Consider the following 64,355-nt stretch of genomic DNA (forward strand, 5'->3'; position numbering starts at 1 on the left):
GTCCAGCCTCGTTCTCTTCTTGACCCTTATCCTGTCCCACCAGTTGTCATGCACACATACAAACAAGACAACAGCCGGATAACTCCGGTGAGAATTACATTCTCAGTATAAATCATGTATACATGCAATCATAAAAACAATATAAAAGCATATAACAGATATTCCTAATATGTATCAAAATTAGAAACATGAATCAAATATTCATCACATGTTTTATACTCCTAAACATGAATCACTATTAAGAATAAATCATATTCTAAACATGTACCATCATCAGGAACATAATTCAACATCAAGCAATGAATCATTCTCCGTGATTCTCAGACCCAGACTCGACTCAGTCCTAATCTAGGGATCCCGTTCGGAATAAGAACATACACCCACCTACACTCCCGATCGGGGTGGTGATATGTTCTTATTCACGGACTTTGGCTCTTTCCATATTGAACACCAGTAATAGAAAAGACTCCAGTTCTATCCACTCCGATATAGCCAAACGTCCGGTGTCCTGACCTAACCGTCATGGACTATGGCCCTATCGCCAATATCCTATCCTGCGACAAAGTGCAATGGGCCAGTGACGAGTCCTCACTATCCTGCCCTTTTGTCACAAGATCAAACGTTTACGACTAGGCACATTCGCCTATGACTCAAGACATACATTGTCTATACATCCATAGACCAGAGATATCAATCGTATTTAATTGCAAATAACAATGCAATAAAATAAAGTATGTGATTTAGGGAAACTCGAGTCAAACCTCACTCGAGTTGTGCAATCCCAACTCAACATTAATTTATACCTTTATCTTCTCGGTCTGACGAAGTCGAAGTATCGAAGTCAAGTCTGTCTATATCAAATCTGAAATAACAGTATCAAATAGACCGTGTCAATATATCGCTTAACTTAAAGCCTGTTCTGATCAATACACAACTCAAAACATAATCTGATCAATATCGAATCAAGACACAATCTAATTCATATCGATGATATCACGATATAATCGAAGTCACTACTGAATCTGATCAATATCAACCCATAGATGTTTCGACGGCATAACAGTACAGTCTCGATAACCCCGTCAATTTCAACACCACAGATATAATACCAGAACACATAATCAATATCGGTGCAACTAATAATTTCAATAACAATACAAATCTGATATCGAATCTCAATTAATCAATTCCAAAAATCATAACAATTACATAACCAGTCTGTTCTTTAATCTGACTTCGATTATACGATGTCCACTGTATCAGAAACACCATATATGATTCCTATTCAATTCTGACAACATCATAATTTCAAATCGTATCTAAACGTAACAAAACTTACGTCCAGTTGTAGCCTGCGTTGATAGGAACACAGTACTGAAGTCGGATTAGAAATCAAACGGACGGTTCGCTCGTAAATCAATTTCGAAAATCACGGACGGAGCCTTTTTCCCTTCCTCGGATAACTGAATGTTATTTCGTTCATTTACATACATCTATATAGATACACCTGTATGAATAAAAAAAAAACGTGGCGACTCCTCAATCTGCATGTCTCGCGCATATGCGCGACTCCAAATGGCGCATATGCGCGAGACCTACTGGTCTCAATGCTCGGCTTCGCAACTACTGGCGCATATGCGCGCCTCAATCCGGCGCATATGCGCCAAAGCTTATGTTTCAAAACGTTGGCTACTGGACTGCTCGCGCATATGCGCGCACATAAGTCGCGCATATGCGCGAGACCTACTGTCTCGACATTTCAATACTCGCGCATATGCGCGCCTTCTGCCGCGCATGTGCGCCGAACTCTCTGGACGATCCGCGCATGTGCGCGCATTCAAGCCGCGCATGTGCGCGCATGGTTCTGTCTTCCTCGCGCATGTGCGCCCGTACATGTCGGCATGTGCGCGGGGACTCTTCTTGCACCTCATGTCAAATCTTCTTTCGGCTCTCCCGGTCTGATCCGTTTCGTCTATAATCATATCAATTAATCAATAAATCATTTCAGATTAATCTCAGATTACAGTAATAAAATCTCGGGCCTTACAACCATATTAAGGTATTTTGTAATATTTGTCATCAATTCAACCAAATAATTAAATAATGTTATTAAAAATTTCAATCTCAATCCCTAAATATATTTTTCTTGAATAATTTACAAAATATTATTAATTTAGTTAAATTAACAAAATATTAATCGAGTTATATTCGATCACAAATCAAATGATCTCATCCGAAAGCAAATCAATATACTCTCCCAACCACTTTACCTCACTATTTCATTATGACAAATTTTAAGTGGAGGTCTTAGTGACAATTATTTACTCACATATACGCTCCGCTGAGTTGCAATAATAATAATAATATACTATTTATTAGTAATCATGACTTAGTTAATGTGGTATATGAATAATATTTGAACAACATTGGAAGATAGAAAAATGAACAATAAAAGTTAAAATTATTCAAGGGAAAAGAACTACTCAAAAATTTTCTATATGCAAAATATTTTATAAAATAGATATTCACGTTTTGTGAAATATTATGTTAAGTTTTAGCATATTCAAATTTTATATTTAAATGGAGCTACGAAACCAAATATATAGACACTAAAATAAAATGAGACCTTAAAATCTCAATACACCAAATAAGTTAATGTAATAAAACTAATGTAAATATAGACTAATATATAAGAGAAGAAAGCTCAAAATGACTATCAAAATAAATCATTAGAGACTAATATAATCTCATAATTTTGTGAAAGATGATAAACATATTATATAGATTAACCGAGCCGTAAAAAAAACGAATAAAAAGAAACGAAAACAAAACACAAATCATCGATAAATTAAACTAACTAAATCAAAGAAACCGACATAACATTAAATAATTAAGTAGAATGAGGAAATTAAATAGATCATCACTGAAATAAAATGAAATCCTAAAAGATCCAATGCATTATACAAATTAATATAATATAACAAGATAAATATAGACTATTATATAGTTTGGATGAGGGGGCTCAAAATATTCTTAGAGAATGAGATGTAATCTTCAAATTTTGTTAAAAGTGATAAGAATTAATCCAACTCCGAAAAAAAAAGCCATGTAGAACCGCAAGACAGGAAAAAGTAGAAATTAATTCAATATATTCAATAAATATTAATGCCCATATATTTATAACTATTTATTAGTTATTTAAGATAAGAAAAAAATTACAAGTTAACACATATAAGGATACAATTTACTAAACTAAATAGAGAATGACATATAAAGAAATTAACTTATGAGTGGTATATTTATATGTAAGTAGATTCATTAGTTATTTAAGATTAAGATAAGCAAAGAAATAAAAAGTTAATTCATATAAGAATATAATTCGCTAAACTAAACTGAGAATGACATATAGAAAAATTCACAATTCGGCATACATAAACCAAACTTCATATGTTTGACTTTTTCGTTTGACTTTTCAAGGCTTCTTGAAAAAACAAATTTTAAATAAATAGAGAAAAAAACACAAAAATATTTTTATTACCAAAAAAAGAAATGGCTCTGTTTTAAAATTTTGTTATCAAATACACGGCTTAAAGAGCCACACTTTCAAAGAGGTAAAAAGTAAACAAAATATTTTCCAACCGTGTAAAGCCAGTCAACGTGAAATATTTTTTTAGTGCATGTTTCATAATGCAAAATGCCCTAATTCAAAGGTCTTCTTGTTTAGGTGAAATGCCAGAATTTAGACTAATCTTGATTCTGACTTTCAATTTCCAATTTCTTGTTTGCCCCATTCAAACTAGATCTTTTTTCTTTAATTAAATCCTTGCCATCACGTTCTATGCTACACAAGGTAAAATATAAGTCAATTGGTGACAGTTTATTCAAGAAGTATCAAGTAAACATATCTATATATCTATGTACATGTAAAAATGTGGATAAATGGCATTGTTTTTCAATTGTGCAATGACAAAATTAACCTCTATACACACTTCAAAAATATAATGTAACTCCTATATTAATTTTATCAAATAACTCATCTTTATACTACATTTAAATGTTTTATCCTTTTAATTTTCTCTCTACATTTTTTTCCAGTGATTTTATTGTAATTTTGTAATTATATTTTTAGTGCTAATAAATTATAGTATCACAAAAAAATATATGAAAATTTTGTAACTATTTGTGCAATAGTAGAATAACTAACATATTTTATGGGTTTTCTAACAAAGAATTGAAAGTAAAGAATTTAATTTTGATTTTAAAAGATAGTACGATTTCAAAAAAAATATGAAAAAAATCGTCTATAACGAATGTATATGTTATAGGCATAATATGGATAAAGGACATTGTTTTTCAATTGTGCAATGACAAAATTAATCTCTATACATAATTCAAAAATATAATGTAACTCCTATATTAATTTTATCAAACAACTCATCTTGATACTACATTTAAATGTTTTATCCTTTTAAATCTTTATACATGGTGTTTGAATATATAATTTTTTTAAAAAAATTGTTTTAGTTCATTTTGTAATATTATAACATAAAATCAACAGCTTGAATTTTAATTTGGAAAATAATTTTGAAAGTATGTTATATAAGTTCTTATAAATCGTCTAATATGTTAAAAAAATTAAGTCTAGATAAATAACAAAATGATCAAATTGTTTTTTAGAAAATCAATTTTTTAATTTTAATATTATAATTGATATTACGTGCAACGCACGTGCATCAGTGCTAGTATCATAAAAAAATCTATAAAAATATGCACTATCTATCCTTAAAGTGGTATAGAAGCTCCCAACCCATCATTGCCAAACTACGTAGACTTAATTCATTGTGGATTCCATCCAAACATTGTTACATGAGCACCTTCTCAGTCAACCATGAGAACTCAATGCATTGGACACTATATAAGAACAGTAGCAACATTTAAAGTTCATCCATCCATCAAGAGAAAAATGACACGGCTACATGACAAATGTTCAAAAGCTGAGAGTTCAGTATTCGCACGTGGAAATTTGAAGGTCAAAACCATCAAAGTGAAGAAATCAGATGATGCTTCGCCTCCGGCAGAGTTGTTCGTCGTGACGCCGGAGTCCAGGGGTGTTTATCCTGTAATACTCTTTTGCCATGGTTACTGTACTGCTAATACTTGGTATTCCCATCTCCTTCAACACATATCATCCCATGGATATATCATTGTTGCTCCTCAGGTAAGTCTTTGTATCTGAATCTCTCTTCTCAAAAAATCCATCTGAATCTCTCTTCTCAAAAAATCCATCCACGCCCATGTTCACTTATGTTCAAATTATTGTAGCAGAATTTGATATCTAAGTTCATCTGCAGACGAGGACTTCTCTCTGTGTGTCCTGCTAGAAATTTTACTATTTTGCATTCTAAACAACAAGCTTCAACACCATATAGTTTTCTTCCATATAGATATACACTCGGTCATTTTCTTATATTTATGTCTTTGGCAATTACAGTTTTACCAGTGCCTGATTATGTCAATGAAAGATGAAATCAAGACAGCAACCAAAGTTACAAACTGGCTATCTTCTGGCCTAAAGGTTATCCTTCCTGAATATTTGAAACCAGATCTATCTAGGCTTGCTCTTTTAGGCCACAGCAGAGGTGGCAAAACAGCATTTGCTCTGGCACTAAGCCGGGACATAACTTCCCTAAAATTCAAAGCATTACTAGGAATGGACCCAGTTGCAGGGCCTAGTCCACCAGGCAGGGTCGAGCCCGAAGTCCTAACTTATATCCCACACTCTTTCAATCTCTCGATGCCTGTAGGAATCATAGGCACAGGTTTGAGCAATAAATCTAAGGGCATTATTCCATCGTTTGCCCCAAATGGGATCAATCATGCTGAATTTTTCAACGAGAGTAAACCACCTGCTTATTATTTTCTAGCTAAAGATTATGGCCATTGTGATATCTTGGATGATTCAAAGGTGGCTTTGGCAAGTTTGGTGTGCAAGAGTGGAAAGGGCTCTAAAGAATTGATGAGGAATGGTGTTGGCGGTATTATCGTGGCATTTCTCAAGGCTTATTTGGCAGGTGAAAGTGAAGATCTACAAAGTATTGTTGATGCACCAAGTGTTGCTCCTATAACTCTCGGTCCAGTTATTTATGCCAAATAATGAGTCATGATTACATATTCTTTCATATTTTGTACCTAGGGAGTGAGAGTTTACTTCTTTATTTATTAGGTTTATATCAAGTTGGTGGTACTTGAAATTTCATGTCATTTGTCCTGATCTGCGGCACTAATTTTGAGTTCAGTAAAAGAACCATTTTAAATAAATTCTCCTTGCATGCAAATAGGCAATAGCTATTAATCACTATTCAAAGAGAGGCATGAGCCAGTCTACACCAATCACCACCACGATTAAACAGTTAAGCCATAAGCTGTGAAGCATATTTCTCTATACACCGAATTGGGAAACAAGAGAATCATACCTGGCTGTCACGGTAAAAAAGATAACTAGGAAAACTGATAAAACAAGATTACATTAAAGGGAATCACAAAAATCTAAATGGAACGGAACATTATTACGCAATTCATTTATTAACACATTATTCATAAATCACGTTCTTGGGGAACCAATACATTTATAAATCAGTATTGCATTTTATATCTCACAACAGCAACTACAAAACCACCTACACATCCCTCAATCAATGTCCTCTCAAATCCTCATCTTAATCTATGCTCAAAACATGAAAAAGTGTAATAGAATTATATAATTAAGTATCAAAAGTGACTTGAATGCCCAAAAACAAAAATTTTAATGCAAAAATTACCCAATAACATCACGCATTCTTATCATCACCACCATTAGCACCGATCAATGCTTCCTCTCTTTTCTTCTGTTCCTCCTCTTCCTTCAATTTCTTCTTATTCCTTTCGAGTGCCACAGCTACCTCGGCAGGCATGTATTTCTCGTCATGCTTGGCCAAAACCTCAGTAGCCTTAAAATAACACGCCAAATTCCTAGACTTCTCCAAAATCACCAATTTACTGCTGTTCTCCATGATGGCATCTTCCTTTTTCCTAGCTTCCTCATCAACAGGCCTAATGAACCCCTCGACCACAACGGAATGCCCCTCGCGAAAAAGATCCGGCAAACGACCCTCGTATCTCACCAAAATATCCGTGATCAAATCGGTAACCACAAACTGGATTTCAGGGGAAGTGGTTACTTCAGCTACGCTGTTTTCAAGAACAAGTCCTCCGAGGCGGAACTTGGATTTTGACGGGTTCGCCTCGTACTTTTGGAGGGCATCTGTAGGGGTGACGTAGAAGACCAGCTGATCTTGGAATTGATTGATGACAATGATAATGAAGCCCGCAATGCAGCTGAATGTTATGGCGTAGGTCCAGAGACGGCGGGTTTGGAGCTGACGTGCGCGAGCCCCGATGTCGGGTTTTTTGAGTCGGGTCGGACGGATCGGACCGGTGGAGAGAAAACGGAGACTGAAATCGAGGCGTTTCGGGTGGTTTACGAATGGAGAGAGGTGAGAATTGAAGAAGTAAGGTATGAGAGAATGAGATTTGGGGATAAGGACGGTGGAGGCGGCAGCAGTTGCCAAGTGGCGACCAAGGTGGCGGCGGAGGAGGTGGGAGGCGCATCTGCCGGCCATATTTGGTAGAGAAATGCTCTACTTTTCCAAGGGTTTTAAGAATTAAACTTGATTTTATACATACATGTGATCTGTCCGATGGCTGGCCTTTTTGGAAAAAAAACATGGGTCAATTCGGGTGGGCTGGATCGGGCTAAGCAATAATAATATTAAAAAATTGCTAAACTCGAACCCAATCTAAACCCGAACTCAAGCAAACCCGAAAACTTTCAATCCGAACATGAACCCGAATCAACGCGATCAACCCAATCAACAAGTATAACCCGATCTTGAATTTTTTAAAAAAACTTAAATAAAATTCAAAATAATAATAATAATAATAATAATATTTTAATTTAAATACATAATAACAAAATCTCCCTGATATATATGATTTAATTTGAAAGTTTAGAAAACTAAAGTATATTTACTAAATCAAATAAATAATTATTTAAAAAATAAAAAATGTTCAAAATAAAAATTAAATTATGAAAATTTATGATATAAATACACAATAAATATTTTTTCAAACATACAATATATAAAAATGTAAGCAATATCTATTAATTAATTTTTTAAAAAAATTTAAAATTTTCGTGTCGACCCGAACCCAACCCAACCCAACCTGATCATTTTTTTTCGGGTCAGCTATCGGGTCCAATCGATCTGTCCCGAACCAGAAAACCTAAAAGCCAAATCTGATTTTTTTCGAGTTGAACTGTGTCGGGCTGGTGGGTCGTGTCTGATTTTGACACCCCTAATGTGAGGACCCGGACGCTAATCAATTCTTATTCATTATTACGATCAATTACTAATCAAATAATTAGGGTCATAAAATTTTTTCCTTTTTACATGCGGAACGTAGTGAAATCAATCTAATATACATCTCAGTATATGATAAAGTACAAGTCTAGTACAATCTGTCATCAATACAAAATAAGGTTCAATTACTAATATCAAGTATTCAAACCCTATCTACATCAAAGTCCGCAGTCTCCACTCTAATCCTGATCTCTCCTCATCTCCTCGACCCTGATCCTGTCCCACCTGTCGTCATGTACACATACAAAAAAGACAACAGCCGGATAACTCCGGTGAGAATATAATTCTCAGTATAAATCAACGAACATTCAATCATATGATAAACATAAAAGCATGGACAGATAACAACAATATGTATCAAACCTGAAACATAATCAATATAAAACTGTCGACAATGCTCGTGACTCCACGACTCAGACTAGACTTAATCCTAGTCTAGGGATCCCGGTTTCCAGACGTTGGTATTCATATATCGACCAACAGTAATAGAAGAAACTTCGATTCTATCCACGTCGATATAACCAAACATCCAGTGTTTTGACCTATCCGTCACAGACTGTGGCACTATCGCCAATACACTATCTTGTGATATCGTGCAATGTGCCTATGGCGATCCCACCACTATCAGGCACTTCTGTCACAAGATCACTCGACTAATATCTGCTTTCTATACATCCATAGAATGAGCATATCAAGTCAAAGCAATGAATATAATAATAAGAAGTATGTGATTTAGGGAAACTCAAGTATATCCTAATATAATAATAAGAAGTATGTGATTTAGGGAAACTCAAGTATATGCTACTTGAGTCGATCTCCCAGTACCACATTGACTTATACCTTTTTTATTGTAGTTCGGACGAAGTCGAAGTCTTGAATCCGAAGCTGTCAATATAAATCTGAAATGACATTATCGAGAAGAACAATATCAACATTTCATTCCCAATTCAATACTAAATCTGATCAATCTGAATCTAATTCAACATTAACAGTATAACGGCACAATCCCGATATTCCCGTCAATACAATATCAACAGATATCAATTACAAATCATAACCCATATCCGATATAGTCTGTAATCAATCCATAATTCAAATCTGTCCAATTTCAATCGATATAATCAGAAATTCATAACAATTCAATAATCAATGTGTTCTTCGATCTGACTTCGATTCTAGGATGTCTAACATATCCAGAACACCATATAATGATCAAATAATAATTCCTCCAATATCATAATTTCAAATGATAACAGAACTCAATAAAACTTAAGTCTTATAGTAGCTGTCGACGAGAGAATTACAGAACTGTGTTCGGATCAAATTCTGATAATCGGATCAACCAAAATCAAATTTCTTGAACAACATGAAACTGCAGATTTTGCTCTGAAGTATCGGTCTTGTTTCTGGTGGAATGAAGGGAATTACAATTTATATATGTCCAAAACACATGGCAAAGACAAGTGTCCAACTAAAATCCCATAATTGCACTTTAGCCCCTGAATTCTTCACTATTTGCAATTTGGTCCCCAAAACTCTTTTTAATTCCATTTCAATCCTAATTAATTACAAAAATCGTGGAATTTAATTCATCATTCCAAAATTCGTAAATTAAATAATCTCGGATTAAAATGATATAATCTCGGGCCTTACAATTCTCCCCCTCTGAGACATGATTTCGTCCTCGAAATCTCAAGCAATCATATCACATGCAATCAAATCACAAATAACAGAAACTGAAATAGGAAACTCACATCAGTGGAATAACTCTGGGAATTCCTGTCTCATATCTGATTCAGTCTCCCAAGTAGCTTCTTCAATGCCGTGACGACTCCACTGAATTTTCACAAGTGGAATAGTCTTCGTTCTGAGTTGCTTTTCTTTACGATCGAGAATCTGAACTGGTTTCTCAACATAGCTCAGTGTCTCATCAAGCTCGGCCTCGTCTGGCTGAATAACATGAGAATCATCGGGGAGATACTTCCGCAACATAGATACATAAAAGACATCATGTATTCTAGATAGAGAAGTCGGTAATGCGAGTCGATAGGTACGATCTCCTATCTTCTCGAGAATCTCATAAGGACCAACATATCGTGAAGACAGTTTCCCTTTCTTGCCAAATCTGACAACTCCTCTGACATAGATTTCTGCCATTTGGTCATATCTGTACGTCATCTGATACGGAATGAAGCATGCTGATTTGGTCAATCTGTCAATCACGACTCAAATTGCATCACAACCTCTGAAGGAACGTGGTAACTGCGTCACGAAGTCCATGGAAATGTGATCTCATTTCTATTCAGGAATCGATAAACTCTGCAACAATCCTCCTGGTTTCTTTCTTTCAGCCTTCACCTGTTGGCAATTCAGACATTTCAATACAGACTCTGTCATATCTGAGCTCATCTGTTTCTACCAAAATCGGTCTTTTCAATTTATCATACATTTTCCTACCATCAAGATAAATGCTAAATCAATTATTGTACATATCTGACACTACCTGTTGTTTCAAATCCGAAACATATGGCACAATAAATCAGTTGTTCATATACAATTCAGTATCACATACCTGATATTCTGATCGATGCCCTGCTCTGACTATCGATATCGAGTTTTGTACATTCTGATCAACTTCCTGAACGGCTTTAATTCTCAAAATCAGTTCTGATTCGGCTTGCACAATATCGAGTCTCAACTGTTTACAATCTGTCTCAAATACCGATTTAGAAAAATAACAATTCTCAATCAGATTCAACACAACAGTCATATACAATAGCCTGCAAACTCATGTAACTGCAAATATCTTACACTGTCGTTAATCTCGGCCAACTGATCACGGCCTCACTGTACTCAAATCAACAGATATATCGTCTTCCGATGTCACATACTCTGAATACAATCTGTCTCAGTCCAGATTCACATCTCAGCAGTTTCTGTATATCACATCTCAGTTCTCAGAATATTCAACAAAATCAATCATATTCTTCCAATATATCAGAATATCACAGCTAACATAAGGATAGAATCATCAAAATATTTCTGAATACAGAGTTAATCAACTCATAAACATAGCTGATACATCCCAACGATAAACACTCAATCAGAGGTAACTCTTGGCCAGTAATCTTCAAACTGATTTTTCAATTCTTTCAGTTCTATCGGTGCCATTCTGTACCAAGTTCTAAAGAAAAGAAACTGTACCTGGTATCAAGTCAAGGCGGACATCAATCTCCCTGACTGAAGGCAAACCCGGAATATCATCTGGAAACAATAGCAACACTCATGCCATTGGTAAATCAGCCAAGAATATACTCGATTTCAGTAAATCAACTGAGTACATAAGGAGTCCATCCGCTCCTTTCGATAATCATCGAGTCAGAAATAATACGGATGTCAAAGGAATTCTAAATCTAGATTCCTTATCGTACAATGTTCATTCTTCGGCCATGTCAGGTCCGAATCTTACCATCTTCTAGGATCGGTCTGTAGTAGCTCTGTACTTGGTCAACATATCATATCAATGATGCGGTCAGAATCAGACAACACAAGTACAACACAGCCTAACTCAATCTCATTCTTATCTTACTGCAGTATTCAATATTTCACAGAATTCATTGATATCAAAACTCTTCCTAAAAGGTAAAGAGATAACAACTACAGCAGACAATGACTCAACAGATAAAGCATACATCAATGCAATTCTTTCTGAAATCAGGGGTAGGATATATGAATGTCTCTCAATACATACGCATAATAATCATAAAAGAACAAGTATCTGCTACTATATCGTCAAGTGCATCCAGGATCTGTTCCTCTGTCACTACCACCAGATGATTCTGCTCCCTGGAATCTTCGGGAACCTTTCTGTGGACATACTCTCGCAAAATGTCCGGATCGTTTGCAGATATGGCAACTACCAAATACTCCTTGACATTGCTCAGTGGGATGTCTTCCTCCGCAGATTCTGCAATAAACCCCAGTATAACTCTGACTCGAACTACTGGAGCTAGAAAGACTGCTGCCTAACTTCTTAAACTGCTTCTTTCGAGCTTTCAAATCGTCTTTCTTCCCACCACTGCTACTACCAGTCTCAAGTCCGAGTCTCGATGCTAGAGGCGCAAACAAAGCTCCTTTCTGTCTCATCAGACTAGCTTCGGCTCTCTTGGCTCTACCAAGAGCATCAGCAAAAGTATAGGGTCGGCCTGTGTTCACCAATGTCAGTATTTCAGTATTCAATCCCTTAACAAACTGATCAGTCACAGCTTCATCATTCCCGGCCACGTGAGGTGCAAAACGTAGCAAGGTAGAAAATTGAGCAACATATTCTTCAATGCTTAGCTGACCCTATCTCAGATTTTCAAATTCTGCCCTCTTATCTTCTTGGTACTAACTTGGGAAAAACCTTTTATAGAACTCAACTTTGAAGATTTTCCAAGTAATCACTGTACCACTCTGTTCCAAGGCTTCTTTGGTTGCAATCCACCAACTTCTTGCGACTTCCTGTAACTGATGTCCAATCAGTTTCAGTCTACGTTCATCTGGGTACTCAAGTGAATCAAACAGTATCTCTATATCATCCAGCCAATCCTCACAATCAACAGTCGTCTCAGTGCCCTTCAAAATCGACGGTTGGAATGACTGAAACCTCCTCAACTGTACTTCCATCGGAGTTTCTGATACATCCATCTGATCAATCAATATACTTCCCTGTGCTGGGATTCTTCGAGGAGCTAATCTAATTATCACAAGGGTTAGTAACCAGATACCACAACTTGTTTCAAGTTTCAGTCCTCCTCTGATCATCTTACAGCTGATCAAGAATCGGTTCTAATTCAACCTCAATAATGCATATTACTATATCAAATCAGATAAATCAAGTAACATGTATCAACATGCAATAAATCATGCTAGCAATCACATGCAAGGAAAGAAAATTCATTCTACCTCGCTCACTAGCTTCTATCTCAGTCTAAAGGATCTATTGCTCTGATACCACCTGTTGTGGGGACCCGGACGTTAATCAATTTTATTCATTATTAATATCAATTACTAATCAAGTAATTAGGGTCATAAAATTTTTTTCCTTTTTACATGCGGAACGTAGTGAAATCAATCTAATATACATCTCAGTATATGATAAAGTACAAGTCTAGTACAATCTGTCATCAATACAAACTAAGGTTCAATTACTAATATCAAGTATTCAAACCCTATCTACATCAAAGTCCGCAGTCTCCACTCTAATCCTGATCTCTTCTCATCTCCTCGACCCTGATCATGTCCCACCTGTCGTCATGTACACATACAAACAAGACAACAGCCGGATAACTCCGGTGAGAATATACTTCCCAGTATAAATCAACGAACATGCAATCATATGATAAACATAAAAGCATGGACAGATAACAGCAATATGTATCAAACCTGAAACATAATCAATATAAAACTGTCGACAATGCTCGTGACTCCACGATTCAGACTAGACTCAATCCTAGTCTAGGGATCTCGGTTTCCAGACGTTGGTATTCCTATATCGACCAACAGTAATAGAAGAAACTTCGATTCTATCCACGTCGATATAACCAAACATCCAGTGTCTTGACCTATCCGTCACAGACTGTGGCACTATCGCCAATACACTATCTTGTGACATCGTGCAATGTGCCTATGGCGATCCCACCACTATCAGGCACTTCTGTCACAAGATCACTCGACTAATATCTGCTTTCTATACATCCTAGAATGAGCATATCAAGTCAAAGCAATGAACATAATAATAAGAAGTATGTGATTTAGGGAAACTCAAGTATATGCTACTTGAGTCAATCTCCCAGTACCACATTGACTTATACCTTTTTTTATTGTAGTTCGGACGAAGTCGAAGTCTTGAATCCGAAGCTGTCAATATAAATCTGAAATGACATTATCGAGAAGAACAATATCAACATTTCATTCCCAATTCAATACTAAATCTGATCAATCTGAATCTAATTCAACATTAACAGTATAACGGCACAATCCCGATATTCTCGTCAATACAATATCAACAGATATCAATTACAAATCATAACCCATATCCGATATAGTCTGTAATCAATCCATAATTCAAATCTGTCCAATTTCAATCGATATAATCAGAAATTCATAACAATTCAATAATCAATGTGTTCTTCGATCTGACTTCGATTCTACGATGTCTAACATATCCAGAACACCATATAATGATCAAATAATAATTCCTATAATTTCAAATGATAACAGAACTCAATAAAACTTAAGTCCTATAGTAGCTGTCGACGAGAGAATTACAGAACTGTGTTCGGATCAAAATTCTGATAATCGGATCAACCAAAATCAAATTTCTTGAACAACATGAAACTTGAAGATTTTGCTCTGAAGTATCGGTCTTGTTTCTGGTGGAATGAAGGGAATTACAATTTATATATGTCCAAAACACATGGCAAAGACAAGTGTCCAACTAAAATCCCATAATTGCACTTTAGCCCCTGAATTCTTCACTATTTGCAATTTGGTCCCCAAAACTCTTTTTAATTCCATTTCAATCCTAATTAATTACAAAAATCGTGGAATTTAATTCATCATTCCAAAATTCGTAAATTAAATAATCTCGGATTAAAATGATATAATCTCGAGCCTTATACCTAGCTGGGGGATATAATATTTCAATAAAAAAATTTCAGACAACGTATTATTGATAAATTGACAAATAAATAATATACGTAGGAATGTAAATGAAACAAATGATTTGTGAACTATTCGGAATTTGGTTCGACAGAAAATTTGTTTGGGTTCGTTAATTAATCATATCAAGCCAAATTCGAGCTCGGATAATTTAATCAAACCAAGCTCAAACCTAAGGATGTTCTCATCGTGAGCTCGCAAATATGTTAAATAATAGGCTCACGAGCTCGACTTGTTTAGGTGGCTCTTAAGCTCGACTTGTCTCATTTGTTGTCTTCCTCCGCAGATTCTGCAATAAACCCCAGTATAACTCTGACTCGAACTACTGGAGCTAGAAAGACTGCTGCCTAACTTCTTAAACTGCTTCTTTCGAGCTTTCAAATCGTCTTTCTTCCCACCACTGCTACTACCAGTCTCAAGTCCGAGTCTCGATGCTAGAGGCGCAAACAAAGCTCCTTTCTGTCTCATCAGACTAGCTTCGGCTCTCTTGGCTCTACCAAGAGCATCAGCAAAAGTATAGGGTCGGCCTGTGTTCACCAATGTCAGTATTTCAGTATTCAATCCCTTAACAAACTGATCAGTCACAGCTTCATCATTCCCGGCCACGTGAGGTGCAAAACGTAGCAAGGTAGAAAATTGAGCAACATATTCTTCAATGCTTAGCTGACCCTATCTCAGATTTTCAAATTCTGCCCTCTTATCTTCTTGGTACTAACTTGGGAAAAACCTTTTATAGAACTCAACTTTGAAGATTTTCCAAGTAATCACTGTACCACTCTGTTCCAAGGCTTCTTTGGTTGCAATCCACCAACTTCTTGCGACTTCCTGTAACTGATGTCCAATCAGTTTCAGTCTACGTTCATCTGGGTACTCAAGTGAATCAAACAGTATCTCTATATCATCCAGCCAATCCTCACAATCAACAGTCGTCTCAGTGCCCTTCAAAATCGACGGTTGGAATGACTGAAACCTCCTCAACTGTACTTCCATCGGAGTTTCTGATACATCCATCTGATCAATCAATATACTTCCCTGTGCTGGGATTCTTCGAGGAGCTAATCTAATTATCACAAGGGTTAGTAACCAGATACCACAACTTGTTTCAAGTTTCAGTCCTCCTCTGATCATCTTACAGCTGATCAAGAATCGGTTCTAATTCAACCTCAATAATGCATATTACTATATCAAATCAGATAAATCAAGTAACATGTATCAACATGCAATAAATCATGCTAGCAATCACATGCAAGGAAAGAAAATTCATTCTACCTCGCTCACTAGCTTCTATCTCAGTCTAAAGGATCTATTGCTCTGATACCACCTGTTGTGGGGACCCGGACGTTAATCAATTTTTATTCATTATTAATATCAATTACTAATCAAGTAATTAGGGTCATAAAATTTTTTTCCTTTTTACATGCGGAACGTAGTGAAATCAATCTAATATACATCTCAGTATATGATAAAGTACAAGTCTAGTACAATCTGTCATCAATACAAACTAAGGTTCAATTACTAATATCAAGTATTCAAACCCTATCTACATCAAAGTCCGCAGTCTCCACTCTAATCCTGATCTCTTCTCATCTCCTCGACCCTGATCATGTCCCACCTGTCGTCATGTACACATACAAACAAGACAACAGCCGGATAACTCTGGTGAGAATATACTTCCCAGTATAAATCAACGAACATGCAATCATATGATAAACATAAAAGCATGGACAGATAACAGCAATATGTATCAAACCTGAAACATAATCAATATAAAACTGTCGACAATGCTCGTGACTCCACGACTCAGACTAGACTCAATCCTAGTCTAGGGATCTCGGTTTCCAGACGTTGGTATTCCTATATCGACCAACAGTAATAGAAGAAACTTCGATTCTATCCACGTCGATATAACCAAACATCCAGTGTCTTGACCTATCCGTCACAGACTGTGGCACTATCGCCAATACACTATCTTGTGACATCGTGCAATGTGCCTATGGCGATCCCACCACTATCAGGCACTTCTGTCACAAGATCACTCGACTAATATCTGCTTTCTATACATCCTAGAATGAGCATATCAAGTCAAAGCAATGAACATAATAATAAGAAGTATGTGATTTAGGGAAACTCAAGTATATGCTACTTGAGTCAATCTCCCAGTACCACATTGACTTATACCTTTTTTTATTGTAGTTCGGACGAAGTCGAAGTCTTGAATCCGAAGCTGTCAATATAAATCTGAAATGACATTATCGAGAAGAACAATATCAACATTTCATTCCCAATTCAATACTAAATCTGATCAATCTGAATCTAATTCAACATTAACAGTATAACGGCACAATCCCGATATTCTCGTCAATACAATATCAACAGATATCAATTACAAATCATAACCCATATCCGATATAGTCTGTAATCAATCCATAATTCAAATCTGTCCAATTTCAATCGATATAATCAGAAATTCATAACAATTCAATAATCAATGTGTTCTTCGATCTGACTTCGATTCTACGATGTCTAACATATCCAGAACACCATATAATGATCAAATAATAATTCCTATAATTTCAAATGATAACAGAACTCAATAAAACTTAAGTCCTATAGTAGCTGTCGACGAGAGAATTACAGAACTGTGTTCGGATCAAAATTCTGATAATCGGATCAACCAAAATCAAATTTCTTGAACAACATGAAACTTGAAGATTTTGCTCTGAAGTATCGGTCTTGTTTCTGGTGGAATGAAGGGAATTACAATTTATATATGTCCAAAACACATGGCAAAGACAAGTGTCCAACTAAAATCCCATAATTGCACTTTAGCCCCTGAATTCTTCACTATTTGCAATTTGGTCCCCAAAACTCTTTTTAATTCCATTTCAATCCTAATTAATTACAAAAATCGTGGAATTTAATTCATCATTCCAAAATTCGTAAATTAAATAATCTCGGATTAAAATGATATAATCTCGAGCCTTATACCTAGCTGGGGGATATAATATTTCAATAAAAAAATTTCAGACAACGTATTATTGATAAATTGACAAATAAATAATATACGTAGGAATGTAAATGAAACAAATGATTTGTGAACTATTCGGAATTCGGTTCGACAGAAAATTTGTTTGGGTTCGTTAATTAATCATATCAAGCCAAATTCGAGCTCGGATAATTTAATCAAACCAAGCTCAAACCTAAGGATGTTCTCATCGTGAGCTCGCAAATATGTTAAATAATAGGCTCTTAAGCTCGACTTGTCTCATTTGTTGAGTTGAAAAATAAAAAAAATTGGTATTAATCCCAATGGAATGAATTGAACATATACATATTTAAATTTTAACAAGTTCAAATCATGCTCAAACTCGGGATCAATTTTATGCTTTACGAGCTCGAAAACGAGCCGAACTCAAGTCAGGCTAGTTAAACATAATAAACGAGTTATTAATAAATCAATCTTGAGCTCGGTTTGATTACCATGATAAACGAGCTTATAACGAGCCGATCTCGAGCTTTTCTGGAGCTAGTAATTTCAAGACAATCCAGGTTCGAGCTTCTATTAATCTTAAACGAGTCAAGCTCAAGGTCAATATTGTTTGGTTTGGTTTGATTTCGATCGCTTAAATCCTAAATATATGATTCAATTAAAATATAATTTTATTTTTAAACTAAATTTTTTTGAAGTCCGGTTAGTATTATAGAACTCAAATAAATACACATTTTTATTTTGAAAATTAACTTATTGATTTAATTTTAAAAAAACTTATATATATTTAAAATTTTATTACAATAAATAAATAGCATATTTTTTGTATTACCATTAAATATTAATTAATACAAATACATTGAATAAATTGTGTAATAAAATATAATATATATTTTAAATATATATATATATATATAAAATAAAAAAAAATTCTCCATCTATATTATATTATATTATCATAATTATATATTGATAAAATTTTAATTCAATACATCAATACATAAATAGTCTATATAGTTAAAAAATAATTTTATAGGTTGATAAAAATATAAGAAAATAAATACCTATTACCAGAGTTTGGAGGTATTGTTTTCAAATGTAAAAAGAAGTCCAATAACTATTTTAGTTTTTCGAAATTTGGTATTTAAATGTTAGAAATTCGAAAAAATATTAAATAGGAAAACAAAAAATCGCTTGAAAGAAAGCCGACCATATGTTGCGGTCGGAACACCATGGATCGACATGGTTTGTTTCAACCTACCCGTGCAGGCACTGCCTGCACGGGCAATGAACGGCCCGGATCACTCCACATGAGTGATCCGGGCCCATCTCCATGTAAAAAAAAAAAAAAAATTGGCTCGAAAAAATCCGGGCCGTTGGATCGACCCCTGCAGACAGTGCCCGCAGGGGTAGGGTCGACCGATCCGATCGACATGAATTTTTTCACTTATTATTCCGATTAGTGTGACTTCGACGGAAAGTCATTTCACTTGATTTAATATTTCTAGTCAATATCGTGGTTTTTTTATTTGTGTTTTTGTTTATATAAATGCTCTTTAGTACGTGTTGTGTCTTTATACAATTTAAATAATTATTTAAACATAATAAGTTGAGTGAATTTATTATTGCTCATGTTCGGATAAATGAGCAAATACATTTTTTCTGTGAAAATTAATTATGTTGATATTCAATATTTTTTCAAAAATATTTGTCGGTCTAATAGTTATCCGTGTAGATCAACGAAGTGTACGTATCCATAACAATTTGAATGCCAAATAACAATCTTATTTATTGTTTTCTTGAATTTTAAAATATATTGTTTTAATCAAAATTATTATATTTATTAATATTTTAATTAAAATTAAATTTCATAAATAAAAATTTATTATAAAATTATTGTATAACACATCCCTAATGAAGTTAGTATATTATAATAAATAATATTAAAATTTATATATTTCATATCTGTTATAAGGGACAAAATAGATAGATAGATTTTATCAAAATTTGAACCTGATCTTATTAGTCTGTATCCCATCGAGTCATTAACATAAGTTCATGTATCAATACAGCTATAATCAAAAGTTGATTTTCGAAAAAAATTTACTCGTTACTACAATGTACAACATAGCTAAAAAAATTAACGATTTTTTAGCATAAAATTAAAGATTACTTCACACTCACGAATAACCACTACAACTATGCTCTAAGTTTAGCTTGTTTTGAAGGACTTAATTTTCACAAATCCAAAAAGTTCTGCAATTGCCAAGAATGAAACAGAAGAAAGGAATTCATTTGAAATTTCAAAATTTTCGAAAATAATTTATTGGACAAATGTAGTATATGAACACAAGTGAGAGACACATTGACGGAGCAAGAAATCTAAAACGGATATTGAATATTAAATAAGCATGATAAGTGACAACTTTATCAAACCCCAGCGATGCTTGTGTTTCCAACCACAATCAAAATAAATACTTGTAAAGTAAATATGCTTCGCCGATCTGCTTACACTAAATTACTATTTTACTATTTTCAGTACAAACATACAAAGGTCGCTTCGTGGTCCGAAGGTTCCTCCGGATAAGTTCGATTCATGGTGGTCCTAAGCTTAGAATCAAACATTAATGATCTTCACGGTTTCATCGCATTCTTGCTCGCCCGTATTTCCAAGTTTCAACAACACATCCTCAGGGTTTTGGTTCATAAATACCACTGGCAGTATCATCGCTTCTTTCCTCACTGGTATTATTTTCCAACTTCAACGACTCTTCTGGTGCGCTTTGGCCCACAGATACTTCCTGCCTAGAATCAACATCCTTCTCCTCGACAGCATCATTGCTTTCTACTTTGCCTGTGTTTTCAGAGTTCCAGGGCTCTTCGGGTAAGCTTTGGGACGTAGAAGAGTCCAGTTTTACATCAAAATCCTTGATCTCCTCGGCAGAATTGTCGTTTTCTTGTTGTCCCGTGTTTTCTGGGGATAATGAGCCTGTGGGTGAACTTTGACTCGGGGATATCTCATGCTTGGAATTGAAATCCTCCTTGCTAGTACCAGTGATTTCCTGTCCACCTGCATTATCCGATGACTCAGGCTTGGAATTGAAATCCTCCTTGCTAGCACCTGTGGTTTCTTGTCCACCTGCATTTTCCGGGTTCACCGAGTCTTTCAGTAAACTATTTGATGACTCAGGCATGGAATTGAAATCCTCCTTGGTAGTACAAGCGCTTTCCTGTCCACCTGCATTTCCAGGGTTCATCGAGTCTTCCAGTAAACTATTTGATGACTCAGGCTTGGAATTGAAATCCTCATCCTCGACGTTGTCTCTAGTTCCTTGCTCTTCGGCATTCTTCAGGTTCAATGAGTCTTCCACTGGACTTCGACTTACAGATGACTCGGGTACAGAAACGATATCCTTATCCTCCACAGCAGAGTTACTTTCTTGTTCTCCAGCATCTTCTGGGTTCCACGACTTTTCCTGTAAACTTCGATCCAAAGACTCCTCTGACATCAAATCAATATCCTTCTCCTTGGCAGTTTCATCGCTTTCTTGTTCTCCTGAATTTTCTAGGTTCAATGTATCATGCATATCAGGCTTGGTATCAATATCCATCTCCTTCACACTATCATTGCACTCTCGCTCTCGCTCTTGCTCTCCGGCATTTTTCCAATGAGACGACTCTTCCAGGACACTTTGACTTCCAGATATTTCTGTCTCCAAAACAGAGTCCTCACCTTCAACAGCACCATAGCTCTCTTGCACCCCAGCATTTTCCTGGTTCAAGGACTCTTCTGGAAAACTTCGGCACATAGATGAGTCAAGCTGAAAATTAAACTCCTTATCCTTGAAAGTTTCACTGATATCTTTCTCTGCAGTATTTTCGGTTTTCAAAGATTCTTCCGGTAAACTTTGATTCACAGATGAGTGTCTCTTAGAACCAAAATGGTTACCCTCAATGGTATCATCATTCTCCTGCTCTTCAATTTTCTGGTACGAGAACTCCTCGAGTAAACTTTGGCTCATAGATAACTGGGGTTTGGAAACCATGTCCGTTTGTTTGACAATGTCATTGCACTCATGCTCTCCTGCATTTTCTGTGTTCCAGGACTTTTCCAATACATTTTGGCTAACAGATGACTCCAAATTCGAGCAAAAATCTATGTCCAAGACAACATTATTGCTCTCTTGCTCTCCAACATTTTCCAAGTTCAACGATCCTTTTGGTGAAATTTGACTTATACTTGAATCAATGTTCAAATGAAAATCTTTACCCTCAACATAACCAGACCTCTGTTTCCCTCCTGCAATTTCTGTAACGCGAGAATGTTCAGACTCGTCTTGGACAGGTCCCGGAGCTGAATGTTCAATTTCAGTAGTAAATAAGGAAACCCTAACTGCGTCATTTTCCTTTTCGCACTCATCGGGATTTTTTGTACAATCATTGTCAGGTGAAACATTTCCCAATGTTAATGTTGGTGAAGACACGGGATTTGAATCAAACTCTTCATTTCTCAACGCGTCTTTGTACTCTAGATCATCTGAAATCTCCTCTTCAATTGGAGTCTTAAACTCCTCATCGTGAGACTCCACAGCTTGGCCTCCATCAGAGCTCAAAGCAGGAAACTCAATCACAGAAATGTCCTGTTCATGTTCCTCAGCGAATAGCATCTGAGATTCATCAGTTTTATCCTCTATAATAATCTCAGATCGGTTACCATTCTCCTCTTCAATTGGAGTCATAAACTTCTCTTTGTGAGACCCCGCAGCTGAAGGTTCGTCAGAGCAAGAAACACGAACCTCAATCACAGAAATGTCCTGTTCATGTTCCTCAGCAAATAGCTTCCGAGACTCATCATCAGTTGTATCCTCTGTTATCTCAGATTGAGAAACATCTTTAGACAACTCAACAGTTATAACGGCTTCATTTCCACCTTGAGATTCACATGTGCCATCCTTGCCACCCAAAGGAATTGTCCCAAAAGGTGATGCATCTTGACAGAGAGCAATGCTTGAGCTTTGATTTTTGTTCATCTCAACATTGTTGTCATTATTGATTGGCAAAGATGGGGAATAATCTGAAATCCCTTGATAGTCGTCATTTTCAGGTTCCTCAGGAACAGTGACATAAGAACTAACTGCACACTGGTCTATACTGCTGCGTTTCACACTACCTTGTTTGACACAGGTTTCTGCGTGTTTTAGATCTTCATCAACAACGAGCACCTCAGACTTGTTTGTGGTAGAATTTAAAGAAACTGGTACCGGCTCTGGGGCCCCTGGACCAGGAAATGTATGATCTGGTAAGGTTTTACTTACTGTTGATTCATCCTTTAAATTATAATGCATGTCACTGACATCACAGCTCTCTTGCTCCGCAGAAATTTCCTTCTCTTGTAAATGACCAGATGGATTGGGTCCCAAGACAGGAAAAGCACTTTCAGAAGTTGAAATCACCTCAACCAGGGAACACCCTTTTTCATCTTTATCAGCGCAAAATTTCTTAGATTCATCGACAGATCCATCCTCCTGTGTTGCAGAAGTGACAACTGCTGTTTCCTTTAACAAATTTTCTGACGCTAACGACATATGCAGATTAGGTTTTTTCAATGGCTCAAGCGCAATGTCATCTTCCATCGCACCCAGGGATCCATCCTGGCTATTCTCACAATCTAGAGGTGGTGAACCAAGAATTGAGGACTGTGGTATGGTATCCTTTGAACTTAAATCTTCGGCTGTCCCAACAGAATTGCCTCTGAACACCGGTGTAGGTTGGGATTCCTCAGATGTTACCAGATTATTTCTATCAGATACTTCGGAAGCTCGAATAAGAGAATTATTCACTTGGGGGGGGTTTTCCTCAGGTTCTTGATCATCTTGATGTTTATCACATTCTAGCGAAGAGACATTTTCAGATTCCAAATTTGAAGTGGTATTCACTGCAACAGTAGGGTCCAAAGTTGAAACCGAAGGCGAATTATCATCTGATTGAGATTTTGAGGCAGCATCATTTGTTTGAGCTTCTCCTCTCTCCTTCACATGCTGTTCCTGATTAGGATCCTCAGACTTGTCCAAAGCAATCTCAGCACACGTAACGGAGCCTAATGCAATATCATCTGTAAAAGACGTCAGTCATTTCAAATATTGACAGTTCCAGCGTAGGAATAGAAAATTCAACCGTTTGACTACAGGTACCAGCCAAATAAAATATATACAAATTGGAAGTACACAAGCATAATAAATGAGAAAAAGGTATATAATTCACGGGAAAAAAATCATGCTAACATTATTCTTTTCTTCAACCTGTTCATAAACTTATAATAGACTAAAAAGGAAGTTGATACTAATTTTTTTTAAAAAGGGGGTTGATGCTTAAGCTATGCAAGAGTGTTTCAGTGGCATTATGAAATATGAAATATTGACGAGTCCAAGGATTTTCTACGACAATGCTGCAAAGCCACCTGTATTGTAGAGGTCCCTATATTCAGGGATAAAGTAACATGGTAGTGATCAAAGGAGTAATTTCCACACATTTTTAAGAAAGACAGCGAGAAGCACAAGCAAAGAATTGAACAAATGTTAACAAAAAATTGCATCAAGTCTAATTTCTCCTCCATTAACACCTCATTTGAATTATAAATTTAGAAAAAGTACACAGCCCGTAAAACCAACTAGAGACTGTGTTTATACCTCTACCTACTCTACTCGAACCATATTTGATGCATATCCATGATCAGCTATGCGGAATTTCATCCACTTCGCTCTCTGCGAATCATTTAAAAGTTAAAAAAAGAACATATCTTCCAAAAAAATACATAACAAGTTATTTAACTCCGTCTCTCCCTCAAAAGTTTACATGTTTTATGCAGTACTTGCAACCAGACCTTTTTAAAATACATTCTCATGCAAACTTGTCAAAATATCAATATCACCAGTTCAAGATTCACTCCAATAAATAAATATAAAAATAATAATTCTCTCAAATAATACTGGAGGATGTGATGTTCTACATTTAACAAATTTTGAAATCCATTTAAAATCAAAAGCATTCTCCCAATCGCTTCTGGCTACTTGTAATATAATTCATATTTGAGCACATAACAGCCATATTTAAATTCAAATCGGTTATAAACTGCAAAAGTCAAGCTTACCGTTGGGGACTTCTGAAGCATGATCTGCGACACCTTGATGGGTGTGATAGCTTGAATCTATCAAATCACAGTCATTCTTACTTCTTGTAATGGACTTCCGCACAACAGAAGCCCGGGTTTTTTTCTGTGGAGGTTCACGAGAATTTGAATCCTCATCAGCTAGACCACCAGGAACAATGGAAACAGAATCCTGCTTCCTTCGTCTCCGCTCAGGTGTCTCCTCATTTTGATCTTTTTGTCCTCGTCCTCGTCCCCTTCCTCGTCCTCTACCTCGCCCCCTTGTCCCAGAGAGGGAAGTATGCATAACAGGTTGCACAACAGCTGCAATAGAAGATAATGGAGGGGTTGCCAGTGGACTTAAAGTCGACACTACAGGATCGGGCTGGCCAACACTTTCCACAACCACAGAGCCAGTAATAGAATTGCCAGGAGCCATCGCAGAACTGGGAACAAGTCCTTGTTCTGAACCCTGGTTTGATTGGATTGGGTAAGAAAGTGATGGCGGAGCACTGGTAGACAAAACTTTATTAGACTCATTACACTCTTGCTCTATAACCTTGGCGATAGAAACAGTGGTAATACTGGCAGCCATTGTGGAACTAGGGATAATTCCTCCCTGTGTTTCAATGACTGGATTATGAGCACCTGGTGGTGAGGAAGGAAATGGAACAGCTTGTAATCCCATGGTCTGTTTTTTGCCTCTGCGGCTGGGAGCAGGAGCTTCTCCTGTTGTAGTCTTTTGGCCTCGACCTCGACCTCGACCTCTTCCTCTACCTCGCGTCGATGTTGGAGAAGCAACAATCTGAGCAACAGGACTGACATACGGGAGAGAGGCTGGCAAGGAGTTCGAGGTAACAGGCTGTTCCAATGGTTGTGTGCTCCCAGTGATGGCAAAACTAGCCGAAGAATTAGAATTAGAATCAGGTACCAGAGCAGCAGTTTCAGCCTTGGAGACCTCTTCTGTTTCTCCAGTTACCAAAGGCACAGGACAAGGAACTGGTGGAGGCATTCCAATCGGAGGAGAGATTACAACTGCAACTCTTTTTGGCCTTCCTCGACCCCTTTTAATAGGTGGGGTAGCCTCATTGACTCCTTGGGCAGTTGGTTGAACAGATGAATATTGAGGCATTAGAGGTACTGCTTGTGCCTGCATTTCACTCGCGACCACAGCAGAGCTAATTCCAGCCTCCGCCAATACCGCTCCAGTAATCTCTTCCTTCACAATGGGAGATTCTGGGGACCCAACTTGACACATTCTTTCGAATTCTTCTTCAGTCAATTGCTCTTCATAAGAGCGCACCTGAAAAAATATTGATTCAGAACACATAAATTTGATTTTTGTCACAATCATACCCGTTATCTAACAAACAAAGATCGGGAATACAAAAACAAGGTAAATGTGGACATATGAGAGTAAAATTCAGATAACTAACCTCTCTAGCTCTTTTTCCTCTTCCATAATGTTGGATATCAAGCCCTCCAAGGGCCCCACCCTTCCTCTTCATCCCAAGACTAGTTGGCACAACTGGATTCGCTATTTCAGAGATCTTCATTGCTTTATAAAATGGTTGCAATTCATCTTCATTCACAAGTCGAGAGGGTAGTGGAGGTATCTGCTCAGGTTTCTGCGTTCGTTTCCCACCGAAGAAACTTTGCCAAAGTGCCTGTAGACAAAATCTTTCCAAAAGTAAGAAAAAAGCCATTTCCTTAATCACACATAAATGTGTGAAGAATAAGCAAAAATATACGTAGATTTAGAAATTACCATTTCTTCTTCCCGTCTCTGTTTGTCAACTGACTCAAAAATATCAATTTCCGACTCACTGCAGTGAATACAGAATGTGATACAATCATAAATCACATAATAAAGAATAAGCAACTAAAGTAGAATACATTCAAAGTCTTCAATTATATGTTAGAATACAGTTCACCACCATGAAAATCTACCTGCGAGCTATAATATCATTAAGAGAATCGTCATCCAGAACAGGTGCAGCCTCCTCCTTCTTGGACTCCCGCAAGAGAGCCTCCAAGTATTCTCTTCGATCTTCCGCACTGAGATTCAAATACAAATATATCATAAGGCAAATGCCAAACGATGCACCATACCACCATGCTACTTCTGGCACAAAGCATACCTCGTGTTATTGTCGAAAAAACCAGCAGTTATACTCTGATTTGCAACCCCAAGTTTGTGTTCAGCAGCAGCCCTAACTTGTTCTTCCACGGTTTGAACCTGGTTCATTGAAAAAAAATATAACAATAGATACCCCAAAAAACTAAGAGAAGTACATGGTCAGGAACTATACATAATCAAATAAGTGTCATTCCTTTTAATTTAGAATATTATCACAACTTTAACACATGCCACTTTAAATTAGTTGGAATATGTTATTAGCAATTGCACATGACAAATCAATTAGATTTCAGTAATACGATCTTGTAGTCATGTCTTCAACACATAGGACATATATCGTAGTACTCAAATGAATCACAAACAAGAAGGGCTGTTGTTTGTGAACTCTCATGGGGGAATTCTGGCATCAATTTCCACTAACCAAAATAGTTCACTATATAGTACAAAGATCACATAGAAATTAAGCTACAGAATGCCGCTAATTGACATTCCTGCACAATGATCAATTAGAAAAAACAAATTAAAAGCTGAAAGTTCAGTCCCAGATATATGAAAATTAACAAGTACAAAGAAATGAAGCGTTAAAATTTCAGCCCCAGCCATGTCTGCCACATACTTTAACTCACTAAACAAGTGGGACTTCCTGATTTCACACTTGTTCAACTAAATCAGAACTGGAAAAAGGTAAAAAGGTGGCAATACTAACTCATGTGACGAACAGGAAAAAAGTGGTAACACTAACTCATGCAACGAAAACACAATCCAATACCGAAATACAAAAATTAGTCAACTATTCTCGTAATGAATTCCCAGAGCTTATATCTCTACTTTTCTGCCTTAAAATACTAATTCAATATCCCCCTAGGAAATTATTCATTCGAAAAATCAATACAATTGGGCTTGATTTAATGAGTTACTAGTTTAATCTCATTTTATCACATAGCTATACTAAGCAAACCGTATGGAAAAAGCTGATGAGCATCCAGTTTACCAACAATCATTTATTATTCACATTAGCACGTTAGCTATGAATGGAAATTTGAATAACTTTTTCCACTATTATATAGCAGAAGCCACTCCAACTTCGAAGTGCAGTGCAAAGCCAATAAAATTAATCTCTGAAAAGTCTAAGGCTTATAATCTCCACAATAGAGCAGGTGGTGATGTTAAAAAGGCAATGTGTTCTCTAAGACCAGAAGAAAAGATCTAAAGAAACAGACACTCGAATTCCAAGAACAATGTATTTACTGTTTCTAAGCGAAGAACGAGAACATCCTTCTTTTGTCCAATCCTATGAGCTCTTGCCTGAGCTTGCAGATCAACCTGTATAAATCAAAGATGTCAACAAACAAAATTTAAGTTCTGAATGCTGATATTTCACTAAGAACTAATTAGAAATATTGCCTGAGGATTCCAATCTGTGTCAAAGATAATCACAGTATCAGCTGCTTGAAGATTCACACCAACACCTCCAGCTCGAATACTGGAACCATAAATTACAGGTTAGCATAACAACTTTAAATAACAACAGATAATAATGTTTGTTTTAAGCAGATTGTATCTTATAATTCAATAGTGAGTGTTAAATGAATTCAGTAGGATGACCATTCAAAATATTTTACCTACTTTCCCTCAGTTGATTTGATCAAATGGGACACCAACATACAGATATGATATCAACACATGACGCCATAGAAAATATAAGCATTCATGTGGATTTCTGACCCTGTAACAGGACCCCTAGAATAGTCTCTCTACGGCACCAAAACCCTAAAAGATTCACCAACTGGGACTTTGAAAGAGAATATCAATTTTGGCAAAATTTCTCCATTGCTGAAAATATGCTCTCAAGTATTGGTCATTTCATGACAACAAGAACTCTTAATTCTAAAATTCTTCACCACTGATTGATATCAATATGCGATAATTGTGAAATGTTTGGTAACTAACTTTTTTTCATAAAAAATAATGATTTTCAACACAAAAAATTTCATGATGAAACTAGGAAAAACATATCCCGATGCAACAAACAGCCTTCATTTGTAGCAGGTGCCTCTCTTCAACAAAACCACAAAATAAGCATAAGAATGTCCCCTCAACACTTTACTGAAATTATTTAGAACCAACACTTAGAATCAACAAAATTATGTTTCTATAAATAAAATGGGCATTGCCATAAATTAACATCTGGAGGGATTTCATGCCAACAGAGCTATCACAAATGATTATTTGAAGAATAAATTCAAAAACTCGTGAAATTGGAATCAAAGTTATAGATTTTGGAATCCGAATCTGATTGTATACCAAGTAACCTAAAAAATTTCAAACAAAAAATATTTTTATAATGTGACAGCTACATTAACACAATAAATCGATGTAATAAAAAGTAAAACAACAGCACTCAAGTTGTTATCCCCTAAGTGGGGTCAGCTATATGGATCCTCCTACACCATTCTGATCTATCTCCTTTTATATACTTCTCTATATTTAGATAATGCATGTCATGTTTAATTGTTATTAATTTTGAATCTTTTTCTCCCAACTGGTGCCTCGTCTGGTCGCATTTGTACGTGTGCATACCATCTCAGCCGTGTCTCCCTCATTTTTTCCTCGATAGGCGTGACCTCAACTTTTTCTCTAATATTCATTTTTTTTTTTGATAAGAGACATATAATATTAATGATGAAAAGGGATTTAGTACAATAGGCGGATAAGACATCCGCTAATTCAGAATAAAACTCCTACGAAGATTAAAAACAAGTTCAACACATCTTAAACGAGAACAAAATTCCACTCCCATGTAAATTTGTGAGACACTCAGATGTTCGTATTCTTTCCGAATCTTCACCCAACATGCCACTCTAAATTTGACTTTGTCCCATAGTTCTTCAACCACCTCCTCCTTATCTTCGAAAATTCTTTTATTCCTTTCTATCCAAATGGACCAAAAAATGCAATGGACGATGGTGAACCAGAATCTCAAATGTTTCCTTCCTTTATGCAAGCTCGGTTATACTGTGTACATATCCTTAGCCTTATCCGGTATAGCCCACACCAGATCCAGCTCCTTGAAAGCTTTGATCCAAATCTGTGTAGAGAAAGCACAATGACGGAGGAGATGATCTTGACTCTCTTCATTGCTGCGGCACAGACTACACCATTGCGGACTTAACGCATTAGTTGACCATCTTCTTTGCAACACATCAAAAGTCTGCAATTTCTCCAACGCCACAATCCACAAGAATACTTGAATCCTTGGCGGGACAGGTATTTTCCAGATATTCAAGTAGTAAGGGAAAGGTGAATTATTACTCGAAGAGTAAAAAGAGTTGTAAAACGATTTAACCGAAAACCTCCCCGATGAATCTCCCACCCAAATTCTATAATCATCTACCCCCGTCTCCAACCGAACATCGTTTAAAACCCCTAATAGCTCACTGAATTGAGCCTCTTCTTCTTCATACATATTCCTCCTGAATCGTATGTCCCATTGTTGAACACTCACCCCCTCCCTACTGACATTCTCCACAAAACATGAGATAGGTTTGTTAGTAAGACTCGAAATCACAAACAATGAAGGAAAACGAATAAGAAAAGGAACCCCCCCCACCCACTCATCCTCCCAAAAACGGATAAAATTCCCCTCTTTAAGAACTCCCCTAACCAATCGATGAAAAGCCGGAAACGATCTAGAAATACCCTTCCACGAACTTTTGAAAGTAGAATTTCCAGCTAGACCCAAATCCCATCCATTATCTTGCGTACCATAAATCCCAGTAATAACTTTCTTCCACATAGTCTCCCTATCCACTGAGCCTCTCCACCACCACTTACCGAGGAGTGCTTTATTTCTTAGACGAATATTTCCCACTCCCAATCCCCCGCTGGCTAGCGGTTTGCACACCTGATCCCAATTCACCACATGACAATGCTTCTCGCCATCCGGTCCATCCCACAAGAAGTTTCTCATCAATCTTTCCATTAATATCCCCACCTTATTCGGAACTCTGAATATGGACATAAAGTAAGAAGGCAATGCGCTCAATACAGCCTTAATCAGTGTTAGTCTCCCGCCCCTAGATAGAAAAGATTTTTTCCAGTTTGCTAGTCTCCTTTTCATATTCGAAATGACTGGATCCCAGAACTCCATCTTCAGAGGATTGCCCCCCAATGGGACACCTAGATATTTAAGTGGGAAGTTACCTTTCTTACAACCGATGGTGGTAGCCATTGTGTCTGCTTCCACATCATCCATGAATAAGCCCACCACCAAACTTTTATCCATGTTGATCTTTAGACCCGAGAGCATGCAGAATTTTTTTAGTATGTCAACAATTTCCAGCAAATTCTGTTTAGACTTTGCAAAAAATAAAGTGTCATCAGCAAATTGCAGGTGAGAAATCTGAACTTTCTGTCTTTCTACTTCGAAACCTCTAACTTTTTCATCCACCTTTCCCTTGTCGATCATTCTTCCCAAGACATCTACAACTAAATTGAAAAGAAGTGGTGAAAGTGGATCCCCTTGTCTAAGCCCCCTCTCTCCTTTGATTTTACCCCTTGGCCTTCCGTTAATAAAAATCGAGTAGGAAACGCTGGAAACACACCCCAATATCCACTTCCTCCATCTGATTCCGAAGCCTTTCTTCATCAGTACCCAATCTAAAAAATTCCAGTCAACATAATCGTAAGCCTTTTCCAAATCCACTTTGAACATCCATCCACTCTTCTTCGTTCTTCGATAAAATTCTACCACCTCATTAGCAATCATGCAGCAGTCCAATATTTGTCTTCCCGTAATGAACGCACTTTGGTTCTCCGCGATTGTGGAATTAATGACCCTTTTCAATCTATTTGTCAAAACCTTAGATAAGATTTTACATAAGCTCGTAATCAAGCTAATCGGTCTGAAATCTTTTATTCTCATCGCTTCTTTTTTTTTCGGAATAAGGCAAATATAAGTCTCGTTTGTAACACCATTAACAATTCCGCTTTTGAAAAAATCAGCAAAGACTCTAATTAAATCATCTTTTACCGCGTCCAAATTATGTTGATAGAAAGCCATTGTGAATCCATCTGGACCCGGAGCCTTGCATCCATCACTCTCGAAAACCATCTTTTTGATCTCATCCTCCGAAAAAGATGCCTCCAACTCTTGTGATTGACTGATATCTATTGCACACCAATCTAGACCTCTTAATTCTTCGGACTCAGCTTCGAATTCTCGTTGCCCCTCTGCTCCAATCATATACAATCTGCGATAGAAATTCAGAATTTCATCTTCAATGATTCTGTCTTCAGTGACTCTTGAGCCATCTTCCAATTCCACAATGTCAATCAGTGCTTTGTTCCTTCTGTCACTAAGTAAAGAGTGAAAGAATTTAGAGTTTTGATCCCCTTCTCTCATCCACTTGAGTTTCCCTTTTTGACATTGCATTTGTGTTCTTCTTAACATGTTCAATTCCAACTCGACTTTTAAATTTTTTCTTTCATCTTTCAACGCCTCAGACCACCTACCCGCCGCCTCTAATTCGTCCAGCCTATGAATATCACTGGTCAGCTCCTTTATCTTAAAACCCACATCTCCAAAAACCTCTTTGTTCCACTTCGATACATCCGCTTTGATCCTTTTCAGTTTTGACATGAATTTATACCCCTCCCACCCTTGATATATTACATCATTCCACCATTCCCTGACCATCTCTTTGAACTTGGAATGTGTCAACCACGCATTTTCAAACCTCAAAGGTGTCGGTCCCCAGCGCAAAGTACTAGTGTCAAAAGAAACCGGATTGTGATCGGAAGTGATTCTCGGCAGGACTTTTTGTCTGTAATTCTTGAAAATTTCTTTCCATCCCTTAGTTATTAGAAATCTGTCAAGACGGCAACAAATCGGTTGTGTCCTAAAGTTGGTCCATGTGTACTTGGCATTCAGGAGTGGTGGATCGATTAGATGTAATTCCTCAATCAATCTATCAAAGCATCTCAAACTCGTAGTTCTGGAAAGGCTATTAAATTTTTCACTCGTATTCCTAACCACATTGAAGTCTCCTCCTAAACACCACTTGTCACCGCAAATCGAGTGCAAACCCGCTATTTCATCCCAGAAATTTTCTCTTTCCCTCGGATTAACTGGACCGTAAATCGCGGAGAACCACCATTTAATTTCCTCACTTGCACAAATTTCGATCGAGACCAAGAATTCACCTATCAAATTACCACCCACTACCACAGCCCTAGGATCCCACAAAACCAGAATGCCCCCCGATCTTCCCACTGACGGTAAGCATACCCAATCCACAAATCTCGATTTCCAAATGCTAGCTATAAATTGCCTGTCCACCCGATCTCTTTTTGTTTCCAGTAATACAACCACCTCCGGTTTCTCAGTTCGTATTACACTCTTTATTAATTCTCTCCTAGTTGCTGCCCCTCCACCTCGTATGTTCCATGATAGTATTTTCATAACGATACTTTGAATCCCTTGGAAGTAGAACCTCGCTCATAGTTGATACCACAATATAACCTCTGTAGTTCTCTACTCAAGTTCCCCATCGTCTTTTTAGTCCTTTCCTCACGAATTGCACTTGAATGTGTCGCCTCATTACCACCCCCGAACTTACCCGTATAACCCGTCGATTCCATGACAAGGATTACTTTTTCGTAACCCGGCTTTTCATCGATCTTAAGACCCCCCATCCTAAAAAACTTCTAGACAGCCCCAAAGAAGAAAATGACGCAGGAAGAAGACACTGAATCTTAAAAGAGTGATTGGAAAAAGATGATTGAATTCCAGAGAATACATGTCCCACGTTAGATCTGGTAATTACCGTTTCTTGTAACTTATTGGAATCAATTTGTTTTTTCGATGGAGAAAACATTTCTGCCAAGTCCTCAAAATCTTCTTCCAATGTATCAGAACTCTCCGATCTTAAAGAAATATGAGAATCCGTATCCGAATATAACAACTCTTCTTCCAACTGATTATCCAGTGAGCCTTCATCATCAATTCCTTCTGTGCCCATCAAGTCACAAAAATTTTTCCTCGGGCTATTAAAAACTTGGTTACCAATCTCCTGAACACGTGATTTGTAATTAATCACATTCTCTTCTCTCTTATATCTGTGGTAATAAGTTTTCCCAAACTTCGGCACTGAAATTTTAGAGTTTACAACGCCCTCCTCGCTGTCCAGACCCTTTCTTGGCGTCTCAGTCAATGTGTTGATCTGGGATTGCTGAAAATCAGTTAATTTTTTAGGAACGACTCTTGAAAGGATTTTGATCACCTTATTATCTGCAGTGGAGACACGATCTGGACCCTTGGTCTTAGGTGATAGATGATGTGACTCCCTGATCAAAGGAGCCGTCCTTTCTTCCTTGTTATTGGGTGAAAGATTATGTAGCTCCCTACTCAAAGTAGCTGACCTATCTGCCTTGTTCTTTGAGTTGATGACCGGATCAGGGTTCGTCTTCTCGGAAACAATGTCTGCTGTCTGGTCATTAGCACCTGACTTTTCTTGGTTTTCTAGACTTTTTCCTCCTCTGCTTCCCACCTCAAGAGATTGCAACCTGAGAATGTTGTTGTTACCCCAGCCCGCCAATATTCTCTTGCCATTCACCACCACTTGAGCATACGTACACTTGTCATATTGATGATAAGCAATAGGGTCGAAAGTTTCTACCCTTATACTAATTTCTCGTAGCTCTCCTTGAATTGGAATATGCATCCTGCTATTAATGAATCCTCTCTCGATGCTTTTTACCTTAATTCTAGCTGCCTCAAGCTCACTAAGTGAAAGAGTTTCCCCACTGATATCCATCAACCCTCCACAGAAATCCCCAATATTTTTAAAAGTATCCACACCCCAGAGGTTCCATGGTAGCCCGTAGATGGAAATCCAACTGTTACAACATTTCTCTCTAATAAAAGCCGAGTTGATATCTTGTTTCCATCCCTCGAAATCCAGCATAATCCCCTTATCGAAAAAGCCTCTCTTAAGACTCAGATAAAAGGAGAATTCATCTGCGTTAGAAGGCCACCAAACTGCTCTGTTTGCATCAAACGGGAATAGAATTACTGACTTATTCGATGATGTAACGACCCATTACAGGCCCAGTGGACCGCCCATACGGCCCAATGCCCCGATCGACCCAAGGCTATCCCGATCTTGGGCTCTGCTCTATGGGCCTTGGCCCATCTATGGAACTCTTCCCTCACGGGCTTTTCATAGGCGTCGTACGGGTTCCTCATAGAACTCTTCAGCCCATGCACTGAAGCTTGTGCCTTTCCAGGATCGAACCTAAGACCACATGGATATATAGGTACTTAGCACAATCCTGGTACCAATTGAGCTAGTCCCAAGAACCTCTTGAATGTCTAACCAAGAAGTGGTGATCTTGCTTTTGGAAATTATAAGAGCCTCTTCCCACTTCCTACTCGAGCTTAGATTGCCTCCAACAACATTTGAGATTTTCCTCTCTCGGATGTTCTCCCGATGTGCCATTTTGTCTCTGTACTTATCCTTAATGAGCTTCCTAGTAATGGGCCCACGGTCATCCATAGAAATGCCGCTCTGGTTATACCCTGACCTCATCTTGCCCAACGCCGTAGCTAAATTACTCCAACCCACAGACTTGATACCACTGGGCACAATGGTAGTTTGCTTCTTTCCTTGGTGACTAAATTTAGAAAGTTCCAGAAACCTACCTCGCTTGTTAGAGAAAATCTGAACCGTGAACACCGCATTCCGACCTCTAAGTCTAAAGAACGGCGACTCTAACTGAGAAGAGTTAACTGCGTCTAAGAATCTAAGTTGAATCCAATGGGCTTCCTTTGAATCAAAATCCATCATGTAACACGAGTTCCTGGTACGTTCGGACCACCAAATCGAGTCTCCTCTGTTCCCTCGTCTCATCGAGAAGATTTTGTGTTCTACCTTAATAACTAGATCACGATTTGCTGACCCAGAAACCCAAGTTGCGGAAGAACAGTACTTACGATTCCTATGAAACATCTTTCGAAACTGACCTGGACAAAATATCAGCAGATGACTACAACGAGAAGACGATTCTGTTGAAGTTGAAAGACTATTTCCGGCGATCGGCAGTCGGAGACGACCGAATTTTCAGGTTCGACCTTCGGTGTTGAAAGAACGATGGTTGATGATTGGGTAAAGGGCGAGAACGATGGGGCGAAAATCAGAGGAGGGAGAGAGCATTTTGAATAATTCTCTCTCTACTCCCAAAAAATACAACACTTGATTTTTTTCTCTAATATTCATGCTTCTTAATCTATCTATTATTGTATATCCACTTTAGCATAATCATTTTTGCGACTCTGATCTTTTGTTCATGTGTCTGCTTTACAACCCAACATTCAGATCCAAATAACGTAGCAGACCTATCTGTAATTCTGTAAAATTTCCATTTGAGTTTCAGGATAACCTTACAATCACACAGAACATCATCTGCACTTCTCCACTTCAACCATCTCACTTGTATTCTATGTGGTAAATTTTTATCAATCCTCCCCATTTTTCTATAAAAATAATCTTACAAACTTAAAGTCTCACTAATCGGTAATTCGACATCTCCTATCTTAACCATTGTCTCACTACTCCAAGTATTGCTAAACTTAAATTCCATGTATTATGTCTTTGCTTTACTAAGTCTAAAACCTTTCTCTTCCGACTTTTATTGCCAAGTTTCAAACTTAACATTTACTACTTTCTTTTCCAAAACCTTCCACGTAATTTCTCTTTGACACTGTCATATGTTTTTTCTATGTCAATAAATACCATGTGTAAGTCTCGTTTCTTCTCTCAATACATTTCTACTAATTGTCTAAGGAGGTGAATAGCCTCCAACATTGTCCTTCCATACATGATCCAAATTGATTTTCAGTCACCTCTCTTTAATCTTAATCTTCTTTCAATCACTCTTTCCTAAAGTTTCATGGTATGACTCATTAGCTTACCGCTATAATTTGCACAGTTTTGTATATCTCCCTAGTTTGAAAACATGGGAACTACACTATTCTCTCCACTGGTCGGGTATTTTCTCCGTTCTTAATATCTTGAAGTCATACGGCCCTATCCATTTATTCATTTGACCAAACTCGTTAACAAGGTTTTGTAGCAACCCAATAAGAATGAAATATCCTCATAACAAAACAGGTCCTGAAATTGTTTGATTTGCATCATCGAGCACAAATGACCGGAGTTTCACATGTTCCAACATTATTAGTAGTAAATAAATAAAAACTGACAAAATATCTCATTTAACTTCAGCGTGCCATCAATATTCTTAATTTCGCTATTCCAATCAATTCCAATTCAAATAATTTGCCAATCGCAAAACTGATAATTATCAATCTAACCAAATGTGTTTTTTCAACCATGTTGCAGTTGCAACATGAATTCTGATAAACCCACTCCATTACTTCTCACAGGAATATGAGAATATCTAACATAAACGGATCCATCTCTACTGTTTCAATGATAAAATGCATGCCTACTACTCAAAGAACCACAAAAGAAGCATTATTACCTAAGCAAAAATATAAAATATGGAGAACCAGGTTGATTGAATCCATCAATGAGGGCTCCTCGATCACCACCAGATGTATGCCCATCTAACCGAAGGTATCTATATTGTTTCCAGCATAGATAGTCCTCCATAACATCAAGAAGTCTAGTCATCGTTGAAAAGAGTAGAACCTGAACACCAAAACACTCATCAACATACAGTACACAGTACCAATGCTTCAAGAGAGAGAGAGAGAGAGAGGAGACCAAAATGAAATGTAAAAAAATACTGGCCATAGCATTAAGCAAAAGATGCAGAAGCAAAATATACAAGTTTATGTGATACCTTCTCAAAAATCACTCATGTTGACCAAATATTTCAACAGTTGTAATTTATTTCACTATAATTCATACGAAAAGTAGAGACTACTTATGTCAAAAAAATATCCGTATTTTGTTTGGCGTTTATTTTTTCACTCAGACTTGAATTTAAATTTCTGGCATGCCAGTAAAATGCCACAGCTGTACAAAGATTATCCGAAAGTTAATGGATCCATTAGCCAGACGAAATACCAGCATTTATTTGAGGGAATCGGGACACAATTAGATTAAAAAAAATGGTAGGCAGTATGTATTGATTATTAAAGAACAGACCACAAGCTAAAAAACACACTCAAAGACGTTTAGAAAAGGAAAAAAATTGATATACAGTAATCCAAATCCAAAAATAAATGAACTTATCATACCCTATGACCAGTCGCCGGGGCATAATGATAAAAAAATGGCAGGCAGTATGTACTGATTATTAAATAACAGACGACAAGCTAAAAAAAACACACTCAAATATGTTTTAGAAAAGAAAAAAATAATTGATATACAGTAATCCAAATCCAAAAATAAATGAACTACTTATCATACCCTATGACCAGTTGCCTTTAGTTTGGGCAGCAAACGATCCAGCATCTCAAGCTTCCCACAGAGTCTCACAATGTTTGGCAGATAATGAGTAGGTATCAAATTATTCACCTAACCAGAAACAAAAAAATTATCAACCAACAAAAAAATGGTCTTGTTTATATCAGCAAGTTCTCCGTACTCCTGATTTCCAAAACAGGGCAAGGAAAGTGGAAAGGTTATAAAAACAATCGCCCACTCAAATAAACAAAAAATTTAATACAGTGAAAAGTTTCTCACACTCAGTGATTAGGTAACTTATTGCACTCTAAAATAGACAGGAGCAGAGACCTACTATTTTTTTTTATAAGAAACAATCTTTTAGCAGAATAATTAAAGTTAAAGGTTACAAAAGGCGGAGAAGTTATCCGTAGCTACTTAAAAGATAAATGAAGCTCTGGTTACATCAACAACAGAAGCAAAGACCTCTAGAATTAACAACTCCAGCAACAGATCCATTTTCAAAAAGATTGTGCAAAAGGTGGAAAGTGGTGAGACATCCATAAATTAATTCAACGAACTACACTAATTTATCAAGCTTAGATCGATTATTCCACCTGCATAAAGTAATTAATAAACAAAAGGGAAAAGATACCTCCTCCACATGAAGTTGGCTAAGATAAGGATGGTTACATATATTACGCAGCTCCATCACAGAGTTATGCACAGTTCGAGCCTGAAAGTTTTGTTAAGAGGTAAGGAAAAATACTTCTAGGATGCTATTTAAAAGGGAAACTATATATGCATTAAGAACTTTTCATACATAAATCCATCTTCACAAAAACACGGACTGACGGAAGTAGCTATTGTGGTGTGTGTATATTAGTGTGCAAACCTGCATATCTGCGCCTTTGCATACACCATTATTCTACGCATGCACATGCATAAACCCCGGAACACATCTTTTCCATGTCTAGAGAGACCATAAAATTTAAAAATGAAAAATACCTTTGACGTCCCAATAGCGCCAAGGTTCTCTTCTACCCTCTTCATCAATAGCTTTTGATATGCAGAAGCCTCACATCTAATCAGCCTTTCAATCTTTTCGGGCAATTCATTCTCAACCTGGAAATAATTAACAGTTGCAATAAAAATAAAATAAGAAACATTTCTGATACAAAAGTTCCTTGATATAATACATTGGTGAGCTTCCACAACCACGCGCATCTAAGTGAGCAAGGGATGACCATATATAGAACATCCAAATAAGTTCCCATATACTCTCAGGAGTAGAAGGGATGGTATGAGAAAAAAATGATATAAATATGAAGATGCTCATAGGTTTGGTTACAAGGTAATACAATATGCCAGTAATGGTGGCCATCTTGATATAAGTCATATTTACCCCTATCAAGCATCATTATACTAAATAACATGTTATCTTTCTCCAATTCTTTCAACCATGAAAATAAATATGATAAAGAGTACGATTGCAGTCAATAATAAAATAACAACAATCAAGAGGTGGCAACACAAACTTGATTTAATCTAGTCACGAGACAGCTGAATGCAGAAAGATACCTTGTGCTTCAATCTTCGAAGAACAAATGGTCGCAGAACTTGGTGAAGCCGATTTATGATCAAAAGATTCTCCTCCTCAGATAGTAAAGCCTGGTCACAATAATTAGCGATGATGATGATGATTTAAAAGTTCAAGAAGAAGAAGTTTCACAGGCAGTGTATGTCAGCATTAGGATCTACAACACTTACCTCATCGGCGGAAATATCACCGTTACTCTCGAAAGGCTTATTGAACCACTGAGAAAAGTCCACTGAGGAGTTAAATATATTTGGCAACAAGAAGTTAAGCAGCGCCCACAGTTCCTCAAGATTATTCTACAAAGAGGCAAACAGATAAGATAGAAGCTAAAGTAATGCCGCCAATAAGAGTGAGTGAATATTCGAATTCAAAGCCGTTTCTTCAAATAAAATTATGAAAGTAAGAAACAAGGTGTAATTGCAGCATATAATAAGACATAAATAAGCCAAGTTTACAAATTTTAGACCTGCAAAGGAGTTCCAGTCAACAGTAATCTGTGATTACTCTTGTAATGTTTCAAATCAGCATTCAACTTGCAGGAAGCATTTTTTATGCGATGTCCTTCATCAATAATGATATAATGCCACTGTATTTTGCTTAATTTAGGCCGATCGTGCTTGTTCATTAAATATTCATACGTTGTCAACAGCACATTGAATTTTGGATGAGCGATTTGTTCCCTGCAATGTATAATGATGACAGATAAACTAATGTGTTACAAGGAATTATATAAACAAGAAACTCCCATCAGATTACACATCTCTTACTTAAATAGCCTTCGGCGTTCTTCAGGAGGACCCGAGTAAACAATTTTGTGGATACTTGGTGCCCAGAAATCAATTTCTGACACCCACCCAGGCAGTACTGAAGATGGTACAACTACTAAAAAGGGTCCCCTATCGTTCTTAGTTTCCATTAGGTAACAAATTAGAGAAATAACCTGCAAATTTTGTACAATCAGATCCAAAATTCCGTTAAATCCATGGGTAACAAAACCTAAACTATAAACCTGAGTAATTTGCAGACTGTAGGTTTACTTCGAAAAAAAATCATACCTGAACCGTTTTACCGAGGCCCATTTCATCTGCTAGAATGCCGTTCAAATGGTTATTATAAAGCGAAAGCAACCACCTTAGTCCATTCATTTGGTACCTTAAAAGCACAAAGAAAATAATTCAAGACAAATAATGTCACATAGTCGTCAGTACAAACATGCTCAGTTGGTCTCGGTAAAATATACTAATAAATATCCCATCCATCGAAAACAAATCCAGTACGGATCAAAAATAAATAAAAAAACAGTCAGTAAAAAACCTAGAATCCCATTATAGGAGGAAAAGAAAAGAAATTGTGTAATAAATATCACTCACTCTCTTAGTTTTCCACCCACAAGGCAGGTCGGCTGCTCCACGATGTTCTCTTTTACACTACAAAAGCAAGAATCAAAATCGATCAAGGACAGAGAATCAAAACAGTTAATGGATATAAACACATTGCATTCAAAAAGAGAATATGTAAGTGAATAATATCGAGAGATCCAACTGCTGTCTGACAGAGAACAAGAAACAAAGACAAGGTCACGGAGCAGTTGCATCCACATGTATGCATTTCAAAACTACAATATATGTAGCATGTTGCTCAAAGTTCATGTTAAGGATGATTACTTCACATTACCTATGTGCCATCATATAGTACTTCTCATTGCTTTCCAGATAGTGCTGCAGAAAATAAACACACATTTTACAAGCTAGAAAGTAAGTCATCCACCTGGACACCTAAATGAATGACAATAACAAGGTGCTCGTAAATGAATCGTTCCAAATAAAACAAAAAAAAGGCACCTTGGCCTGATCCCTTTCATCTTCATTCTCAGCAGCAGCTTCATTCTCCTCCATAATACTACTATCATTTTCATATTGACCAGCCATAGACTTAGCATCCCTTAGTTTGGATCCAAGCTTCTGCAGATATTTCTCAGTCTCTTTCAGCAATTGTTTAACACGGTCAGATTTTGCATCCTACACAAAAAATTGAGACAGATTGACTGATTGGAGAGAGATTATGCAAAGTGTCATCACTCTATTAAAGACCACAGCACCTGAACCATGCGGAGATATCCTTCCACATCATTAATTTTCAGCAAATTGATCTTTTCACGTTGAATTCTGTCTATCTTCTCTCGGTAAAATCTTTCCTTCCTTTTATGGAACTCTCTCACATATCTGTTAAATCCCTTCCACCGCTCTCTTTTTATTTTAAACCCATCTTCCATTCTTTCTCTGAATTTGGCACCACGGAGTATTATCAAACACTAACATATTATTAACTAATAATAATAATATACTAGATGGTCCATCAAAGCAAACAACTTATAAAATCTAATACGTAGATCAAAATATACCTGTGCACTTCTATCTCACTAAAGAATTCCTTCTGCCTGTCTCGAGTTCTCTTTTGTCGCTCCTCCTTCATTCTCTGCTCATATCGTTCTATTTGTTTTGACCTCCTTCCAATTCTATGTTTCTTGATTGATTTCAAGCGGTCAATCTCACTGGCTATGGGTTTGAAAAAGTCATGTAAGATGTCACTGCAGATATGGATGAAAAATATCAGATAATAAATTATTCAAAACAGAAAAACAGGAAGAGACCTGTCCAAGAATTAAGTGCTACTGGAAAAAGGCCAAAATTTTAGAATTAATTATTATCAAGTCCACATCCCTCGTACCAGAAAAACAGGAACAGACATGCCAAATATTAAGTGTTGATATAACCAAAAAAAAAGGACCAAAATATTAGAATTAAATATTACTAAGTTCAACCCTGAGTATAAAAAAATAATTACTTCCGAAGACGCCGCTGCAACTCCAGCAACTGAAGCTTTTTCAATTCAATAACACTTTTGGTCTTTGCAGAAATATCTTCAGAGCAGCTTACAATATCCTGGAACATAGTGAACGATCATAGTTTACCAAAAAGGAAAATGAAAGTAAGTAAAATAATTGTGGATAACCTAGTCAATGTAGCCATAAAGCTTGAAGGGAATAAACATTTAAGAGCAAACAATAAGAATCCTAAAAGATTAACATGTGAACTTACAAGGACAGATAAATCTAAACCTAGCAAACAAGAGGAATCTAGATACGGACTAAAAAGTTTGCACTGTGAAAGTAAATTAAATAGATACACGAATCAATCAGGAACAAACAATAAAAGAGATTGATCACCTTTTGTCTATCAAATTAATCACATTTACTTTCTATGTTGATGAAAGAAAACGATTAAGGGCAATTAAACATTTTCGCGAACATAACAATTTAAGTGAAGAGTGAAGACTTCTATATTTTAATCATATTCGAAGTAAATAATGATCAATTTTCGCCAATAGAGTGAAATGTTGACTAGCACATAATCATGTAGCCGACTGATACTCAACTTTAATTCCTAAATGAGGGAACGAACTTAAACCGACAGCATCTCTAAACAGATTAATATATTTATATAATCATGTAGAAGAAAAAGACCAACATGAGCATGGACCACGATAACAAAACAACAAACTTAAAGCAGATATAATTACCATAAGTTATTGGCAAAAGCTATATCTTAAAGGCAGGAAAATGGCACGATAACATAAATGCATATTCATGCGTCTAAGATTTCCAAAAACTGAAGGATTCTAATAAAGAAACCTCATGATATCATTGACATTCCATAACTTAAATAGTAATCCCAAGTCCCTATATTTCTAATTACATATGGACAACCTTAAGTTTGTTGGAACAAGCAGCAATTCTTAGATCAGTTTTCTGCAGTTTCTGAGCCCAGATCTGCTGAGCAAGAAGTTTTCTTTTCTGTCTTTGCAAGATCCATGTTTCTACAGTTGTATGCCTTGGAGAATGTGGCTTATCATAAGATGCCGATATATCTTCCCCTTGCTGATCTGTACGTACTGCTGTAGAAATTTTCCAAAGTGTAAGTGTAGAAGCATGAATCTCTCCTACCATTGGACATCTATCTGATTAATAAAATCGTAAACCTCTACATCTCTCAAAAAATCACAAGTGAGAATAGATGTAAAATAAAAAAACAAATTCCAAGTGTGCGGTTTCCACATAAAAGGATACTGTGTGGTCAACTTTCATTACACCAACAATACGATTCTCACCAGGTGAAACAATTTTTGTCATTGCATTAAAATCTTTAATTGGCAAGGCAGTATAGTTTTGATCGCTCATTCCTGAGACAAGCTTTTGTCTCTTTGAAGGAAAACTTGGCCACTTACCATCAGAATGTATACTTCCTAGAATATAGCAAAACATGGATTTTTTGAAATGGCTGATCATATTATTTTCTTGGTGAAGCACTGGTTCGTGCATGATGAAATTGGCAGGTCCCAGTACCTTGGAAACATTAGCATCAAACCTATTTCCACTCCCACCTCTCTTCTAAGGTTTTGATTGATCACAAGTAACCATACCTCCGGAGGCTATGTTTGCCAACAGTCGGTTGTTCCCCGAGTCATCCTCGAGATTCCTGCTAGATATTTCCCTTAAGTTCAGATCATGTAAATCTTTGGTGGCAGATGAATGTAATCCAACTCCTTCATATGATTGGATTTCAGCTTCTATTTTCCTTGTTGCTAAAAGGTGATTCCGATCTTGTTCATTTTCAAAAAGAATAGCAGGTGGGAAACTTTTCTCCTCCAACACTTTTGCATTATCAGCCTCCATCAACGAACTGGATTCCAAAATAGATGGGTGGGACTTACTACTAGTTGGCTTGTCCAATGGCCTTGTGGCCTCAGGAACACTTGTTGGGATTTGCTCTTTCCCTTTCTGATCAATTAGATCTCTGTGCGGCCCATCTGCAGAATATCATGTTAATGTTCAATAAAATAAGTGTAGATGCAAAAAATTATGAAACAGTAAGCACCTGATATACCTTCTTTGAAATAAAGGTTTCCAAGTGCGATCTCAAGATGGAGTTTCTTGGGTAACAAACCATTTCTGTATAAGGAGAATACTGTTAGACAGAGACAAGAGAACAGTTGCCATTAAGAGTTAATGATTCATGACACGCTATAACAAATATTTCACTACCTGAAGGACAAAAAGACAAGACATTGAGCTCTAAGCTGCTTTAACTGCTGGTCTGTGAATAGCAAGCCAATACCAGGAGCCAGAGAAACAGAAGATTTTCCAGCATCCCTAGGTGCTACATTTCTGAGCATTCCTGCCTCCGAAAGACTGCTTGGAATGGACCCCTGCCAAAATAATCTCAATGTAATTAAGTCGGATATAATATAATGCTAACTGATAAATCAAAAGCATAAAGCAGCGAGGAAGGTGTGTAAGAACACATACCCAGATGGACTCGGGATGGAAGAAAATGATTAAAATAGATATTTTCACATTTCAAAAGTACCTGAGCAGGCTTATTGGCATTAGAAGCCATACTAGATCCCCCAGGATCCACTGGCTTCACAGCCATACTTCTAACAGCTGCATGATCAGCAGAAGGCACGGAAGTAAAAACTTCCATGCTTCTGTCTTTAGGCATCTTTGCAGAAAAATCACGGCTATCATATGAAGAGCTACCAAACTGCATCTGATTAGATGATTCAGCCGATAAATAAAAACCTGTAGAACCTTCATGAACCTTGACAACGCTGCCTGAGATTAATGACAAGTTAGAAGGTAAAACAATAATTGCAGCAGGGATGCCAATTAAATATGCGAAGCATGGGAAAATTCCTCCTCTATAATTTGTAGCAGCAAAAGTTTGGTCATACATTATCCAAGAAAGTTTTTACTGTTTTTCACTCACCAATAAATGAAAAGTTAATTATAGAACTGAAACTTCTCGCAACACGTCCACAATTAAATCAGGCAGTCAAAACTAGAAATTAGCACAATCCAATCATGTTATTCATTTCATAACCCCACAACAAAACGTAAATGTGTGGCCAAAAAAAAAAAAGCACGGGCAGAAAAAAAACTTTCTTTCATCAGATACAGTGGGCATCATGATTGTTTTTGGCAGAAATTTGCAATGGATCCAAGCCAGCCAGATGACGGTGGCAGCCCAGCCCAAGTTCAAGAATTTCACATATCATCGCTTCACTCGTGGAAGAATCAGGAAGAAGTGGATGCTCATTTAAATTTTTGTTATCTTTTCTTTCTTTAAGTTGTTAGGGTTGGATTTAATAAATGATTATCCCATAAAGATAATCCACATGGTGATAGGATTTTACCTTCGTGATTTTGATTTCTTTGGATTAGGTTCGATTTTGTATTTAAGCTGGTTGGTGGAAATAAAACATAATCAGACTTTTGTTTCTTCTAAAATTCATTTCGTACGAGATCGTGGGATTCTCCCGAGTGAGCCTCTAAGCATTTCCATTCAATCAAAATAGGCAAGCAAGGTAGAAAAACCAAAAAATCAAGAGGTCTTCACGATCTTAACGATGCACTGCTCCAACATCCCTTAACTTGATCCTTCTAGCGGTCACGTGACAAAATTCAAACATTTTCTCAATAGCCGATGCCTCAACTGCAAATTAAAGGTCAGCTCTCAGACCTCACCCACCTTTTTTTCTTTTCTTTGACTGTATGTATCGATATCCTTTGTACGGAGTATAAAACCTTCATAAGCTATTAAATCTGAGCAACATTCATAATCAAGATCAAGTGTTCAAAAATTACCACTTAAATGTGCTGCAGCTCCTTGATATAAACCATGTGCACTACTACCAGTATCAGCAAGTAACCTGGTTGAAGCATAGGCCTCAGATGTGCCCGTATCATTTCCAGCAAAACTGGAATTAGATTCCTTTGTCACTCCAACATGCTGAGAAGAGCCTGCGATAAAATGCACCATAATAAAGTTGAATTACCATGTCGTTAAAAGTGCCTTTGAAATATAGAGATATTTCACCAGCTATCTGCAAGGATGCAGAATCTCCAATTTGTGTTCCGGCAGGCAAAGGAAGGCGCGATGACATTAAAGTTTCAATGTCAAGATTGTGTTGTTTGATAACGGTTTCCATGGCCCTTCATGCAGTAAAACAAAACCAGAAAATTATACAAAAAAGGTAGACAACGAGAAAAAACTGGCATTGGACAGTAGCATAATTAAAAGGATCCAATATGAAATAGTAAATCTCTGCAAAGCATTTTTAAATTTAATGCAGCATGGCCCCACATAACAAACTTCTAAATTAAAAATGAGTGACAGCGTAGCCCATACTTCATTTCCAGATCCTTAAAAAAGCACCAGACATTGAGATTTGAGAACATGCAAACAAAATATAAAACATGAAATGGACTTGAGATCAAAATTTCTAAAGTTAAATCTCCTATAATTTATGCACTAAGATATCATTGGGCCAAAATAACTAACTAAAGTACTCCTTTACAGCATCTTGAAAATTCTTAATCTTCCTCGCCGAGTTTATTTTCCACAAGACATTGAGACGGAAAGAAAAATGGATAACGGGTTATTAATAGTTAATTAGGAAAAGCTGGTTGAATCGAAATGTAACAAACTAAAGCTCGTCCAAATATTATTGTGGATAAGGTTTACCTTGATATAACTTGATATGGCATTGAATTTTCTTTCCCACTTGATTTCATGTGTTGCAAAATCTTTGTGCCCAAATAATACAAGCATAAATACTCGTGAGAGGCAAGCATTAGAAGCTAGAAATTAATAGAACAAATGACAATATCCGAGGAAAAAGAAATCATGCATACCACATAAAGCTTTGTAGCCAATTTGGTAGGCTCGTCTTTGGATTCTTGAATAAGTTTATGAAGAAATTTGGCTGCCTCCAGCTCTACATTTTGTGGATTTGCCATTTTGCTTGAACACAATAAGAAGGATGACACGACACAACAGTATTGATCAATACTCACAGATTTAGGGAGTGAAAATGATGCAAGTAGGCATCACAAATAACATTTCATACAAGTGAAATTGCAGGATCCTTCTCAGAGGTGCAAATGAATTGAATTGAGCCAAATTCTAACAAAATTTTCTGGCTGGAGTTCAAGCTTTAATCACTTCCGAACAGGATCGAGCTGGTTCTGAATTTGGTTTTGAGTTCAAACTCTTCAAAGTTTCAGGCTCGATCTCTGGCTTCACCCCATCCTATCAGCTCCAACTTAAAACGATCCAAACGAGCTCTCTAGCATATTTGTGGAAAAAACAGAATAGGAAAAGGTAAAGCAAATAAAAAAAGACGAAATGAAATGTACAGCATACGGTACATCGATCTTAGATAATAAAGAGAAAATGAGAAGAAAAACGGAAACAGATACCTAGATCATAAATTTAACAACTTCCAACAAGCAATGAACTGTGAAAAGAATCTCAAATACAGGGGAAGAAACAAATATGAGAATTGGATGGAGGAGACCAACGGCAAGCGGAAGCGACGAGCTTGGACGAAAACCGATGAGAGAGAAGTTACAACCAGCGAATTTGGAGTAGCTTATCAAATAAATCGCATCCTGAATAGTGTAGAAACGAAGACGAGACACGGTATGCGGTGGATGATGTCGCCGGCGGCAGATCGGGCAGATCGGAGGTCGGTTAGGGTTTTGGTCGATAGTTTTTATTTCTCCATCGGGGACGAATAGAGGATGAAATTTGGGAATAGGTTATTGGCGGGGTGGGGGTGGGGGTGGGGGTGGGTATCGGTATTTGCACAGAACGGTAAAATCCTATCACGTATATATATAAAATCATAATTTCCTATTTTTTAAGGATAATTTATAGAAAAATACATCTCTCAATGATTTTTTTAAGATTCAGTACAAAAGACAAACTTAGTTTTTACTACATGTTTCATGTATTTTTATCTTTTTACCCTTTTTACTTAATAAAAAATTATATAAATCTCTTTTTTTTGTTAGTCATCTTCTCTTTCCACTCATCATTCCCGATGCATTTGGATCACATATACATTGAATTAAAATATTTTTTTATTTAAAAAAACAATTCACAACTAAGCATTGAACTTTTTGAAATACTTAATTTTACTTGTGAAATACTTAATTTCAATTTTAAAATACTTGATTTAGTAAATGACATACTCAGAATGTGTATTAAAATACTGGTTATTCGAATATGCAACGCAAGTTCACCAAGTACTCGTATTTCCATCCAAGATCCATTTGGATGACATGTTCATTTCATTTAAGTATTTTTTTATTTAAAAAAAAAACAAATTCGCAACTAAGCATTGAACTTTTTCAAGTACTTAGTTTTACTTGCGAAATACCTAATTGCAGTTTTAAAATACTTGATTTGATAAATGAGATACTCAGAATGAGTATTAAAATACTGGATATTCGAATATGCAACACAAGTTCACAAAGTGCTCGTATTTCCATCCAAGATCCATTTGGATGACTTGTTCGTTTCATTTAATTATTTTTTTATTTTTAAAAAAACAAATTCGTAACTAAGCATTGAACTTTTTCAAGTACTTAGTTTTACTTGCGAAATACATAATTTCAGTTTTAAAATATTTGATTTGGTAATTGAGATACTCATAAAAGTTAATAAAATACTGGATATTTTAGTAGGCAATATAAGTTCACCAAGTGCTCGCATTTCCATCCAAGATGCATTTGGATGACATGTACATTTCGTTTAAATATTTTTTATTTTTAAATTCACAACTAAGCATCGAACTTTTTGAAGTACTTTGTTTTACTTACGAAATACCTAATTTCAATTTTAAAATACTTGATTTGATAAATAAAATACTCAAAATGAATATTAAAATACTGGATATTAGAATATGCAACGTAAGTTCACCAAATTCTCACATTTCCATCCAAGATGCATTTGGATGACATGTTCATTTCATTTAATTATTTTTTTATTGTTAAAAAAAACAAATTCGTAACTAAGCATTAAACATTTTCATGTACTTAGTTTTACTTGCGAAACACCTAATTTCAATTTTAAAATACTTGATTTGGTAAATTAGATACTCAGAATATGTATTAAAATACTGGATATTCGAATATGCAAGGTAAGTTCACCAAGTGTTGGTCTTTCCCTAGAGATGCATTTGGACGACATATTCTTCTCGTGTGATATCTATTTTGTAAAAAAATATCAAGTTCCTAACTAAATATAAAACTTTTAAAGTACTTAGTTTACTTGATAAGTACCTAATTTCAGTTTAAAATACTTGATTTCATAAATGAGATACTCAGAATAGGTAATAAAATATTGGATATTTCTAATATGCATTATGATGCAATTTCAATGCAATTGAAATTTTAACAATTACATTTTTCATCACTCCTCATGAAATAAAAAAAACAATTTATTTCGGTATACAAAGAAAGAACTTACTTTTACTCCGGGATAAGTATGCTACTATATTTTTGTTAAAAGTAAGTGCTTATTTTGATCTACAAACAATTTACTCTTACTCCACAATCAGTAACGAACTGTGTTCATTTTTTTAAATGACATGAATAAGTATTCTAATGAATCTTAGTTGGAAAACCAATCATGGCTGAATTTACGTTGCATATTCGAATATCCAGTATTCTATCACATATTATGAGTATCTCATTTACCAAATCAATTATTTTAAAATTAAAATTAGGTATTTCGCAAGTAAAAGTAAGTACTTCAAAATGTTCCATGCTTAGTGATCGAGTAAAACTTTCATTGTAAAATTCTTAGTAAAAATTAATAATATTCAAGCTCGAAATAATCGCAAATGCACGATGTCAAGTAATAATATAGTGTACAAGAGTACGAGTATCGTTCATCTAAGGATTGTATTTCTCAATTATTATTCTCATTTATTCAATTTTTAGCAGCGATACTTCAGATGATTGTTTACTACTACGATTATTAAATAAAAACTCAATGAAATGGTTCAAGGATTAAATGATGAAATAAATAAGCTAAAATGATTGATTAAAGTTCAATGAGAAATGAATTTATGGAGAATCTCGGTTCACCTACCCCTCGTTAATCTACTTAATTCGTTCGACAATGATCTATGCATTCGACGAGATTTTATATCCAATTGAACATGTCCTCTCAAGCTATGCCAAACTAATTCAATTCAGTGAAGTAATTAATGAAAGAGGATCGGTTACGGTGACCGTAAGCGCAACGGAAGTTTAAAAAAACGAATTTTTACAAAAAAAATTTCGGCCACCATGAAATTGTGTGTAGCAAATACAATAAACACCAAAATGTCATACATAGGGTGTTTAAAAATAGTTACCTATCAATCTCAAGAGATTGATGATGGCACCAACCATACAACTTGGCTCTTGAATGGATGACAAATCTTCAAGCTTCCAACCTCCAAAATTAGGCCCACCACCAACTAGGTAAATCCCCTCTTAATTTGCACTAGAAAACTAAGAGGATTTTTCAAAGAGAAGAATTTTCTTTCCTCAACACTTGAAGAAGAAAAATGGAGAAAAATGAGGTGAGAAATCCTCCCAAAAATTCGGCCAAGGTGAGAATGAGGAGAGAAGGGAGAGCAACTTTTTGGTTGTGTAAAAAGTAGAAAGTAAAAGTTGCATGCCAAGCCTTATTTTAATCAAAAGTATTCCCCAACTCTTCACCTCCCAAGCATGCAATGTGACTTAGGCTTGTAACTATTACAAGGCCCATGGACTATTTAAATTGTCTCAAACAAATTTGAGCTCAATTAGACTTTACTTGATTTTACTCAAGCCCACTAGTTAAATAATTATTTCCAATTGGGCTCTACAAGGCCCAATGTTATTTAATTAATTCAACACTTGAATTAATTTAATTATTTGGACTCTACTAGGCCCACTAGTGTTTAATTAATTCAACACTTGAATTAATTTAATTTAGTCCATAATAATGTTTATGAAAATCACAATTTTCAAATACATTATTCACTTGGCCAACTTTTAATTTAGGAACACATTCATAAATTAAAAGTCATATTTCTCTCATAGTAGTCATATTTCTATTTTTCTTTACGCTTATAAACTCATTTATAAGCCGTTCAACACATTGAACTAATTTCTCCTTTATAGAAGTCATACTTCTAATTTTCCTTACGCTTATAAACTCCTTTATAAGCCGTTCAACACATTGAACTATTTCTCTTCTCAACGGGATCTAGAAAGCTAGTACTTGTGTGGCCCTCAATGGTTCATTGATACAACTAGCCGTGGGTTCACATCTCCATGTGATTCGGACTAATCATGTCCTTATATGAGCATACCCCAATTGCTCCATTCTTACTTATCAACTCCTTGATAACAAGAATGTCAGAACTCAAGTCTGATAGTACCCAACCAACCATGTTAAACGCCTAGCAGCATCGCTTACATGATTCCCTAGGTATCAAATGATAGTGCCTGCAAGAACCATTCAATTATGGTTAGCGTACAGTACGGTCCCTTCAACTCATATATCCCGATCGATTCGACAACCATTGGTTTATCGAGAGTTGTCAATGAATCGATACTATGTGTCATGTCGTAGTTGCATCGATGGTGTAATCTATGAAACCCCTTTCATAATTACCACCATACTCTGATCAGATATTTCATCCTACATACACATGAGAACACATAGGATATCCATACCCGAAGGTAAGCGGTGAATCCCCGACTACAATGCATCGACTCCTATATGTTTCGACAGAACACCCAACCTTGCCACCTGATGACCCCATGAGAGTCGGTAAACAAGTCAAAGTGTAATTCTAGCACATAGAGTCTCAATGTTGTCCCGGGTCACAAGGACTAATGGTGTACAACCATAAACTAGGACTTTTCCACTCGATAAGTGAGAACCACTTGGAAAGTCCTTTATGGAGGGTTGTTCAGTGCACTCTACCAGGAGCACCTATCTGCATGCTCGGACATCACAATGTCCCCTACCAATGAAACATGGTACTCACATCGCAGATACTAGTCTCGAACTCTAGCGGCCTATATCCTTCTTAGCGGCGGCTGAATCGACTAGGAACTGTTTAGAATATACAATATTACAAATATGAGTTTCATGATACTCATCATATGAGCATCTCCTATTCTTTCTACTATTTGTATATTCAAGGGCTTTATCTATGCAACTAACATGGATATATAGATAAAGATTTGCCAAAACAATAATTTCAAATATTATTAAAATAAAGATTGCTTATACATAGAGTTCATTGTGAACACTCGGCCAACACTTGGCTCGACGGGCACCTACTCTAACAATCTCCCACTTGCACTAGAGCCAACTACCCATATGCTTCAAACCCATTGATTCGCGATGCATCTCGAATAATGGTCCAGGTAAAGGCTTAGCTAGTGGATCAGCAACATTATCTGCGGAGCCGACTATGTCAATCGACACTTCTCCTCTTTCCACAATCTCTCGGAGGATGTGGTACTTTCTCAATACATATTTGGACTTCTGATGAGACCTTGGCTCCTTTGCTTGAGCTAAAGCTCCCGTGTTGTCACACAACACTGGGAGAGGAGCAACTCCATTAGGAATGACGTCCAACTCTTAGACGAAATTTCTTATCCAAACCGCCTCCCTTGCTGCATCTGATGCAGCAATGTATTCGGCCTCTGTGCTGGAATCCGCAGTATTGTCTTGCTTGGAACTCTTTCAAGAGACAGCAGCACCATTGAGCATGAATACAAACCCAGAGGTCGACTTCGAGTCATCGATATCGCTTTGGAAGCTAGAGTCGGTATAGCCTTCTAATTTCAGTTCTCCACCCCATAGACCAAGAACAATTTATTGGTCCTTCTCAACTACTTGAGGATGTCTTTCACAGCTTTCCAATGTGGAAGACCAGGGTTCGATTGATATCTACTCACTACACTTAGTGCGAAAGCCACGTCAGGACGTGTAGATATCATCCCATACATGATGCTACCAATCGTAGATGCATAAGGAATGCTTGTCATCGCCGCTATCTCTGCATCAGTCTTGGGAGACATAGACTTGGATAGGGACACGCCATGACACATTGGTAGATGTCCTCTCTTGGACTCATCCATCGAGAACCGCTTCACGATGGTATCAATGTATGTGTATCGGGTGAGACCAAGCAATCTTCTTGATCTATCTCTATAGATCTGTATTCCCAATACAAAAGATGCTTCACCCAAGTCCTGTGTAACGCCCCGGAAATTTAAAGGTCTACGCGAACCACATGCATTTGAATTATTAAATTCTTCTGTATTTGAATTAAATATTTTAATTGCATAAATTAATTATGTTGTGCTTGTTGACATATTTAAAATTATACTTTTCTACATTGTTGCATTAAAAATGTATTTTTAAAGGTTATTCGAGTTGCGATCGAGGAACGGAGACCGATGGCTGAAAAATAGAAAATGTTTTTATTAAATAATTGATTTTAATTATTAAAAATATGGATGATGCCTTTTTAGTATTTTTGAAAATAAGGGGTTTTGAGGTGATTTTATACGACGGGACGTAAATTTTATCGGTGATGGTTTTTCAACAAAAATGTAGACGTTTTAGCAACCCGGCTAATAAATTCACAAACTTATTTAAGCAAAATTATTTTAAATATTTTAATTTAACACTAATGGGCTAGATGGGCCTAATTAAATTGTTAATGGGCCAAGTCTTTAATTATTGATTTAATTAACTATATAATATTATAACCTACCTCATAATTCACACAATTCAAAACACCTCTCACCAAAAAAATCACACGCCACACACTTCACAAATTCCCTCAAGGACACGGCACCACACACACACAGTTTTGAAGAAAAAAAATTGAAAGTTTGCAAGGGTTTCAAGCCGTCGTTTTCTCGTCGCCGTTTCTTCGCAATCGTCAACGTTTATTCGTGCGTAAATTACGCAAAGGCACGCCATATTCTCCTTTTACTCATCATCACATCATAGTAATTGTTTATGCATGATTTTTAAGGAAAAACATAGCACACAAGTTGAATTTTCGTAACTACATGCCTATGGGTTCTAAATTTGTGTTTTTGAATTCCAAAATCATGTTTATATGTGTAAAAGGGGCTGCCATGATTAGGAAAGGGTCAAGGGATGTTTTTTACATGTTTTAAAGAGTCCTAGAGCACACCCAAAGCGTTGTAAATAAATAAGAACAAGGCTGAAACCATTTTCTGAAACTTTCAAGACATGTACTGTACGTATACTTGGGTTTTCTGGTTCAAGGCTTCGGTTGGTCCCTCTGGATCCTTGCTGCTGGTTATGGTTGGGTTTTAGGGCGTGTTTAAACATGGTTAAGTGATCTGGTAAGGGTTATAAAGGGCCTGGAGGGGCAGCACAGCCGCTGGAAATTAATAGGGCCTGGGCGATTCTTTTTCTTTGTTGCATGCGTACAGGGCTGTAGGCTTCGGCCTTGTGGTTTTAGTCAGGGGCTGGGTTTGGACTCTTGGCTATAGTCTAGGCAGTCTCTAAGGGTCCTAGGATGATCCTAGTTAGGGTGGTTTAGGGTCTGGTTGTCCAGGGAAAGCGCTGGAAACAGAAACACTACAGCTGCGCAGGTTGCTTCCTGATGCAGGGGCTTCGGGCTTGGGGTTCTGTGGCTGGGTTGGCCTGGGCTGGGTCTGGGCGTGGCCCAGGGAGGGTTAGGTTCATGAGGGGTCAAGTGGTTAAGGGCTGGTTGAGTCCTAGTTGGGTTAGGAGTCCTAGACATACAAGGAAGCACACATACACAACATGCAGAATTTTGGGTCAAGTTTTAGGTGGGTTTGAGCGAGCTAGGGGCTTGTTCTTTGGGCTGGGCTCGGTCAGTGGGGTCCCTAGATGGGTTTTCTAGGTTTTGGCTCGAGGTGGCTTGGGCGCGGCTCGAGTAAATTGGGAGATGGCTCGGTGTGTTCGTCGAAGGGTCAAAAATGAAAATTAAAGAACTAAAATTGAATTCATGGGTCCATGGGTGTGGTTCACGACTTGGAAGGGTAGAATAAATCATAAAAAGGTTATGTTAAAAATTTGGGATCAAAATAACGAGTTTTGGATTTAATCGGGATTTAATCGCCGCACGAAACGCTAATTAACAAGTTAATTGAAACGACTAGTTTTAGGCTTTATAAAATTATAAAAGATTATATTTAAGCTTAAATAATTATTATAAGTCTAAGTTTTTAATTTGGAAATTTTATATTAAGGTTTGGTTTAATTCAGGATTAAAACGCATTAATATGTCACATTTAAAGATTAAATTAAAAGTCCTCGATTTAAGCTAAATAAAAATATGGAAAAATTCATGTAGGCTTAAATAATTATTTGGGACATGTTAGAGTCATGAAATCAAGATAAAAGTCGAAAACGTAAAATGTCGAGTCTAGGGGTAAAACGGTCTTTTTACACCTAGAAATTAGTAAAGATCATGGCAGTGCCCTAAATGCTGTTTTTATGATATTATGATTATTTTTAAATGTTTATGATGTATGCATGATTAAATTATGATTTTTAAATGTCTAAGGGATTTTTTTGATTTAAGGAAGACATTTAAAAGACATGTTGCATGCTTGGTTTCGAAAACAAAATGTTATGTTATGCATGATTTTTATAAAGTGATGTGAATGAAAAATGTTGAAGGATGTGAAAGATTGTGACTAAATATGTTGGAAATATCGTGAGGGTTATGGTCCCAGTGGGAGCTCGACGATCGTGTTTCTTTGGATACGGATACGAATACGTGATACGAATACGAATGCGTGATACGAATACGAATATGTTAATACGTTGGCCAAGGCCCAGTTGACGGGTGAGAGTGTCGCTGGTGTCCCCGTCGCCTAGTACTGTGGTTACATGTAGATGGATCCATCGCCCAATACGTTTAAGAATACGAGTCACAATCACGATCTGAATTCAACAAACACGAACATGAACATGAATACGAATATGGATATGAATATGAATATGTTTATGTGATATGTTTATGTTTATATGAAAACATTTTTATGAAAATGTTTTTATGCATCATGAAAATGTTTATGTTTATGCATCTTCATGAAAATGATATTTTAAGTACAAGTATTTTTCACTGTTATATGTTAACTGTATTACGTATTATTCGTTATCAAGAATATGACGTGTTGAGTCTTTAGACTCACTAGGTGTGATTGATGCAGGTGGTATTGATTATGAATATGATAATGGAGGTTTTGATGATTGATCTGACTGGACTGAAGGTGCACATAACCCGAGGACCGACGCTAGTTTTTCGCACTAGTTATGATTTATGATTTTGAGTTATGTTAAAGATATTTTTACGGTGTTTTATTATGAGTGAGTTTTGAGAGGTTATAGTATGGGCTATACTTTTCAAATGTTAGTTGGTTGATTTATTTTAAAATGATGTCAAAAATATTTATGCTTGTGTATGCAATTCGACCGATGCTATGTGAGGTTAAAAAAAAAAATTTCTAGTACTTTTTAAGAAAACGAATAAGCAGACGTTTCATCCTGTATCGAGAACTTACTTGCTAACCATATCTTAGTTGATTGTAACATTCCTACATCATTCCCAATGATTAGAATGTCATCAACATACAACACTAGGAATGTCACAACACTCCCACTGACCTTCTCATACACACAGGGTTCCTCAGGATTCTTAGCAAAACCAAACTCTTTGATCGTACTATCGAATCTGAGGTTCCAACTCCTAGTTGCCTGTTTTAGACCATAAATAGATCTTTGAAGTTTGCATACCATATGCTCACTTCCGATAGATGTAAACCCTTCAGGTTGAGACATGTAAATCTCTTCCTTAATATCCCCATTAAGAAAGGCTATCTTGACATCCATCTGCCATATCTCATAGTCATACTATGCAGCTATGGCTAGCAAAATCCTTATGGACTTGAACATTGCAACTGGAGAAAAGGTTTCCTCAAAGTCAACTCCTTGTCTTTGAGTATATCTTTTTGCCACCAATCGCGCCTTGAAGGTCAATACCTTCTTATCCGTCCCAAGTTTCCTCTTGTAAATCCATTTACACTCTATGGGAACAATTCCCTCAGGTGGATCCACGAGATTCCACACTTGGTTCGAATGCATGGAATTCATCTCAGATTCCATCGCTTCAAGCCATTTGGATGAATCGGCATCAGATAACGCTTCCTTGAAGGTCCTTGGATCACATTCAAGGTTAGGCTCATCACGGCCCTCTTCAAGAAGCAGACCATACCTCATAGGTGGTCTCGAGACTCTCTCGGATCTTCTAGGAGCTTGTATCTCCTCTCTTGGCTCTTCGGGTGTGGGTTCTACAATTGTGGGTGTCTCTCGAACTTCTTCGAGTTCTATCATCTCGCCTTTTCTATCTAATAGAAATTTCTTTTCCAAAAAGGTTGCATTCCTAGAAACAAACACCTTTGTTTCTTGGGGATGATAGAAGTAGTATCCAACCGAATTCTTTGGATATCCCACAAAGTAACATAAAATGGATCGACTATCCAATTTATCTCCCACTACCTGCTTCACATAAGCAGGGCACCCCCAATTCTAAGACAAGAATATTTGGGTGGCTTACCCATCCATATCTCATATGGTGTCTGCCTTTGAATGGACATTTAATGAAATATCTTTCAATTTTAAGTTATAGAGATCGTTTTCAAGTTCACCAGTACCAATCAAACATTCATTCATGTAAATGTTGCAAACACCTTTGCAAAATAAACAAGAATATCCATTTTTATCAGCATAGAAATGAAACAATGTTTTTCACAAAATTAGGTACAAACAAAACATCTCATAAAATTAACTTAAAACTATTGTTCAACAATAAGTAAACATCTTCAACAGCCTTGGCAGCAACTCTTGCTCCATTGTCCCATCCTTAAGAAGGTCACACCTTCCCTAAGCTTTCTACTTCTTCCCATCATCTGCAAATCATTACAGAGATGTGAGCCACATCCGGTATCCAATACCCAAGAAGTAGAGTTAATGTTTACTTCGATATAGAACATACCGTTTCCAGAACTCTTCTGGGCCAGATATTCCTTGCAATTTCGCCTCCAATGTCCAGGCTTCTTGCAGTGATGACAAACATCACTAGTCTTGTCAGCCTTAACTGGTGTGGCTGCCACAACGGGATTCGGAGATTGCCTCAACAAGGGCACGTTCTTCTTGGGACGTTGGAAAGAACGCTTCTTTCCCTTCCCATGTGGATCAATCTTCGTACCAGATGAAGAACCCACATAAAGAACCAACTTCTCTTTCTTGATGGTTGATTCAAACGTAGCAAGCATATTCACCAACTCCTCAAGGGCCGGCTCAATCTTGTTCATGTTGAAGTTCACCACAAAATGATCAAATGAGCTAGGCAATGATAACAGCAACACGTCGGTGGTCAGCTCCAAAGGCAATATCAAATCCATGCCAACGAGCTTGTCCACGAGCCCAATCAACTTCAGGCCATGCTCATGGACCGAGGCCCCATCTCGCATGCGCAAAGTGATCAGCTCCTTGACGGTAGCATGCCTAAGAGGCCGTGTTTGCTCACCAAAGAGCTCCTTGAGATGCAAATGAATGTCAGCAGCACTCTTTGCATCCTCAAAACGCCTCTGCAGCTCATCATTCATAGAAATCAGCATATAACACCTGGCTATCAAGTCATGGTCACACCATTCCTTGTAAGCCTGCAATTCCTCAGGAGTGCAGTCAGTCGGAGCCTCAACAGGGGGCGACTCAGTCAGTGTATATGCTACCCTTTTCGAATTCAAGACGATTTTCAGGTTTCTTAGCCAAGTGAGGTAATTAGGTCCAGTTAATATGTGTTTGTTGAGTATTACAGATATCGGATTGCGAATCGAAGACATTGTCAATTTGTACTGAAAAGTAAAAACAGATAAATGTTGATGACTATTTTAAAATATTTAGTAAGATATGAAGTTTGGACTTTTACTTCATAAATATTTGCTCCCATTGTTTTGACATCTTTCACTACCCTCTAGTGAAAACGGGAAACTCCTTTCCTCAGTAGGTACGTAAGGTCCAATAGCGAATTATGATCCCGAATAATATCAGCCAATCAGAATCCCCAAAAGGTAGTTTCCAATTGCATCACAATGCAACCCTCTACGTAAACTTTTGTCTCACGTTTGATTAGGACCCAATAATATGACGTCGTTCATCTTCAAGTGTCAAGCCTTACCCATCGATGTTGAACCTTAATGGACGGTCGCCATGAGTTCTCCCAATAATATGAGCCGAAATCATGGGAGTTCCACGTAGTTCACATCACCATGTCAATGGATGTCACAGCTTTCCGGCACCCAGGGCCCCCCCAATAATATGAGCCGAGCCCCGAGTACGGGTAGCATTGATCATGCACCCATTGTCGATGGAAGACATGGAAATTATAAACAAATTTATGATTCCCCTTTTCGCGCTTGATATTAATTTTGAATCTTATTCAAAATGAGGGTTTTTTAATTTTGAAAGGTCTCATCATTAATTTTATTTAAAAGCTCGCCATATTTGATCGTATGTTTGCCGGATTCATGCAACTTTGTTATATCATAATAATAACGCACATACTCATTATTTATAACATATCATGCATATATTATAAACAGTAAATAAACGAGGATGATCAATCGCCCCAATACTAATGGCCCGTGTGAGCTAAACACGGGCCTAGGTCCAATCCTAGGGTAATGCAAGGGATGCAAATGCAACTATTACATTAGCTTCCAATATTCACATGTCTTCGATCTTCATAATCATCATGGCCACCATCTTCCAATCTTGATCATCCACTATACTAATATTTACAAATAAATATCCATGGCAAATAGGGATACATCTCATGGGGTGGGAATGGGCCATAAACCAAGCACACTTTAAATTTGATAATTATTACAATCATTCAACACAAAATATCCTAGCATACACCTAGCAAATTGGGCTTGGGCTTTTGATCATCCTTCATGCACAATATCACATATCATACACCATCAATTAATTATCACAATAATTAATTGATCCAATATTATATATCTTGATCCAATCACTAACCGCCATGATTATAAACTAAATTAATAAAGTATACAAACACCTTTGTCTACTTTCAAATTAATTTATTTATAACCAAATTTCTTGTAAATCATCATTTACTATAAATATTTAAAGTCCAACTTAAAATATTTATTTCATGAGAAAATATTTGCAACTTTTGTAATTTTAAACTTAAGGGCCCAAAAACTCATTTTTCACCAAAAACATTTTGTCCCATTTAAAATTCACAAATATGTTAACCATCTAATGGCCCAACAACATCAAGGCCCATGACACTTTGATTATCCAAAACACTTTTGGAAACCCTAGTCGTCATCGCCGTCGCCGGAGCTCCGTCGCCGGATTCCGGCCAACTTACCAAAAATTTTTTTATTTATTTAAAACATGGGGCTGTTAGGGCAGCCCAAGGGGCTGCCCTAGCTGCCCGTTTCGGGCTGCCCGAAATGGACAGCAACTTGCTGCCCAAAATTCCTCCGAAACCGGCCTTGATTCGATGCAAAATATTAGTCTCATGCGGTTAGAAATCAATCTCAATATAATATCTTGTAATTGCTACACAAAATCGTAACCATAGCTCGGATACCACTTGAAAGAGGATCGGTTACGGTGACCGGAAGCGCAACGGAAGTTTAAAAAAAAACGAATTTTTACAAGAAAATTTTCGGCCACATGATATTGTGTGTAGCAAATACAATAAACACCAAAATGTCATACATAGGGTGTTTAGAAATAGTTACCTATCAATCTCAAGAGATTGATGATGGCACCAATCAAGTTGTAAACAACTTGGCTCTTGAATGGATGACAAATCTTCAAGCTTCCAACCTCCAAAATTAGGCCCACCACCAACTAGGTAAATCCCCTCTTAATTTGCACTAGAAAACTAAGAGGATTTTTCAAAGAGAAGAATTTTCTTTCCTCAACACTTGAAGAAGAAAAATGGAGAAAAATGAGGTGAGAAATCCTCCCAAAAATTCGGCCAAGGTGAGAATGAGGAGAGAAGGGAGAGCAACTTTTTGGTTGTGTAAAAAGTAGAAAGTAAAAGTTGCATGCCAAGCCTTATTTTAATCAAAAGTATTCCCCAACTCTTCACCTCCCAAGCATGCAATGTGACTTAGGCTTGTAACTATTACAAGGCCCATGGACTATTTAAATTGTCTCAAACAAATTTGAGCTCAATTAGATTTTACTTGATTTTACTCAAGCTCACTAGTTAAATAATTATTTCCAATTGGGCTCTACAAGGCCCAATGTTATTTAATTAATTCAACACTTGAATTAATTTAATTATTTGGACTCTACTAGGCCCACTAGTGTTTAATTAATTCAACACTTGAATTAATTTAATTTAGTCCATAATAATGTTTATGAAAATCACAATTTTCAAATACATTATTCACTTGGCCAACTTTTAATTTAGGAACACATTCATAAATTAAAAGTCACATTTCTCTCATAGTAGTCATATTTCTATTTTTCTTTACGCTTATAAACTCATTTATAAGCCGTTCAACACATTGAACTAATTTCTCCTTTATAGAAGTCATACTTCTAATTTTCCTTACGCTTATAAACTCCTTTATAAGCCGTTCAACACATTGAACTATTTCTCTTCTCAACGGGATCTAGAAAGCTAGTACTTGTGTGGCCCTCAATGGTTCGTTGATACAACTAGCCGTTGGTTCACATCTCCATGTGATTCGGACTAATCATGTCCTTATATGAGCATACCCCAATTGCTCCATTCTTACTTATCAACTCCTTGATAACAAGAATGTCAGAACTCAAGTCTGATAGTACCCAACCAACCATGTTAAACGCCTAGCAGCATCGCTTACATGATTCCCTAGGTATCAAATGATAGTGCCTGCAAGAACCATTCAATTATGGTTAGCGTACAGTACGGTCCCTTCAACTCATATATCCCGATCGATTCGACAACCATTGGTTTATCGAGAGTTGTCAATGAATCGATACTATGTGTCATGTCATAGTTGCATCGATGGTGTAATCTATGAAACCCCTTTCATAATTACCACCATCTGATCAGATATTTCAACCTACATACACATGAGAACACATAGGATATCCATACCCGAAGGTAAGCGGTGAATCCCCGACTACAGTGCATCGACTCCTATATGTTTCGACAGAACACCCAACCTTGCCACATGATGACCCCATGAGAGTCGGTAAACAAGTCAAAGTGTAATTCTAGCACATAGAGTCTCAATGTTGTCCCGGGTCACAAGGACTAATGGTGTACAACCATAAACTAGGACTTTTCCACTTGATAAGTGAGAACCACTTGGAAAGTCCTTTATGGAGGGTTGTTCAGTGCACTCTACCAGGAGCACCTATCTACATGCTCGGACATCACAATGTCCCCTACCAATGAAACATGGTACTCACATCGCAGATACTAGTCTCGAACTCTAGCGGCCTATATCCTTCTTAGCGGCGGCTGAATCGACTAGGAACTGTTTAGAATATACAATATTACAAATATGAGTTTCATGATACTCATCATATGAGCATCTCCTATTCTTTCTACTATTTGTATATTCAAGGGCTTTATCTATGCAACTAACATGGATATATAGATAAAGATTTGCCAAAACAATAATTTCAAATATTATTAAAATAAAGATTGCTTATACATAGAGCTTCATTGTGAACACTTGGCCAACACTTGGCTCGACGGGCACCTACTCTAACAATTAAATCTCTTTAATCATTTATCAAGGGTGAATTGCATGTCGTTTTATTAAATCCCCTAGCTTTCGACCTACTGGACTATGACTATCGACGTGTATCCGACTTCATATTTCTATGTAAATTGTAAATCCACGGGTTATGCTACTCG

At 36.8% G+C, this 64,355-nt stretch overlaps 3 protein-coding genes across 8 annotated transcripts; 1 reads left to right on the plus strand and 2 right to left on the minus strand.

The window, feature by feature from the left end:
* Positions 1-4,761: 4,761 nt before the first annotated feature.
* LOC142555231 (chlorophyllase-2-like) lies at positions 4,762-6,263 on the plus strand. The gene is made up of 2 exons (XM_075665988.1): positions 4,762-5,218; positions 5,492-6,263. The coding sequence occupies exons 1-2, from the start codon at positions 4,889-4,891 to the stop codon at positions 6,152-6,154; spliced, it is 993 nt and encodes a 330-aa protein (XP_075522103.1). The 5' UTR covers positions 4,762-4,888; the 3' UTR covers positions 6,155-6,263.
* A 140-nt stretch (positions 6,264-6,403) lies between these two features.
* Positions 6,404-7,708, minus strand: LOC142555232 (cytochrome c-type biogenesis protein CcmE homolog, mitochondrial). Its single transcript, XM_075665989.1, has one exon. The coding sequence runs from the start codon at positions 7,656-7,658 to the stop codon at positions 6,828-6,830; it is 831 nt and encodes a 276-aa protein (XP_075522104.1). The 5' UTR covers positions 7,659-7,708; the 3' UTR covers positions 6,404-6,827.
* Positions 7,709-20,534: 12,826 nt separating this feature from the next.
* LOC142555233 (uncharacterized) lies at positions 20,535-49,135 on the minus strand. 6 transcript variants are annotated; one of them, XM_075665993.1, is made up of 34 exons: positions 48,880-49,135; positions 48,426-48,644; positions 48,211-48,319; positions 48,041-48,102; positions 47,393-47,508; positions 47,161-47,316; positions 45,881-46,128; positions 45,556-45,719; positions 45,389-45,462; positions 44,934-45,320; positions 44,221-44,408; positions 43,299-43,396; positions 42,856-43,041; positions 42,553-42,733; positions 42,296-42,472; positions 42,129-42,172; positions 41,825-41,881; positions 41,510-41,606; positions 41,222-41,394; positions 40,921-41,134; positions 40,625-40,750; positions 40,436-40,525; positions 39,863-39,979; positions 39,510-39,590; positions 38,879-38,986; positions 37,983-38,152; positions 28,842-28,920; positions 28,686-28,760; positions 27,439-27,536; positions 27,248-27,355; positions 27,066-27,123; positions 26,734-26,964; positions 25,301-26,600; positions 20,535-24,265 (listed from the first exon to the last, which is right to left on the minus strand). In XM_075665993.1, exons 3-34 carry the CDS (start codon positions 48,313-48,315, stop codon positions 20,844-20,846), a joined length of 8,790 nt encoding a protein of 2,929 aa, XP_075522108.1. In that variant the 5' UTR covers positions 48,316-48,319; positions 48,426-48,644; positions 48,880-49,135; the 3' UTR covers positions 20,535-20,843. The 6 variants fall into 6 exon arrangements, with proteins under 6 accessions (XP_075522108.1, XP_075522110.1, XP_075522109.1 ...); XM_075665995.1 differs by having other exon boundaries at positions 45,398-45,462; positions 48,778-49,135; XM_075665994.1 differs by having other exon boundaries at positions 44,221-44,405; positions 48,778-49,135.
* Between the last annotated feature and the right edge of the window lie 15,220 nt (positions 49,136-64,355).

This window comes from Primulina tabacum, chromosome 9, assembly GCF_025594145.1.
Source record: "Primulina tabacum isolate GXHZ01 chromosome 9, ASM2559414v2, whole genome shotgun sequence".
In the NCBI taxonomy this organism is placed as follows: domain Eukaryota; kingdom Viridiplantae; phylum Streptophyta; class Magnoliopsida; order Lamiales; family Gesneriaceae; genus Primulina; species Primulina tabacum.

Bases quoted from the DNA above. Each gene is read 5' to 3' on its own strand.
- LOC142555231 (XM_075665988.1), top strand. From the start codon at position 4,889: ATGAGAACTCAATGCATTGGACACTATATAAGAACAGTAGCAACATTT. The intron at 5,219-5,491 runs GTAAGTCTTTGT...TGGCAATTACAG, and splicing joins ATATCATTGTTGCTCCTCAG to TTTTACCAGTGCCTGATTAT.
- LOC142555233 (XM_075665993.1), bottom strand. From the start codon at position 48,315: ATGGCAAATCCACAAAATGTAGAGCTGGAGGCAGCCAAATTTCTTCAT. The intron at 48,103-48,210 runs GTATGCATGATT...TTGGGCACAAAG, and splicing joins TGGCTACAAAGCTTTATGTG to ATTTTGCAACACATGAAATC. The intron at 40,526-40,624 runs GTAAGTGTTGTA...TATTGTGACCAG, and splicing joins GTGATATTTCCGCCGATGAG to GCTTTACTATCTGAGGAGGA.
- LOC142555232 (XM_075665989.1), bottom strand. From the start codon at position 7,658: ATGGCCGGCAGATGCGCCTCCCACCTCCTCCGCCGCCACCTTGGTCGC.